The 71,464-nt window shown below is 44.1% G+C and overlaps 3 protein-coding genes across 5 annotated transcripts; 2 read left to right on the top strand and 1 right to left on the bottom strand.

The window, feature by feature from the left end:
* The first annotated feature begins 9,018 nt into the window (after window positions 1–9,018).
* tcaim (T cell activation inhibitor, mitochondrial) lies at window positions 9,019–16,610 on the top strand. The gene is made up of 10 exons (XM_062539624.1): window positions 9,019–9,697; window positions 10,037–10,169; window positions 10,264–10,414; window positions 10,731–10,998; window positions 11,700–11,822; window positions 12,259–12,356; window positions 12,568–12,659; window positions 12,872–13,104; window positions 13,305–13,436; window positions 14,896–16,610. Exons 1-10 carry the CDS (start codon window positions 9,663–9,665, stop codon window positions 15,119–15,121), a joined length of 1,491 nt encoding a protein of 496 aa, XP_062395608.1. The 5' UTR covers window positions 9,019–9,662; the 3' UTR covers window positions 15,122–16,610.
* Window positions 16,611–22,097: 5,487 nt separating this feature from the next.
* trim71 (tripartite motif containing 71, E3 ubiquitin protein ligase) lies at window positions 22,098–47,488 on the top strand. 2 transcript variants are annotated; one of them, XM_062539622.1, is made up of 5 exons: window positions 22,098–22,905; window positions 23,222–23,883; window positions 36,079–36,246; window positions 39,432–39,566; window positions 40,643–47,488. In XM_062539622.1, exons 1-5 carry the CDS (start codon window positions 22,809–22,811, stop codon window positions 42,092–42,094), a joined length of 2,514 nt encoding a protein of 837 aa, XP_062395606.1. In that variant the 5' UTR covers window positions 22,098–22,808; the 3' UTR covers window positions 42,095–47,488. The 2 variants fall into 2 exon arrangements, with proteins under 2 accessions (XP_062395606.1, XP_062395607.1); XM_062539623.1 differs by having other exon boundaries at window positions 22,098–23,883.
* Window positions 47,489–49,045: 1,557 nt separating this feature from the next.
* On the bottom strand, window positions 49,046–61,584 carry cnot10 (CCR4-NOT transcription complex, subunit 10). Of its 2 annotated transcripts, none has more exons than XM_062539620.1 (19): window positions 61,398–61,584; window positions 60,679–60,770; window positions 60,217–60,378; window positions 59,973–60,123; window positions 59,623–59,759; window positions 57,962–58,045; window positions 57,742–57,825; window positions 57,178–57,295; window positions 56,917–57,066; window positions 55,588–55,790; window positions 55,062–55,183; window positions 54,587–54,742; window positions 54,120–54,200; window positions 52,320–52,433; window positions 51,422–51,552; window positions 50,626–50,661; window positions 50,139–50,266; window positions 49,875–49,950; window positions 49,046–49,572 (listed from the first exon to the last, which is right to left on the bottom strand). In XM_062539620.1, exons 1-19 carry the CDS (start codon window positions 61,414–61,416, stop codon window positions 49,406–49,408), a joined length of 2,211 nt encoding a protein of 736 aa, XP_062395604.1. In that variant the 5' UTR covers window positions 61,417–61,584; the 3' UTR covers window positions 49,046–49,405. The 2 variants fall into 2 exon arrangements, with proteins under 2 accessions (XP_062395604.1, XP_062395605.1); XM_062539621.1 differs by having other exon boundaries at window positions 60,679–60,722.
* Between the last annotated feature and the right edge of the window lie 9,880 nt (window positions 61,585–71,464).

The raw sequence follows: 71,464 nt of genomic DNA, 5'->3' as shown, positions 1-71,464 counted from the left end.
TGTGCCCGCTGGTCAGAGGGATGTGTGTGAGCGTGAGTCCCTCCAGCCGCAGCTGTAGTGCTGCAGTGCCACGCCTGGTCTCTAGGAAAACCCACCGGCGCTGGGCGGCCTCGTCTGCCACACACACGTGCTCTCTCCGTGCCGACCGTTTATTTCAGCGCGCTGGACACGTCTCTGGCTGATACAGCATCTTATCTCGATTTCATGTGCGGTGTTCACCCCCCTCGGCCATGCCTGAGGATGTGTCCATGTGTGAGCGTCTCTGCAGAACCTGAGGCTGGAACACCACTCGGGCAGTGGATGCCTCGGCGGCCATTTTGTGATTTTGGGGTTCTGTGGAGATGGAAAAGCTGAATAGGGGAAATTGCGCAAGTCTGCCGTATGAAGTTTAGACATTCTCAGAGGAGGAGAAGAAAACACCTCCCGGAGGGAACAGTGACTGTCAGCCAGGTGTTTCAAGACAGTTGGTGACTCCAGTATGTGTGTGTGTGTGTGTGTGTGTGTGTGTGTGTGTTTTGAGTGCTTGTTTTTCCCAAGTCTAATGCATGGCGGGCGATCCAGAGCATTGGTGCGTCACAGCTCTGTTTCCGTCTTTAATGAGCGTGTGCTGCCTGCTGTCGTATAGCTGGGCTGCTCTTATAGAGAGCTAATTACAGTTCAGCCCATCTCTCTGTCTTACTGCACCAGCACACAGCACACTCTCTCCTCACTGGAGGAGAGGATGGGATTTAAGGCACCATACTAAGATGCATACTAACCCTACACACACTGTAAAACTTTACATTTTGTGAATGCAAGTCCACACACATAAGAGTCGAAAGCTGTGTGTTTGCTTCTAATGACTTAATGGTAAGATGTGAATTAACTGCAGTGCATATGGACGGGTAGTCCACATAACATGAGGTCAGGAGGAGATGCTGTGGGAATGTGCTTTGCTGGTAGTCAGGGGGAACGTGTCTCTCTGTAAATGGAGGCAGAGAAAGTGCAGGCCTTGCAGGAGTGGGAGTGAGCAGGCGTGATGGAGAGCAGAGTTGCTGTGGCCCGGCTGCTGTGCAGCTGATAAGAGCCTTACTGTGCCTCTCTTTTAAATGCCTCAACACCGCAGCACTGCCCAACCAGCGCCTGCCACACATGCGGCCCACTGTTAGCTTTCATCAAAGAGTCTTAATCATTTAGCCCAACAGCCAATCAAATTATATGCTCCCTTCTGAATCACAAGTTGATTGGCTGGGTTTAAGGCACTATATTTGTTTCCTATTTACATAGCTAGGACTGAGTTTGTTGAGCACAAACACTGAATGGACAGCTACAGTGAGTATGAGTAGCAATTTACTGAATTTCACAAAAAAGGTGTTGAATGGAAATTGTGGATTGAGTCTTTAAGTTTAAATGATCCAGAAGTATTTAAATATGTTCTTTAATTTATATTATCAAAACAGTAAAGTGATAATTTTTTAATTGTTTATGCCAACTATCAGATCACTATGATGATCTATGATCATTTTTCAGTTGTTCACAGTGCAAGACAGTGATGATCTCACACACACACACACACACACACACACTATATATATATATATATGTGTGCGTGTGTGTGTGTGTAATATATATATATTTTTTTGTTTTTTTAAAAAGAAAACTATATGACTCATACATATATATATATAGTATATATATATATATATATATATATATATATAACCAATTGAAGTCACTTTACATTTTCATCTGGCTGCTCCTAGCGCTTTAACCCTGGGCTAACATTGAAAGAGCCTCCTCTTCCGATCCTCCAGACAACGCTAGATCAGCCAGACGCTGTACATCAACCGCTCCTAGTGTCTTGGACGCCCTTAGTCTGCAGTCACGCGCTGCTGGTCACGCTGGATCCTGGTGCTGCCGGTGGCTTGCTCACTGAGGGGCGCATGATTGATCTGAGGGGATGGGTGTTATCGGGAGCCCATTGCTTCCTTCTCCATGGTAAGCAAAGAACCCCCTGGCCCCTGCGGGCATTCTGCTGGCTAAGCACAGCTGCCTGGACGGCCAGAAAAGGGATGGGCGCGTCCATCAGCACAAAATTTCTGCCCACGGCCCGAGTCTGGCTGGAGGGTGCAGTCACCTCCATGCCAGGGGAGCGGAGCTCGCGCTCCAAGGGTAATTTCACTGAAAGCTTTAATTACACAGCGCAGCCATTAATGTGCAGGCCAGCATTTAGCGAGCCACTCAGCCACAATAAACAGAGCCTGTCACCTGTCAGAGGGCCCATCCTTCTCCTCTCTCTGCCCTCAACTTCTCTGTCAGGATGGATGTGCTTGTGTGTGAACTGCAAATGAGCTGCTGAGAACTTTCAGACACTATTGACTGTGTTTCTGTCAGACGGTGCGATGTGGAGAAAGAGGCCAAACTCCACAGTGGCATTCATGACAGGCAGGGCCGCAGGGGTCATGTAGGTCTCACTTTATTCATGGAAGTGAGTAGTTCTGTTGAGGCAGTAGTGTAGTGACAAGAAAACAGAATGGGGTGGCAACATGAGAAGGTATTAACACTATTGTTATTTATTCCCATGGAAATACGTTGGCACGTGTCATGCTGTGAAACAGCACAAAATGGCTGAGGTGATTTGGGATGAAATGATAAGATCACAAAAGACTATGGCTAAGATGTAAGTCTCACAAATGTTCTGAGACAAAAAAGCTAAAACAATGAGAAGCAGATAGATCAGAGAAGTCTGTTTCAAATCAAACAAAAAAAATGCAGATGATTGTATGAACTTAAGATGATTGCTCTTGTAATGCCTTAGAGCAGATACCAATGATTTGTGGATTTTTTTAAACCTAGAACGTTGTCAATGGAAGCCATAGAAATGAAAGCCACTCCAGCCTCCAGTAACTTAACCTTTCGCAGGCCATCTGTTTTACTAGTGGGTGCCCTCCACCCAACACCAGGGGGCAGTACTGATGTGTGGCCTTCTATTGTAGTCCCTGACAGGAGGTTTAATAGGGGGCAGACATAGCCATAGTTCTGCTACGCGTGCCTTCACTGTTTTTCTTCTTCTCTCTCTCTCTCTCTGTCTCTTCTGGCATGGCAGACTGTGCTCCTGCCAATTAAGTGCAGTGACATTCTTCATCTGAAGGACACTGGCAGACGTCCAAGCACCTCACCCGCTGCCCAGCTGCTTTAATTGAAACCCTAAAAGAAGTTCTTGGCACAAAAGTCCTGATGTGGGCTTTGTTGCAATTAGATTGAGCAGAAAGGGCAACAGAGCTGATAAAAGAGGATTAAGAGAAATGTTTTGCCCGGACATTATGTGCTTGTGTGACTTTTTCATCAGGGGAGGGATTAGCAGAGGAGAGAGAGCTAGAGAGTGAAATGGGTGGAGCAAGACCAGCCATAAGTCATTCAGATTTAGCATGAGAAAAATTAGCTTTGCTCATTATAGTAATTAAAGGTGGAAGTTTATTCACAAGATTCAGGGTTGCCAGAGATCAAGGCTGCCAGAGTTCAAAGCCTATTGGCCTGATTTGACTTCTACAAATGCACACTTTACATTTGAGTTTACTTTCAGCAATCAAGTTCCGTCAGCTATCTCAGAGAACTGATAGTGAAAGGGGATATACGACAATTTAAAGTAAATTGGTAAACTAGTACATTTAAGCCAATTTTGCACTGCTGTTGTATCCAGAGACATTTTGATTGTGTACTTAGACTTGGTTGTGGATTTGCCTCTGTTGGAAGACCAATGGTTGAAGGAATTTAATATATTTTCCTCTATAACTGAAAATAAGTTATGTGGCTGGACACACACATTAACACGCACATAATGTATCCATTGACATTTCCATATGGGTGTAGGGTAAAAATATCCTCTAACAAGCTAATGTCTTGTGCTTGTTTCTTTAGCAGCTGGTGAAGTGTCCAGACCCAAGGCTGTGGAGGATGTGAGGGCTATGAGAAGAGGCACTGCCGTCTCCATGGTGGCGTGGGGCAGCTGGTGTTGTGAATCAGGCCGAGATGGTGTCAGGCACGGCTTCTTCACAACACCAGGGTCACACCTCACCCCATGCACTGACACCGCTGCTGCTCTTCCTCCACCAGCTGACAGTGATGGCTGGGAGCACACGCCACGCCACGCCAGCACAGCACAGCACAGCACTGCACACTCACATCCTCTGCAAATGAGTCTCCCTGCTAAATACATTCAGTTAACTCTCTCAGCTAGAGAGACGTTACCACTACACTGCCAAAGGGACATGTAACGAGACTGCTAACCATTTTTATTTTTTATTTTTTATCTACTGTGTGGTAACACCTGTCTGATCATTTAAATAAATGTGTGTCTTTTTATGTGTATGAACGACTGATTTTCAAATGTTATTGGAATGATGCATGAACCAACAGCAGGTTGATGCAGGCTATTCTGCTAAGGGAATAGGGATATCACAAGCCCTTGAGCCTGCTAAATTCCGTCTTTTTATTGTAATCTTTTGTTCTCTGTAGAGTATGGATGTGGGTGTTGTGCATGATTCTTCAGAAATTAGACTAAACGTTTCCAGCATATTCTTAATAGTAAATGCCAGATGAGCAATAAAATAATTCTCCATCTCAATTATTTGATCAAATTTGAGACTTCTCGTATAAGTAGCCCAAACAATGTAATAAAATGCTTTAAACATGATTTAAGAAATACTTATTTTTTTCATCAAAAGAAACATTCTAAAATATCTCATGATAAACAAGACACGTTGACACATGACACATGACACATGCTTGCTCTTGGGTTTCACAGCTGTGCATTTTGGTCAACGCTGTCAAACATGAATTCTATAAGCAAATTAGGCAATATGAAGAGACTACTCACCACATTTCACCACTGCAAAATACAGCACAAGACAGTCTGATTAGCTTTATATATTTGTAATGTTTAAAATGTTACTGCTAATTCTCTGTGTTATAATCGTGACATTTATGTCAGTGGAATTTCTGAGGAAATCATTTGAGTTGTTTAGATAACTTTATTCTTATGAGAATAGGTGAACTCCATTTGTTAAGTGAAAACAATGGCTAATTTGTCAACATTGTCACATGGAAGTAGACAGGGTTGATTAGCCTATATGTAGTGGAATTTGTTAGGGTCGCCTCTCATCATGTGAAGGCAGATGTGTTGCACAATTATCATCCAACAATTGAATTAAGGTCAAGCAATATACACTATAGCCAAAAGAAGCTGCAGTATTCATGCAAAAAACAGAACATGTGTATCGGCAAAAATAATTTGAGAGTATGACTAGATTAAGTATAGTGTACATATATATGTGATATATGTATAGGAAATTCCACAGCAGTTTGCACCATCCGAGAAGCAGCAATCATTGGTAAGTCTCACCAGAGCCGAGAAATGGCTGATCTACAAGAGCACCTAGTGACCAAACAGCAGGATAATAGATGCAGCAGTCACACATGACAGGAATATCAAGACAGTTGGTCCTGTTCACTACACTTCAACTGCATTTAATAACATCCAATAGGCCTAAGAAGAGAGGACCTTTTATTAGTAGTAAGTAGTAATAGTAGTAGTAAGCTATTGCTCTGGTCTTCTTCAAGTCTTTGATTACTTAAGTTTTGCCTTAAAGGTATTATGTGACAGTTTTTGCTTAACATAACCAAACATGACCTATAGATTACAACAGAATGTGAAGAAACAACCGTTTTGATGTAATGTGAAAATGCTCTGTGTTATCCAGATAGCCACTTAAGTTAGCATGCTATGGAGCCCGTAAGGGAACATGAGCAAAAAACATAAAGTTTAGTTTCATTTGCTGGCAGAAAACTTTCATGTGCACACGCAAAACTTTCACATTAAAGTTTCAGGTGCTCACACAAGACTTGTGTGAGTGTGTGTGTGTGTGTGTGTGTGTGTGTGTGTGTGTGTGTGTGAGTGCATGGAAGTCTATATTGATGGAACCTGGGGCATACCGGAGATGACTAGAGTTCTCTAATGACAGCTATAGAAATGACTACTGAGTTGTTGTACTATATTTTAATCTAGGTCTTCATTATAAGGACATTGCAAGAACTTTGTCACCTTTATATTGTTTCCATACGACATTCAAAACGAATTTTGAAGTCTTGCAATTTGTTTTGGTGCATGGATAGCCTACAACAATTTGGATTGGCCAACTATGTTAATTTATGAACAGTTACAAACACCTGGCCAACTCCATGGATATGGGTAGATGTGCGCAAAATGCAAAGAGAATGAATGTAGACCTATTAAACATAAGCAAAGAAGATGTACGTTTAATTCTAGGAGAACTAGACCCAAGGGGTATTGAACTCAGAGTAAGGAGACTGTCGCCAAAACTACTTTGCTAAAGGGTGTGTTGTACAAAGACTCTCATAACAAATTATTCATAAATTCAGACAGCCACCATCCTTTCTAATGAACCAGAGCTCATTGCTGACTGTGGCAGTTGGCTAGCCTGGATGTTCCCATCCTGCCTTGCGCGGTGATTTCATTCACGCTGCTAAGGCAGTCTGGAAACTAACACTCAAATTTTCGCCTGATGTTGGTGACCAATCACAGAACAGGGGAGAAAGCAAGACCATGATGTGTTGTGTTGTAATACGGTCTCACACCCAACTCGTCGAACGAAGATGCATGGTCAAGCCCCCTGGCGTCAGTATCGGAAGCTGAAGGTGCCCCCGCGCGTTCATATGCAACGCAAAGGGCTAACGTAGACATCCATGTAAATCCTTTGGCGTCAAATGTAGACGCAAGAAGGCAACGGAAAATTCTTGGGGAAAAGAATCTCATTTGAGAAGTGGTAGGAGCTAGCCAGGCTAGCAGTTGGCTGCATTCTGTAGGAGCATGTTCGCATTGGCACGAGATAGGTTTCGAAGTGCTCGTGTTGTTGGCACAGGAATCCACATTTTTCATGGCTGTTAAGGGAATAGTTCGGAATTTTGGACATAGGACCTCATTTCCAACTTAGTCGGGGTGATTTATGGCCTGGTCAGACTATACGATTTTTTTGTCGCTCACGATTGTCGTTTACGATCTACCATGTCACACTATACGGTTTTAGAACCATGAAAACCTCTCCCCGTCTTGGTCGGGAGAGTGGCCACACACACCGAAAGCATCGGTCGCGGCATACGACTCCCGTCAAATTTCTGACAAGCCAGACTTTTTGTCGGGCTGTTTTAGAACGTCGTGAACGACAAATCGCAAGTCGTGAAGCATGTCACATTACAAGCCCATTTGAAATCGGATACGACGCTGTAAACTTGTCGGTCACGACAAATTCGGGCCAAAATCGGGCTGAAATCGTGTAATCTGACCAGGCCATTAGGTCTGTGGAGACCATTTTCAGTGAATTTCTGCCCTTCCTTAAAGAAACACTTCACCGTTTTTTCATATTAAACTACGTTATTCCCCTAATTAAGACGAGTTGATACATACCCCTCACGTTTCAATGCGTGCACTCACTGGCTCTGGCGCGCGGCGCAACTTTGATAGCACTTAGCTAGCCCAATGCATTCATTAGGATCCAAAATTCTGAACTGTTCCTTTAAGTAGAGCCCTTAAATTCACTTTAAGCCAACTTTATGATGCTGTATAATCTAATGTTGACCTACAAGTCTTTATAGACTATAAAGCCCATTGGTCTCCCATGTTAAACCTACAAAGCATCAATAGCATATTTTTCATGTGATCAGGCTAAACTTTCAGTGCTCACACAAACCCTGTTCATGTGTGCATCTGAAAGTTTTGTGTGCGCATGTGAAAGTTTCATGTGAACACATGACAGTTTCGCATTGCCACAACTGATCTTTAGATTGTTTGCTCATGTCCCCTTAGGGGCTCCGTAGCATGCAAACCAGCTGGCTCTCTTGTAATACCACCTTTTACCACAGGAGAGCACTGTATGAAGTAAGAGTCAATTAGACCACTGAATTTTGCCTACAAAAAACAAACCAAAACTGTAATCTTTGCCCATTTAAGGAGATCCGGATGTTAATTGTCTTTTCTCAAGTGACTATGGTCATTAGTCTGTAACAGGAGTTGGTATTACTCGTCTACCAACCAGGCTCTTCTCAACTTCTCTCCTCTGTCCTCCATCCTTGGTCCTCTGGCTCGTTACCACTGATCTATAAAGAACACTGGATAGACTATCCCATTGTTGTCACCCCATCATTCTTTATAGATCAGAACGAGCCAGAGGACAGAGAACCGAGGAGAGACGTTGTGAAGAGCCTAAAGCGTCCTCCTACTCTACTAGGCCATTGGGTGCCTCTCATTTGGTCTTTTATACATCCTCCCTTCCTCCTCGGGCCTTGATCCAGTGGGAATTCCCTCGAGGATCAAGCATCGAGGAGCGAGGAAAGTGTTTGAGAGCTGTTGGAGGACATTTGGAGGACACAATGGTAACAGGCTATTGACAAAAATAGGTCATTTATTTGGGCCATTTTTATGTAAAAGGCATCACACCAAAGAACAATGAAAAAGGGTGACGTTGGAGCAATACTTAATCTATTGAGGAAAAGGAGATAAACTCACCTGGTAACCTTTCAAGATGTTTTCATACTTGCTGAATGAAGAAGGACTCCCCATCCCCAAGGATCTCCAAAGAATTGCCCGTTTAAAATACATATGGCCTATTGTGTCACATATCACTTCCATCAATTTTTAAGGCAAACTATTTTTGTTTAGGGCTGATTCAAAATATTATGCCTTGACCTTTACAAGAGACTTACGCAGGCATACAGGTAGAAGTAGGCAATGTGTTGTCAATGTAGGCTACTTAAATATGAAACAATTAATTTTAAACTGAACAGACTGTCATTTTGAAACGTTGGAAACTCACTTGATGTTTCTTAACTTGCCAGCAGATGGCGATAGACCTCCATTCGAACGCTGACCTTTTTTTTAAAATTATTATTACGACAGGCTACTTCCGGTCTCTCGGATAGTCTATCGATTGCTCTTGCCTGGCTTCATATCGATATATATCGTGGAAACGTAAGCAAGAAGCTGGCATTTTGAATGTTGGTTGCATTGAAAGTATTTAAAGCATCAAGCTAATATCCGACAGTATCTGTACATGTACATATATTGTAACCGTTTTTGAACCTGTCACAGAACAATCTGAGTGTTGGTGTCAGGTTAAAGCCTATTTAATGTTGTGTTTACCTCCAGCCCTCCTCCACCAACTCAGATTTGAAAGAACTGTGGTAGCTAGTCAAGTTACAGAATTGTTGGCTCGCAATGAATGTAATGTGGGGTGATAATCTTCTTGTTATTCAGGTCTAACCCCTAAGTAATTTAACCGTATGTTTTTCCTGTCATAACGGGATGCATTCCTCAACATAAAACGTCTCTGGTGGAGGTGTTAGAGGACAGTAGTGTCAGTGTTGTTTACGTTGCTAGCAAAGTGTAAGCTAGGTCTAGTGTTCTTGAAAATGCGTGCGTGACATGGGCATATAACGGTGACCTATTTACAGACTGGTTCTGACTTGAATATTCTGCGAGTTTGCGTGGTGTCTTTCGCTTGAAACCTCAGTGAAACAACTTCAGGGGGTCGCTACACTGGACCTGTATTAAGATAGCGGTTTATTTGCACCTGTGGATGGGACACTTGTGCTGATCAAAACTGGCGAATGTAATGTCGATGACCTCCATGCTACGTTGCGCTTTAAGGTAGGCGACCAGTTAAACAAACAAGCAAAAAGCAATATTTTCTCGAGTCAACGTTAGAACTAGTGGATAGTCTAGATTGTTTAAGCCATATAAATCTCATGTATTTGTTTGCTCCATGACAGCACAATAATACATAGTTAGTGTTGTTGTGAAGTTGTGATAAATTGGGTCCAAGATTAAAGGGTTATTTAACTGTCTTATCTTAGCACTTGCCTTTTTCTTTTTAGATTAGTTATTATGTTTTGATTTCTAGGCTAATGTTTTGCACTTACCTCTCCAGGAAATATAGTTTTGCATTTAAGATTTTCCATGTGATCTAAACTGTCACTTCTGTTAAAGGGTGGATAATAAATATGCTGCGGCACATATTATCCAGAAAAGAAGACTCTCAGGGGCAGAGGCTATTAATGCCCTGCGGCCCTTCTACTTTGCAGTGCACCCAGACTTCTTTGGGCAGCATCCCAAGGAGAGGGTGAGTTTGAATACTGGGGAAATGGGCGAGCCTAGTGTCACTCACAGTGCTGTGAAACATCATGATGCATTGTTGCTTTGTGTTTGCACTTCAGGAAGTAAATGAAAACTCATTGAAGAGACTAAATGGATACTTAGAAAACCTCTCAAAGCCAGGAGCACGGTCTGTCAAACCAACAAAACTAACTTTTTATGTTCGTGACACCAAGGCGAAGGCAGACATGGAGCAAGAGCTCCTTCCTTCAGGTACTGCACTTCTTATGTATCTGCTTGTAGACTGTTGTCCGACACCTTTATTGTTTGATTTAGAGGGATGCATATTCACAAAAGGTGCCAAAATAGGTTACCTGAGCTTTCACCTTTGTTTAAACACCTTGTCAACGTATAAGTAATGAATAGCACTCTCAGTGTATGGTAAATTACTAAGATAATATGGTTGCTATTAGATATTGTCTTTTAAGTATAACAGTTTGTTGGTGACATTCAAGTATATGTGTGTGTGTGTGTGTGTGTGTGTGTGTGTGTGTGTGTGTGTGTGTGTGTGCATGTGTGCACTTTCCAGGGTTTCGCTCTGTGAGCTTCACTCTGCAGACTAAGGATGTGTTGAGCACTGTGTTGGACGTGCTGCAGTCCTGCAGCCTGTCAGTGGAGCACATGCAGGGTCTCAAAGCCAGTGGCCAGCACAGTCCCAGCGGGGGCGCCAGGGTGCCCAACGGGGCCACACCCTTCTACAGGCCCATCAAATGGGACAAGAGCTACTACACCTTCACTGGCTTCAGAGATCCAGAGGAGGAACTGCAGCACGCCAAGAAAGTAGAGCCCAGTTTTAGGTAGGTAGCTGTCAGTCAAACACCTAAATGGCATATGGTTGGCATCAAGCATGCCTGACCTGGGTTGTCCCAAAGGGAAGGCTATCAGTTGTTTCTGTTGCTTACTTTTGTCCAAAGTTGCAGTATACAATTCTATTTATAAGATTTTGCAAATTGCTTCTCAAAGTTCCCTTAGTTTGTGTTCAGTGTTTTCTCTAAAAGAAAGTATTCCTACACAGTCCAGCGGGCACTAAGAAGTAAGATTAGTGGTATGTTGAGCTTAAAGTCTGATGTGGGTTCAAATTTTGCAAACGGGGGTGACTGTTCCTAGCAGAACCTTTTCTTGTAACTGTTAAATCTTTGTTGTGTAATAATATAGCAATTGTTTGTTTGAAACACTAAACAAAATAAATGGCAAGCTACAAGGAAATACATACAAACTTTTGCCTCCGTTTGCGGAATTTGAACACACCTTGGACTTTAGGCTCAGCATATCACTTTTTTCTTGCGTACACCTCTTGGCTCTATAAATGGGAAACAAATATGAGGGGGTTTGGTTGTAATAATTTGGACTGAACCATATATGCAATCTCAGTCTAACAACATAAATGCATAAACGAGAGGGGTATAATAATATCATGAACTGTGCCTTTAATTACATTCTGTTTCTCGTATCAGTAGATCTCCATGTCAATATACCTCTCTTTGTGTACCCACCCCAGTTTGTGGCTGAGGAAGAACGAGGCTGAAGCTAGTCGCAAGCAGAAGGCAAGTCAGCCACGCAGAGATGAGCTGCAGAGGCTCAAGACAGAGCTCTGTGAAAAGCTGGGCCTCACAGACATCAGGTGACAACCTCCCACCAGTGACTTATAAATGGCTGTGGCTCCTGTGCTCCAGTTACACATTACAAAGCAGCGTTTCTGCTCCCAACACTGCTCATAATGGTGCACTACACATAATGGCATGTAATTCTACTGTAATGGCATGGCATTATATGGCTGAAGTCAGCACAGCCACCTTCCTTCCCTCGTGGTCGATGTCTGTTTCCAACCTACGCAGTATGTGTACCTCACCTACTCTGTCTTGAGTACTTTATCTCTCCCTCCATTAGGTCCCTGCATTGGTGCCTAATTTGTATCTTTCTCTTAATCAAGTTACATGGTGACTAGGGCTGTGCACTAGGTTTACCATTCAGAACTAGGTGTCCTGCTGTGTGCATGTCCTTTGGGCCCAGTGGGAGAGTGAGTGTGTGTGCTCCTGTGCCCCTGTGCGGTGGTGTAGGTGGCAGCGGAGCTGGGGAATGGCCCACCGCTGCTGTCAGCTCCAGAGCCTGAGCCGCCTGGCCCTGCAGAGCCCCGAGGCCTTGCACCAACTCAGGGGTAAGGCTCAGTCAAGGGAGGGCAACTCTGTATATTATGCTCATTAAACAAATAAAATGCTGTCCAACGCTAATCTACAGACATCCAGAAATGAATTCAAATGAAGGTGTGACCTAGGCTGGAAAATGTTTGTGTGGATTTCAGATTCAGAAGCAGTGGTACCAACATGCAGAACTACAAATGAGTATTGTTGTCATTGTTTACTTCCCAGGGCACACAATACTGTACAGCGACCAGTCAGGGATGAATGCCTCAGGGTACGTCATGCTGGGAACCATGGATGTCCACCACCACTGGACCAAAGTAAGGCCTTTGGCACAATGAGGCTCTAGCTTATTCTGTACACACTGTAGAGGAACCGGACACAACGCTGTTTCATGATATTGTGTGTGTGCTCTCACAAAGCACCTGTGTACATGCTTTTATTCACTTTGTGTGCGTGTGTTTGCGTGTGTGTGTGTGTGTGTGTGTGTGTGTGTGTGTGTGTGTGTGTGCGTGTGTGTGTGTCTGTGCAGCTCTTTGAGCGGCTGCCGACTTACCGCAGCCTGTTCCAGCAGACGGAGTGGCTGAAGGAGCGCATCAGCCTGCTGCTGGGGGGCGTGCAGGTGATCCACGTGGAGCGGCTGGGCCCCGTGCTGCCCCTGGAGGAGCACTACAGCACCCTCAACCACTTCCACAAGAGGCTGCTGCCCCAGAGGATGGCGCTGCACCCCCGCAGCCTGCAGGGACTCACCATGACTCTGGAGAGGTGAGCGCTGTGTGCTCTACTACGTCAGTGTGGCTGCTAATACTGACCACGTCAGTTTTAAACCGTGTTTGAATTCACTCTGACCACCACAAAGAGGTTTTCTTTTGTAGCACAGATGTTGGTTCATGTATGAAAAATCTTGTATTGTTTACCTCTCGTCTCCTCTGTTTATATCTATATGTTTGCTCCCTTGTGTGTAGTGGACGCTCCAGCATTGGCCTGCATGAGATGGGTCACTTCATGATCCCAGCCATCTGTGACCCGGTCCAGCTGCGGAGCTTCTTCCAGACGCAGGCCAACGAGGCTCGGCAGCGCCACAAGCGGCGGGACCGGTGAGTGGACGCCAGACTGGACAGCAGCACACACGACTCTACTTACTGCACTATTGACACTGCACAGCTCCTTTAGCACTGGGGCCTCATACAGTAGGGGAGACGTTACAGTATGCGGACATGAGGATCAGACTAGTCCCACCCATAGCAATGTCACATGTTTTGAGAAAATATCCCAGATAAGTGGCTGGATCCATTTAGTTTTTGTTCTGATGGTTCCTCATTATTATCTTTACGCCTATTCAGCTGACACAATCTGCCATTACCTGCTAGCTCATATTTCAGGAAGTGCAGGAGATTGCACAAAGAATTACTTTTCTACTTCTTTTCTTGTAAACATCTGAACCTCCCCTCCCATTAGTTTTTCTTTTTCCACCCCAAAATGTTCCCACTATTTAAAACAAAAAATCCAAAGTAAAACTAAACGTTTATAGTTTTAAATCCAACTCAGAGTTATACATACAACTGTAAAACTTGGTATATAGTATCTACACACAAAAAGCTAAAGCTGCTTCGTGTGGAAATGTGCAATTTGGTGTGTGTCCTATTTCCTCAGTGAGCTTCAACCTGTTCCCATCTCAGGGCACTTCTTCCATTTTTCTTGGACCCCGATAATCACCTCTTGGGAATTAGATTTGATTTGTTACATTTGCTGTCTTTATTAACTATGATGAATTAGTATTCCATACTCTGCGCATTCATGTGTGTGCTTGTGTGTGTGCATGTACAGTATGTGTGCGTGTGTGTGTGTGTGTGTGTGTGTGTGTGTGTCTGTGTGTGTGTGTGTGTGTGTGTGTGTGTGTGTGTGTCTTGTGTGAATGTCTTAGTCTGAACTGGCAACATTTCAGCTTGACGGAACTCTGTTGAACATGTTTTACCGTTCCTTTGTAGAGTCTGTGCTTCCGTTTTCTTTTATCTGTTGGTTTCAATCTCTTAATATCAAAAACACAAATCTGTTATGCAGAGAGGTCCATGTCTGCAGTAAAATAATTGGCATGGAAGAGGAAACCTTGCAGGATATGTGCGATGAAAGGTTGTACAATAAAGCGAAATCTATCCTGTCTGATAGCTCCCACCCACTATACCAACAATTTGAGCTCCTTCCTTCTGGTTCCCTTTTCAGACTTCCACCAATCAAAACCAACAGATATAAATGATCTTTTATCCCCTCTGCTGTCTCCCTCCTCAACTCCAAGAGAAGGAGGTAGCTTATTGCACAGTGCACTTTAGTCTAATAGCACTTTTTGGCCAGCTTGGTCTAGGCACAGGCACAGCACAGTGTGTTTACTTTTATACATCTTATCAATTATGTCTTGCCTTTGACTGTCTTCTGTGATCTGCCCCTTGTTTATGTAAGTGGTTTGTGTTGTATATTGTGTTATGCTCCTCACTCCTGCAAATGAATGGCCCCATTGGGGGACAAATAAAGTTGAAAGTTGAAGTATTGTCCTCTGCTCAGGCTGGAGGCTGAAGAGGAGGACGTGGTGGATACCTGTGTGAAGGACCTGTCTCTGGCGGGCCTGTGCAAGGAGCCCAGCGTGTCGGCCAGCCAGATGATCCCGTGCTGCCGGCGTCTGCTGGAGGACCGCTCCCCTCTCATGCAGGGCCTGCAGCTGCGCATCTCCCACTTCTACTCAGTCATGCAGGACGGGGACCTTTGCATACCCTGGGACTGGAAGGGCTGAGCACTCTTTTCAAGGGACCCAATCAAGAACATTCACACACACACAGATACACACATGCACACATACACACTTACACACACACACTTCAATTGTAAGCACTTTATACTGTCTGAGACATGGCTGGTGATATGCACATCAGGTGGGTTCAGTTATACGGTTAAAATATCAACAGAGAAAGTTAGCGCTTGCATACAGATATTCACTTAGCATTTTTTTTTTTTTTGTCAAATTAAATTTGTTAAGTGAATTATATGTACAAGCACTCAACTTTTTCGTGATATGTTAGTGTCTATAGGTCAATCCCCAATGGGGATATACGTTTTTGTTTTGAAAGCCTTCAGTAAACCAGAGTGAAGGCCAGTGTATGCTGCAGTGATATAAGTTACTGACTTATATACATATTATGGGAACTGTAGAATGGTGCTGTAAAAGATTATTATGAGTGTACAATCTGTAAAAAATAATAATGTGCTGTGACAACCATAATTTGTGTAAAGCTGCTGCAAGTGAAATGAGGTCAATGTTGTCTCTTAAGCAGCAACTCCTAGATCTGTGGGTTGTGTCCTGCCGTGACCATGATCACAATTTATTTTTGTGATGTCCTCCAACGTTTCACCTTTTAGAAATGACCTTTAGTTGAATTTAACCTCTGTATTGAAGTCTCGAAAGTATTCAGAAGTCAGTCATGGCACTTGGTCAGTAGGGGGAGCTCTAATTCCAGGGCATGAAGATTTGATCACCTTCCAGGTCCTGCTCATCTGTTTTTCTCAAGTCATGTGCCTTTGAGATTGTTTGCTTGGTTTTCATCTGCATTTTTGGGATTGTTCGCTTGGTTTCCATCTGCATTTTTGAATGTGCCCATTGACTTACTGTGATGTCCTGAAGGGTGTCTTGTTCACAACTACCATACAGTAGACATAACAGCATAGTCCATGTGACACTTCTGCAGAAGCTACATGTTGGGTCAATTGTGATGGAAACAATGATAATGGGGAAAGGACAAACGAAGGTTCTTGAGAAGCCTTTCCCAGTTAATATGACACACTCTGATCTACACCTGGCCATGCTGCACATTTAAATTGCTCCTGCTCACAACAGCAGAGTGCTGCACAGTGCAGTCGCCAGTAACCGTGGTCACACTGTGACTCGTTGAATGAGCACTTAACTTGTGAACCGAGCCTTGGTCTTTGGCCATTTAGTTCACCCTGTTTAGTTCTTGGCCATTTAGTTCACCCTGTTTAGTTCTTGGAGTTCTTGGCCATTTAGTTCACCCTGTTTAGTTCTTGGCCATTTAGTTCCCCCTGGTCTGCAGATGACATGCAGGCTCCAGTGACGTTTTTGTTCAAACACTTCTGGTTCTAGAGGACTATTAAAGAATGTAATGTACTCTTCTATCAATCCTTCTCTCCATCATTTTGTTCTAAATTCCTGATGTCCTTTGTTCTGGGTTTGCCTTCTGAAATGTTGAAGCATTAAAGTATAATTTATGACTCACATAAAATTATGAAAAAGAACATGATTTTGATTTCCTGGAATTCATGCTTTCATGTAGACTGGAGCTGTGTGGGGAACTGGCCAGCTGAAATGAATTTTTCCCCCTTCGGCATAGCTCACTAAATCTTTCCGTCTAATTCATTGCAGACTTAAAAGATATGTTCTGTCCTGCACCACTTAATCCCAATCTCATCCACTGCCCTCTTCAAGTGCAGCCCTGGGCGTCTCTGTCCCGTGCAGGCAGGAGAAGGAGTGAGGGCTCTTCCCAGACCAGAGTGCCAGTGGGGAGAGTAGGGACAAGACTGTTCTTTTGCAGGACTGGGCTGAGACCCCAGCATTAAGGTAATTCAGGGCCTTTTAAAGAGGGATTAATGGTCTGGCTGTGAGGTTCCCTTTGAGCTGTGTTAATCTTTCCTGCCCCTCAGCGTGGGGGTGAGCACTAAGAGCGCGGGCTGGCAGCACTCTGCCCCCCTGCCCATCATTAGCGCGGCCCTCAGCGCAGCGCCACAGGGAGGGCCACTAAATCTGCACGTGCGCCGCCGGCCCGCTCTGATTTACACCTGAGTGTGCAGCCAGTAGCAGCGCACTTCACCTGCCCCCCCCCACTCCCCAACAGCAGCACGCTGCACACTGCAGCCACCGGGCACCGGGACTCGGCTGGGACTCGTTTCACTTCTGCACCAAGCCTGGGTCTTCATCCATTTATTTCACTAGTCTAGAGATGTGAAACGTCCAGCACCGCTAACCCCAAATCTGAATTTATCTGTGATCATGTCAGCAGGCCTCGCGAGGTAGCCTGATGGCAATTACACAGAGTGCCTTCCACTGAAGTAGGATGATGTTTTTTTCCCAGTGAAATATTGCTTTTAATGTATGCCTAATTGGAGCAGAGCGCTTAGGGGACAGTGGTGCACTGTACAGTGTGCAAAGCCTCGGGGGGAAAAGGCTGTGGTTAGCTGCAGAGCTTTGGCCCGCTCACATCGTGGCAGTCTGGTTTCTGACAGATTTACTCAAGGAAGCTGGAGATTGCAGCTGCTTGCCACAGAGAGAGTGAGAGAGGGCTGTGGCTGTCTGAACTGCACTGAGCGCCGTTCAGTGGCTGGGCAGCCCTGAGGGACACGCTCCCCTCTCAGTAACCCCTCCTGGCGTCCATCCAGCTCCCAGCCTCCGCACCACCACCACCACCACCTCCACCACCACCACCACCGCCACCACCACCACCTACCTTTTCCAAGCTCAGCAGCGATGACTACGGCTGTTAAATTTACAGTACACGTCTTAACATGTACTTAACTTACATTAATATAACGATGAACTGACTGAACTGCTGTTTGACTAATATAATGAACTTCTGATGAACTGACAAGACTGACATCATTGTATTTTATGTCTGGTTCTATTTTAGTTAGACTTGCATACTAACTACTACTTTGTTGTTGTGAAAACAACTCAAATGCTCTGTAGTCTATTTTGTCTGGATGATGGAAATAGAATGCTGGCTTGAGAGTTGAATGGCCCAGAAATGCCAGCACATTAAAGGCACAGGAAAAAACGGACGTTGACAGAGAAATAAAGTTCTTTATTTAACATGTCAGATGAAGTTCTAATACCCAGTGTGAACATTCTGTCCATTTGCAGACGGATCTACAGAATGGCAGAGTGCTACACACACTCAGTGTAAGCACTTCTTTCTTCAGGTCTGCTCCTGAATAGGTTGCGGTTGAAATGAGATCCACCCAGCTATGCAGGAAAACCGTGTTTGATGTCAACCTATAGAGTTGCTAAGGAAGAGGAGTCCATTTGCAAGTCGCCACTACAATTCCTACTGTGTAATTCTATAGCATGGTTACAGTAGGGTTCCCCCCCTACTCCAGAGACTTGTCCCTGCTCTGCAGGAGCATTCACAATGGCTCAGTTTCTCAGACAGGCAGGGAGCTCACTGTGTTCGTGCTCTTTTTATTGGTAGCCACTGGAGGCTCGCCGCCCCCTCACACACACACACACACACACACACACACACACACACACGCAAGAACAAAAGCAGGGATTATCCCCCGCCACACACACTGTCATTAGATTGCTCAAATACAGATGAATCATAGAGGGACGAGTAGGAATGTATCTACATGAGGATAGTTCTCATGTTCCACATGAATGGATGACACCAGAGTGAGCCGCACATCTGCTCTTTCACATACAGTATATTCACTGATAATAATTAGAGCCCATTTCAATATTTAATTATCAGAACTAAATACATTTATTAGGAACCACAAACTGTAGTAAAATGTCCACCCCATCTTAAATGGCAAGTTTGAATCACATTTAAATTGTCATGTTATCAGTTCAAAACTCTAAAAATAAACAAAAAGCATGAAAGGAATTCTTGCCATTAGATAATGGGACACCTTGAACAACTTTGTCAGCAAGTGGAGGAAATATGACATATGACGGCAAAAGATTGTCTCTCCAAAAAAGAACAGGCCAGGAGGGCTGCCCTGAGAACTGCATGGGGTGCTGCTTGCTCCATAGGAGTGAGAATAATCCCCCAGACTCTTTATATGCCTATGGGGGAAGGTGACAAGATAGAAGCCTTTTCTCAGGAAAAGAATATCCAAGCCCAAGTTTAACATACATCTAATCTCTCAAAACCATGTATGCAAAAGGTCAATGCTTTGCAGTGACTCAGCCAGAGCCTTGAAAAGCCAAATGAGAAGCTGCAGGGTGACCTGATGTGGGGTGGGAGCAGTAAATGCCCTTGGCCTGCACATCTACAAATATGTGCAAGCAAGGAAGAGGGGGACATCTTACTCTATCATGTAGTAAATTCTAGTTATATATTTTTTCATAGAAAGTCTGCATTTACATGAAAATTACATTTCCACATTAAAGGCGTTTTTTTTTATTTTGTTTAGTTTTTTTTGGTTGCTTGAAACATTCACAATGACAAGAAATATTATCATAAAGTGAAAAAACATCCATTTGTTGACATAATGTCAAGTGTTGCCCAGATATTCACTGAAATTAGCATGCAAACCAGCGTTGGGTCAATTTGCACCACTCTTAGTGCTGCAGAATCATACAGACAGCACTCAAGCATTGCACAGTACCCTTAGATTGCAGATGCAGATTTTTAGTTGCAGCTTCTGTTTAGCTTAGATGTTTTTTTTTCAATCCACTGGAGCTGACCCTGCTCTTTGTGAAATGATTGTTATAAATGCCAGTATGGCTTGTAATAACCCATTTTTGAACCACACAGCAATCCTCAGATCTTTTAATGAATTCACCCGTCTTTTCTTTGTACTCCATTGTATGGTATGCGCTGGGGTTTACAGTAAGAACCTCTCAAGGCAGGACACTAAAACATGCTAGTTAATCCCGATGCTTAGTCTTGAGGACATTCATTTGCTTTGCATAATACTGCCTCACAAATCCTGTGAACACAGGAGCACACTGTGCAGTGCAAGGCAGCATTAGCCACGCTAATCAGTTGCATAAGGAAATCAGTACATACATCAATTTGTTTGTACATCTTTATAAACCTCCAGAGGCAACTTGCCAGACCTAATAAAAAGAAACATTCACAAAACCATGTCCATGACTTCCTTCAGTGTTTATAGATCTTCAGGTCTCAGATTATCTTCAACTCAATTTGATTTGTTTTGCTCAAATGGGGTCAGTTCCTCTGTGTATACCCATGACAGGTTATACCCTCAAATCTGTATTTACATGTATACTCATAGATGTTACAATGAGTGTAACATCTATGAGTGCATCTGGGTATATGATCAGATGCGTATGATGTCCAACTAGTCACAAGAGGACCGTCTTCCTTCATTCAGGATTGTTCTACCATCATGCACCACTGAACCGTGATTATACCACCTTTACCAGAAGTCCTTTCATTATGTACTAACATAAAGTTACCCTGTGGCTTGATTACACGGAACTCCAAAACCTTGTAAATAAATGATCAAAAAGTTGATTAGCCGAAGTATCTGACTGTTTGACTGTAATACGAAAGGGACCAGGGTTTATTTATTTATTGCCTGAACTGCTATGAACCAATCAGTGGATATCTTGTATTTATTGTATTACAGTAGCCTACACAAAAACACGGTTCGTTGGGTACCTCGGTTTTGCGTGGGAACTGAAATTTGGAACGGTCCGGACGCAAAAAGCCTACTGTTGAAGACTGCATTCAATAGGCTACATTTGGTACACATCTGTATTGAACTGAACGTCCAGTACGTAAACGGTTTGTACCTTTACACCCAAAAGTTATTTACATTTATTATATATAATTTCATGAAAGTGAATATTTGCCAGTTGCAGTGTTTGGCAAAAAAAAAAAGCAAAGCTGTGTGAGAGTGAATGTGGGGTGGACCTTTGAGGAAGAGCAAGCAGATGGCTCCTGAACACCATGCTCTCTCAGGGACCATACTGAATCACTGCCCTGCCCCACCCCACACCACGCTGCAATACCCTCTGCCATTTTGTCCACGTAACCTACGGTCATTTCAAGCATGTGACCTGACCCTTCCTCTTTTTTTCTTCTGTAGCCTGTGCTGGACCCAACCCCCTCCCTCTGTTGTGTGTGTGTGTGTGTGTGTGTGTGTGTGTGTGTGTGTGTGTGTACACTTCTCAAAGAGATCAATGGAATGTCCTTGGAGTGGCCAGTGGCTGTGGGCAGGAGTGGCCGGGCCCTGCTGCTCCTAAAGCCTGGCTGGGATAATGGGGGTCAAAAGGTGTCTCCCCCAACTCCATCCCTGGTCCTGGCGTCGCACCGCTTTATTGGGCCGCTCACATCTGGAGCCCCAGCCCACAGTGGGGGCTCCATCCTGCCCCCTGAGCCTTGATAGGGCCCCATCCTGAGAGCCAGTAAAAGTCTGTGTGGAACTGCAGGTTATTTACAGAGCAACACTTTAGTGTATGCACCTTCGTCAGTCACCAACACTCACACGCCCAGTGGGTCGGACTGTTGTTAAAAAGAAGGCTCAGTATCAGTGAAGGGCTTGGTATGGGCTAAATGACTACCCTGCCATTTTAGGCTCTGGCAAAAACAATGACACATGGGCGAGTGAGACCATGGTAACCATGAGAAGTAAATTCAAGATTTTTTAAAAGTAGTTTATCACTCCTATTATGTCAGGCCAAGGCATTCTATGCCGCCTATTACTTTGAAGTCTTTGATTAAATAAATGAACCTGGTATTCAGATAATGATAAATATTCTTTATAATATAAATTATAAAAAATATACATTTATGTAATGACAAAAAATATCTTGACCACACATATTCAGTTATAGCAAAATAAATCGCATGAGGTCCGTGAAAAAGTACAACATTCCTAGCCCAGGCCTAGCAGTATGTTCATTGTAGAGTCCTATAACTATCGGTCGATGCCCAACCCCCTCCCCACTTAAGCCTTGCCCCACCGTGTGATCAAGCGGAAGTGTTCACAAGCCTTTCGGAATTGAAGGCATTTTCAGATCAGATTCGACAACTCGCCTATCTGCGACCAGTGTAGTGCGCACTGTTCAGCGATTTTAACGCAAACACAATGTGCGTGTGCGTTTAGGGCACAACCGACATGTTCCCGTCGGATAGCCCGGAGCTGCAAGGCGGATAGTCTGCACACGTCGTTGGATTTTTGAGGGAAGCCAGTGCTTTATCACTGTGTTTTCGAACGGAAACTCCTGGGTTAGTAATTGTAACCATTCGTATGTTTGACGCATTTGCAGCTACAATTCAACTGAGTGGAGAAACGGAATTAAGAGAAGGAACAGTAATACACTACTCGATTCAGTAGGCGACACATCCAAATCTGTAACTGGATCTCATGAGCGCTAACCAACAAGCTAACTAGCTACATGGGACGTACTTTGCTGAAATATTCCATTCCAACTGGGACGACTTCATCCGTTCCTTTTACGCGCATACGCTCAGAAATGCCCAGATGGTAGACTAGAAGGCAAGAGACTGGCACGTGGAGAGAAAACACACCTTTGTGTTGAAGGAAAAGCAAGAAATTGACAACGCATCGAACGTGTGGCCCCTTTCGTCATGCGGCGGTGGGGGAGGATCGGAGCAGGGACCTCGCAGCGGATTTCATGTTTCGCAACAATGTTAATGCTCCTCATCTCAGGATTATAGGCTAAGGCTCGAAAAATGAGGACCGCTTGTTTGTAAATGGTTAAACTGCACTGTGTAGATCGGAGCATCGAAATGAGCTATGAGGGATATTCCATGCTGTCATCGATTACAAGACTACCATGGCATTTAAGAGGTTTGCCTAATTCTTACATTTGTGAACACAGCTGTATTGACTTAATTTGAATGCGATTTAATTTGTACTTCCGAATTCATATCCATTTAGCTGTCTATTTCCCAAGAAGGCTACACGTTTTATTGAGCAGCTAGATAGATTTTTTTCGGTCCGAGAATTTGTGGACCAAGCTCAACGTCAGTGCGTGCAGTTGGTCCACATTAATCCCCAGAAAATCTGCATATCTTAAAGCAAACTCATTCTATGCCAATCTGCCACATATTTTACGTTTTTCAAAATTATCTTTTTGCCCACTTGTAAATGGCTTCATTCCCAGACACCGACCTGCAAACATGCCCCCTGTGCAAGGAGCTGTGCGGGTCTTCTGCTCCGATCTCCTCCAACTCCTCTACCTCATCGTCCTCATCTCAGACCTCAAGTTCATCTACCTCATCTTCCAGAAGGCTCCACGTACTCCCCTGTCTACATGCATTCTGTAGGCAGTGCTTAGAGGGCCAGCGGAACCCCGGCGACCCACTGAAACTTAGGTGCCCAACTTGTGACCAAAAGGTTTCCATGTCCGAATCCGGGGTAGACGCCTTGCCATCCTCAAATTTTCTCTTCAACAACTTACTTGATGTTGTAGTTGCGTCCGAGGAGCAAAACAAGACTAACTGCAGAATCAACCCACACAGTAGCCTTCTTCGACCACATCACCTCACCGAACCTCAATGCAGTTCCTGCGATGAGGGCAATCCCGCTACCTCACATTGCTTGGACTGCCAAGAGTACCTCTGCGACAACTGTGTCCGGGCGCACCAGCGGGTCCGTTTAACCAAAGACCATTTTATTGAAAGGTTACTGGAGAGCTTGCACATTGGAGGCCGGACCAACAACTCCAACACTCCGGTGAGCCTCTCCCAGTCGTTCCATTCGACCTACTCGTTTCTGCCCGTCTTTCAGGAGCGAATGGATTTCTGCCAACAGCACGATAACGCGGTGAGTTTTCATAATTGCCTCGGCGAAGGCAATGTTTGGTTTGTTACATTGTATATCTTGCTGCTAATGCCAGTATCTGGTAGGCCTATAGGCCTGTTGTAAACAGCACGTGACACTCTAAATTGCGCGCAAAGCTTTGCAAAATCATGCCTATTCAATGCTAGAAATGTGTAAATATAAGCTATATTACTACATTTAGTTAGCCTGTGAATGTGTTGCATTTGTGCAAGATTGCTTTGCCTTTTTACCCCAATTGATGTGAATGACAACCATTACAGTACTTATGTGTACACTTTACAGAGCTGTCATTTTGATGGCTTTTTGCAGGAGGTGTGGTATGGAGTCTTGGGAAAGCTTTCATTCTTTGAATGTTTTGCAGATTGCCCTGTTCGTGCAAGTCAAACTACTTTGTGAATTACTCATTGCTGTAATATAGAACTTTGAAGCCACTGCGAAAATATGTAGGTCTATGTGTTTCTGAGTAAGAGTCACACTGAGAGATATGGTCACATATCATGACATCAGGTTATTTTCAAAAGATGTATAAAATATCTAATTTTCACATCGATTGTACAGACAATCAAGCCACGGAGTGATTTGTTAAAATTACTGTGAATGTTTTTGAGCGCTGCAACCCCCTATCCTGAGGAGTGTGTCCGTTTTACCACACGTGCTCGACTTCCTCCCGCTCTGATTGGCCAAGCCCCCATCCTCATTAACTGAAGGGATGGGAGGATCTTGTAGAGACTCTCGGCACTGTTTGTCCATCATACGAGGTGGTGATGTTGATTGAAAATTATTTTCACGCAGCCATACCATAATACGGGCAAAAATGAAGTGAATTTATGTTCCTTGTTTGAGGCCCCACACCAATTGCCACATCCACTAGGGTGGAGGGTTGCCGTGTTGAAGAGTTTCCAAGGGGGAAGGATTCCAAGCAAGTTTGGAATTCCTTATAATGCGGTATATTAAATATTGCAACTGGATGTATTGGGATGGGAATATACTCACTTGTACAACTTGTCAATTGGCAACAGTGTATCCAGGGTTCCCTAATGGAGTCCATTTGTTTCACTGCCTTAGTTGTATGGTTTTGTAGCGCGATGTGCCAGTGTGTGTGGGGTTGTGCACTTCTCTCCTCTTCCTGTTCTACACTCACTATGTGGTGTTTACCTCCTGTTAGGCGTCCTTCTATTTGTGTGTTGGAATGTGTGTGTTCAACAGTAGGTCATATGATTCTTTGTGAGGAATGCAGTGCATGTCATCGTAGTGACGGTGACGCTGGAGAATCGCTTTCAATGTTGACAAGCCCTCCTTTCACGCCCCCTCCACAGCCCCCATCCATGTGGGGGCAGGCGCTGAGAGCTGCCACTAGAGCAACAACTGGCTGGGACAGAAATACACCAGCCTTTGGTCATTCATCAGTTATGATACAACAGTCGCTTTCAGACCCTCGGCTCACTTCCCCATTCTTTCCACTGCTCTTAATATTCTGTGATCCTTTGAGTTTCCATGCAGCCTAAAGTAAGCCTACACAGTGGGAGTCTTTGCGTGTCTTCCCAGTCCTACCCACAAACCTGCTCAGTGGTGTAGGGGCTCAGTGGTGTAGGGGCTCAGTGGTGTAGGGGCTCAGTGGTGTAGGGGTGCAGTGGTGTAGGGGCTCAGTGGTGGTGTGCCTTTTGAGAAGGTAAATAAGAAGCTTGTGAGAAAATGTGTGCTTTTATGCATAGAATAGGTTATGGATGACCATAAGTCAGCATGTTTTAAACAGCGTTTTGAGCTGCATTTTGAACAGCGTTTATTTGTTTGATATTGTCAGGGCATTGGTGGGTGTGTCCTCTGGACCTTGCTTGGGTGATGCAGAATAGCCCCCCCCCCCCCTTCTTCCTTTCCCTCTTACTGTCTCTCACTCTTTCACTCACACACAAGTATGGAGGGGGAGGGGGTGTAGAGAGAGGCCCCAGTATAGCCAACACAGGAAGCCTCCCGTTCCGACGGAATGCTATGACATCAGCTCTCAGCAGCCCTCTAGGAGGAGAACTGGAAGCAGAGGAATCTTTCAGTCGTGGAGGGTTGTGTCCATGCTCTACCAGGACTCTCAAAGGCTTCACTTTTGTAGTCTGCTTGTCGTCTTGTATGCTTTCAGAAGCTGTAAAAGTCTAGTGTGCACTGCACTTTGTAGCTGTTGCATAAGTGACCTCAGCTGATGGACCTGGCCATTGTCCCTGTGTTCTCACTTGCTGTGGTTTGGTTGCTACGAGCAAATGGTTGTAGAAGACCAGTAACTTGCCATGAGCTGTTGTGTTGTGGAAACACAGGAATGCCACTGGGCTTGCAGGTTTGTGGCCTTGTTCATGTAGCGAGTGGAAGAGCCATGGCCTCCACCCTCCCTGATTGGTTTAGGGCAGGGAGGATGGGGGTGGGTTGTAAAAAGGGAGAGAGGAAATCCTTAATGTGAGAGGTCAAACAATAGGGGTTATATTCCCTGCAAAAAGTCTTGGGTTGAAATGAGCCATTTCTCCAACCAGAAGTTAATGTAAACATGCAGGGCGAAGAGAGAGGTGAGGCAATGCTCGTCTGTTGTTTCAGTCTCTTCTTGTCCTCTTTTTTGGATAGTCTACTCTAGAGTTCCCAAAATGGTAGATGGGGGAGAATTGACATGTTTAAGTGCCTATTGGGAGTCAAGGGGATGCCCAGTGTTTCCATCGTGTGTGACTGCACTTCTCTTTTGAAGCTCATGGGACAGAAGTGGCTGACGGAGAGATATAAAGCTAATAATACCATAAAAATGATAAATAATAATAAATCATCATTACCATTTTGTAGAGCTAAAAAGGAACTACATAGGCGGCTAGCAGTCATACAGCCTTATTTTCCACATAGATCTAGTTTATAGATTATTACATGATAAATAAGAATAGAGAGAAGTAAAATAAATAAATAAATGAATTACAATATAAATCCAAATAAAAACATATTCCTTAAGGAATCCTTGAATTAAGGGGTGATCTATGCACATTTCTAATTAAAAGCTATTTATTTTTTTGAAGGATTTGATGGTGAAAAAGGGTGAAATTTAAAGGGGGGTTTGTTTCATAGTGATAGGAGCAGCAATTTATGAGGGCATAGATTAGTTTCAATTTGATTTTCATTCTTTTGATGAAATAGTGCGTAGATTAGTCTTGTAAAATAACATCTTTTTATTTTTTATTTAAATGTCTGCTAGATCTTCCATTTATTTTCCTGTAAAGATGCTTTTTATACTGGTCTGAATGCAGTAGCTTATATATATATATGCATATAATTTAATTGAAAATGACTGGACAGCAATAAATGTTACACTTGATGGAGCACTATAGTAACTCCTCCTCAGTTTCCGTATACAGTCATGGCTGAAATTGTCGGCACCCATGCTAAAGTTGGCTAAAAAGAGGAATATAAATAATAATAATAATAATAATGATAATAATAATAATATATTTTTGACCCCAGTATTTTGGGAAGAACATTTATTTATTTATTTATTTATGATGCATTATTCATTCACAAAGAAATTTGGTGTCCTTAAAGGTTGGATTTTTCCTCATTTGATTACTTAAGGCATTAAGATTAATTTCTAAAATATGATTTTATGTCTACTTTTTAGTCACCTTTAGCATGGGGTGCCAACACTTTCAGCCATGACTGTATATATTCCCTCTAGCTACCTCACCTTTCTTTCCAGCACCATTTATTAGGTGTGTGTGTGTGTGTGTGTGTGTGTGTGTGTGTGTGTGTGTGTGTGTGTGTGTGTGTGTGTGTGTGTGTGTGTGTGTGTGTGTGTGTGTGTGTGTGTGTGTGTGTGTGTGTGTGTGTGTGTGTGTGTGTGTGTGTGTGTGTGTGTGTGTGTGTGTGTGTGTGTGTGTTGTTTTTATTTGATGTTAAAATATAACAGCAAGTGATAATCATGAGATGAGGTAACAACAGCAGATATGTGTTTTTAAGGTCAGTCAATTATGGCTTTTTTCCAATGTTGTGGAGGAATTTGTTTGATCTTACCAAATTCGTACAAAAATAAAGCAACAGTAGGGTATCAACTTTGTAGATGGGGGTTTAAGTAAGTAATTTGACATTAGTTTCCCACTGTTGTAACAGCAGCATTTAAGCCACTACCATGTTGGTCTGAGCACTCTGTCACTGTGACTGCCCTTAGGCTGTAGGGGAAGGGCCGTGTGAATGGCTGCCATGTGCTGTTGCATGGGCTTGAGAAATACTATTAAAAGACTGACCTTGTTTGGCCCACTGATTGGCCTTAAACAGGGAATGGCTGTACATGCAAATACGAGGAAATTATCTTGTTTTAATGCCATGTCGAACTCGCTTTCGAAAGGATTCTGCATGTGTCGTCTTCTATGAATTAGTACTGCTTGAAGGCCTCTCAGAGAGATGTAACAGAAGACTCTGTAGGGCCGTAGGTATGAGGTGGAACCTGATTGATGTTGCATTATGCTATATTCAAATCCTGTGTTCCATACAGTTGCAGTAATCAGTTCAATTCTGTTGAAGCTACAGAGTGGTGTTGAGGGCTCAAATATTACTAATATTACTGCTTTTACTGAGTCTGTTATATATAATGGTGAAGAAATGAGAAAATGTACAGAACTTGCAGAGTTATAGGCAGGGCTACTGTCGGTGATTCCGCTGTCCTATTGCTGGAACTAAGAGATGTAGCATTAGACTACAAGGAGATTGTGCTTATTTCAAGTACTTCTCAAATTCTTATGTTATTGGGAAGTGCACAATATTTTAATCAATCCAGCATGAGGTCCGACTCTGAAGCATTGCCTTTTCCACTATATCATTTCAACATTTTTCATCAATATATCCATAGTATGACAACCCTCCAAAAAATCATATCTGTATGCCTCAGGCATACATTTCTTTTTTCCACATTGCAATAATGGATTGAAATAAATGTGACAGGGTGGTAAATGTCATCATAAAATAACTGGATAAATAGTTATCCAGTAATGGTCAAGTCTTCTATGATGTTATTTACTTGGCAATAGTTGTGTTGAAATTGTAATGAAAAACAGTTATTCCTGTCTAAATTGAGCGACGGGGTGGTAATATTAAGCTTGGCGAACTCACTCGTGCTAATGAAAAAAAACAACAAATAAACAATGTAAAAGAATGTCAGATTTTTTTTGCCTAGTTACTTGGGTGCTCTGTAGACTTGTGTCATGGGGACAAGAACCCTTGAATGATTAACTTTAGGCTTTAGAAACACATTTTGGCTCTAGTGTGTGCCTTATGCAGCTCATCAAATGTTGTGGACACAAATGACACCCGTTTCATAGAATGACCCATTGACTATTGATGCCCTCTTTCCACTTTCTTGGTGCAGAGTTTGTGGAAATTGTGAACCTCCTAAGAACAGCCTTGCTTTGCTTTTCCATGGGCTAGAGAGGCATTACAGAGTTACTTCATTCATTTACTGCATCCATCTCTGTTTTCTCAGCAACAGTATGACCAAGCACAACAATAACAGCATCAACAACAATGGTGTTATCAGTGTTACAAACATTGAACGGAACATTATTTTAATGTTTCTTAAACATTAAAGGTGTTTGAAATGTATTATCTATAGTGCAGTAAATACTGAACCGAAGCTTTGCTCTCAAAAATGGTATTGCAAATGAGATCACAATCACAGTATCTGTCAAAAAATGCAATTAGATATTTTCCCCAACTCGTTTAGGTCTGTTCTTGATGCTGACTTCCTCTCCAATTTCTGCTGTGAGGCAAGAAAAGAATGAGGTCTTACACCATATTGTGTTTAAAGAAGCAATTTGATCACTCAGATTAGACGTATAAGAATAAATTGATATGATGATGATATGAAATAAATGCCACTGTGTATAATATTGTTGATGAAGGGTATTAAGATATTACACTGCAGAATGTTTTTCTCCTACCTCTAATGGAGACGTACTGTAGTCCTGAGTCCTTACACTCCCTAGAATATGCAAGGCAACAAGTGGAGCTGTTTTCCAATGTACATTTTGTGGCCATCTTTCAGCCCTCTCCGTTTCCCCCGGTGCCTCTCTATGTTTTTAACCATTTTCATGTGCAGTCCTCTTAGAGCTTTGATATAGAATCTGGTGGGGCACACTTAAAACAAACCCAACACACAGCACTGAGACAAGAGCCATCTGGAGCAGTTGAGACAGGCCGAGGGTTTTTCCTCTGGAAAGGGTTTCCTTCTTTGCAGGGATTGCTTCATGGTGGAATGTGGAATGGTCAGCAGATTGAAGGCCTGACTAAAAACAGATTATTTGCCCATTTTCGTGCAATATTATTAGAAGCACAGACATTGCGATTCTTTCTCTGTCTCTCCCTCTCTTAGGGTTTTGACGTTGAATAATGAACTATAAAAGGGTTCTTGTCCACATGTGGCTGAAAAAAGATAGCCCTCTCTTATTTCAAGCTTTTCAAGTCAGATAGAATATGTTCAGCTTCCCCCCTCTCTCTTTTCTTTAAACAGTTTTATTAGGACCAGGGTAGATGGTGTATTTCCCCCATTTGAGATTATATAAGTGAATCAGTGCGGGCTTCACAGGGTGCATTAAAAAGCGTCCTGCCAAAAGTTCTGGGCCGCTTCATAAAGCAGGACACACTGCTAGTGGAACACATGTCTGAACATTTAATGTTGTTAAATGAAGTCGGGAAGGTGGAGCAGCCAGAGAGATCTTTCTGGCTCACAGATGTACTGTGGAAACTAACAGTTACTTAGCTGGCTAAAACACTCACTACAGCACTCTGCTTGGCCTCTGTGTCTGCAGTCCCAGACATAGTTTTACCATATGCTCATTGGCAAGCCAGGGTCTGAGCGTTTTACCTCTGCTGCTCGTCTGCAAACACACCACCAAAGCAGGGACTCGTATTGCAGATGAATGGGGTTATGTTGCCTTGGAACGGTGTAGAAGAAAAAGTACTGAATTTCTACGAACAACATGGTTTGCACCTAACAGCTACTGTCTGCTTCACCTTGTTATTCATTGGAGTTTTAAAGGCCATTATTTGTCAGTGCTGTGCTGAGGTCAGTGCTGGTCAAGGTTAGAGGGCTGTTATGATGAGGGCCTCCTGTCTGCTCCACGTTTCCTTCCTGTCACCGGCTGCGTATGGGTGAGAGCAGGGTGTGGCGTGAGGGTCAGAGCTGAAGAGGTTTAAACAAATGGAGACACCCCCCCCCCCCCCCCCCCCCGCCACCACCACCACCACCACCAAACACACACATGCTCACTCCCTGAGAACACACATGGACATGATTTCACATACGTTCTCTTGCACTGCTTCAAAGCTGCGCGTCTCTCCCCTGGCCTCTGCCTGTGGGTTTGGAGGCAAACTGTAGTTTTCCTGCGATTGCCATCATCACCTGCAAGGTTTGAAACCGAGAGCAAGCGCCCATGTGTTCAGGCCCTGCCCCTTTGTAGTCGTGCTGTGGCGGTGGTGGAGCGGTGGAACCTGTGATGTATTTGGCACACATTCTCTCACTAAAGTGCCCACATTCTCCCTCTAAAGTCCCTGGGCTAGGTATGTGTTTTGTCCATGTTGCAAGAGAGGGCCAGCCACCACTACATGTGTGCGCCTGCACTGTCTCATTCACACTGCATTAGCGCACACACACACACACACACACACGCACACGCACACGTGCTGAGAGCACCAGGGCCCCAGCTGATTTGGCCTGGCTTTTCCTCAGCAGCCAATGAGGTCAGCTGAGAGGCAGACACCTCCCACAGTGGCTGCTAGAGTACTCTAGAGCTGTGTGTTGTGAGTGGGTGGGGTGGGGGTTAATGTTTTCTACTCCAAAGAGGAAAGCTCATGGGCGTGTGTGACTTCTCAGAAACAGGATCAGTGTGCTAAGGGCATTCTTCGGTTGTGCTGATTTCCCCAGTCAACTCTTTATGGCAGATGCATCAGTTGACGTGGGAATTCTTGCACACATCTGACAGATTTTCAGTGTGGTTGATCTGGACATTTGTGAAAGCTCAGGGAATGTCTGGCACTCATTCACATACCTGGTGGAGTTGACCTGAAAGACAATAATGAAATGGCGCATCTCAAAAGCAGAAACAACCAGATGTCCTGTATTTCTAAAGTTTGTCTCGTTGCTAAGTTATATCAGCTAGCCTGAATGTGTAATATATTGTGTTTTTTAATTTTTTAAGGCAGCACATTACGTTGCTCTTCAGGTCTCCGCCATCTTGTGAGGAGAGTCTGTACAATTGGACTTAACTATTTAGCTATTTAGTTAGCTAGCAGAGGTAACCAATAAGACAACTAGCCAGTCAGGCAAGAGATCCCCAGATTGTTCATAGCTCTTTAATGGATCCCATAATGTTGCAGTAAGTCAGGTAGTCAATACACAATACCAATGACTTTAGTGCCCCTTTGCAACCCTTTATTTACTTGCTTTTATTTTGAAATCAATTCTTCATTTAACAGGTAATCAGTGCTGCTGAGACAGCACAGGACTGATGTGCTCTCACTTCTTCTATGGCATTTTCATTGATTTTCTACAAGGCCCTAGATTTGGAAAAATGCAAAAATGTAATGGTGATATTTAGGGTCTTGTAAGCTCATTTCTTGCATCTACATTGCCCCAAATCATTATTTGGTCTGCAAATACAATGCTTTAACTTTGAGCCAATATTTTAGGTCTGTGCAAGAAATGCACATGAAGATATGAAGGATAAAACAAGGTGTGATTGCATTTTTGGTAATGTATACGACTATAATGGTATGTGGGGTAGCTTCTTGTGTGAAAATCGACGTGGATTTAGCTCAGTTTATAGTCATTTAAGTCAGTTGAGTGCCAATGATGTACCATGTTTCATTCATACATAACTACACTTGGTTACATTGTATACCTGTGGGTTGTTATCCTTGGCCCTGTGGCAAACAATGGTGTTGAATCAATGTATTCATCTATGGTACAGCATTGGTACTTTGGACACTAAATGCCCATACACTGAGAATTCACATAGACCTTTTTCAGGCGCTAGTTACTCCACAATCCACATACCATTTTAATTCTATGAAAATGACTGAAAAACACAACCTCTCCTTGTTTAATCCTTAAAATCTTCAAGCCCAAACTCAAATATTGGCACAACGTTAATGAAATATAGGAGACAAAAATAACGATTTCATTAATGTGTACAAAAACAAGTTTATACTTTTCCTCAAATCTGTCTCAATGTTTATCAACTTTTAAAAACGATTTGCTTTTAACTACTGTAAGGTCCATATTCTCTAAGTCGCTTTGGACAAAAGCATCTGCTAGATGCGATATCCAGAACCAGAACCACACAGCTCTCCTATGTTGTCTTTTCCTAATACATTGCTAGGTTTCAGATTTGAAGGAGTGTCTCCCAGTGTTTTCTTGCTGGAGAGTAGATCTGTAGCTTACACAGGCCGAGGTGTATGTATGCCCCAACATTTGAGTGGAAGGAAATCTTATCCTTCCACACCTGTTCAGGAAGGACTAGTGTCCACGAGAGCCACAACTGCCCCCTCCCTGAAGAAGAGGCCGAGTGCTCCGCCAGGAAACAAGAAGCGTCTCATTAAAGATTTATGCGCACCATCAGAGAGATGCCTTTACTGTACGGAGCCAGTCAGCTAGAAAGTAAAAGGAGCCTGTATGGCCAAGTGTCCTGCTGTAGGTTTACCCAGTAGAGAGGGTCCCTCTTTATATGCATGGGGCGCCTAAGCCTTGAAGTGCACACTGTGTTTCATGCCATCGCTCCTGTTTTGCAGAGCATATCCCAAGACTGACATGTTTACAGCCTTGTTTGCTATCATTAGTGTTGTTTGTCAGGAAAGCTTTTCCACAACCTGTATCCTTGAATGCATTAGGAACCCTTGAGTTATGTCACTGCGGCTCATGTGCCAACTGTTCTCCCAGTTCCAGGAAAGCATACCTAGGCTATGGTGTTGATTGGCCATGAAATGCAACTGGGAGTTTACAGTTGGACACTGAAACCTTCACCCTTAGCTTTTGTGGAATAATAAATATAGACTGTGCTTGCTCATAGCTAATGTGAGACAAGTATTTTCAGTTTGGTGGCTTAATGATGGGTGTTAGGAAAGCAAAAAAAAGCAAAAGCAAATCAAATGAACCTTGTGATTGTAAGGTTTTGCATTCATTTGAATGCTCATTTCAGGTCACCAGTGCTATAATACCTACCAGTAAAAGGTAATTGAGAGGATCCCATATAAAGGGCTCAGAAGTGGAAGATGATTAATTATTTCTCAGCTGCTTTGGGAACATAATCTATTTTCTAAAAACAGTTATTTAAATTGACATTTTCAACTAAATAAATGTATTTTCAATAATACATGTAAAAAGATAATGTTACAGTTACTACTGTGAAGCAAAGGGGTGCGCAGCATTTATAGCTCAACTCAATGAAAGCGTCATTGCAAACTGCACCACATGCAGCAAAAGAATTGTTATATTTCTATTGCGTTTTCATAACCGTCAGGAGTCATAATTGATGATTAATTTGATTCATTGCACAGTCCCAGCTTTCAGTTCAAATTCCTTCAAATATGTTTATTAAAGTATTAATATAGAGCGGTCTACATCATGGTAAGATTTGAAATACTCATACACAGCTGATAAAAGGTGCTGTAGAAATCATGATGTGTGTATTAACAGCCAATGGTATTTATTTGATAAGTTTCGAGCGTTCCTAACTGCATAACTGCTTGATAAGAATGTGAGCACGATGGTGCTGCATGCTTTGCAGAAGACTTGCCTGTTGAACTCTGTGCACACTATCCCAGTTGTAGGATGTGGCCCACACAGCGAGCGCTGCCAGCTTTATGAGCAGGTAACCCGAGTGCAGTCGCCTTTCTAAGTTTACACACAGCTGCTCGCGCCACTTGGAGATGGCACAGATATGATTGGGCTCTGATGAAGCCCATGAGGTGGGCTGGCCTGGCCATACAGCATGGGGGGGTGAAATATGCTTTTATTGTCTCAAGAAAACAATTACTGCTCCAGAGGTGATCTGTTGTGTAGGTTAGTAACATTTAAGTGAAACCTGTTCTGGATTATTTTGTTATCATTTCTAAAAAGGAAAGGTCAGTGTTTTACTTGGAGGACAGGATTTCATCTGATTAATGTGTCAGACCAGGAAGCAGAAATCGGGCCTTGTGTGTGTGTCTACAATAGAGGGATAGATAAGGGCTCTCTAAGCAATGCCAGTCTTTCTTTGAGAGCTCTGATGGATGGACACATTGCTGTCATATTCAACATCCCAGTGTTGGGCATGAAATGCAAATGTACGAGATGGCAATCTGTGGGTGTCCCAATTAATCCTGGTCTGAATTGGGCTCCATTTAGGAGGGTGTTGAGTTTTTGAAATGTGGACAGAAATTGGTGGTGATGTAACAGCTGTGGAGTGCTGTGGGCAGAATGGCATTCATTGGCACAGAAGATGTGAACGCACCAGGAAAGAGTCTGCTGGGTAGATTCTGCTCAGCACTCTCCCAACACTTTTAGCTGTGCCTTGCCTGCTGTTACCATGGCTACCGACATATAGTGGCGTATATAGGGCTCCAGATAGGTGCCACAGACGCAGGCTGCAGCACAGCACACAAGCGCAGTGATGGATAAACACATGTCCGCAAGGAGCATTATTGTAAACATTTAGATTCTTGGCCACTGCCCAATGTAATTATTTATGAGCTCACGCACTGCTCCAGCTCATGTAGTGAGCGGGACGTGTGGATGGGCTGGGAGCCCCTGTGTCATGTGAGAGGCACGGTGACACTGCGTCCACTCGTCATGCCCAGAATACTGCTGAGGAGGGGATTAGGCTCATGTGCTGATGAGCAGCAGACATGTCTGCTGTCTGCACCTTAACACACCAGTCTCTGCAGCTCTATCTCCAGACCCTATATGCTAACTCCTGCTCCCTCTCTCTCTCCCTCTCTCTCTCTATCTCTCCCCCTCTCTCTCTATCTATCTCTCTATTTCTCTCTCTGTCTCTTTTTCTCTTTCTCTCTGTCTCTCTTTTTCTCTCTCTGTCTCTCTCTCTCTCTCTCTCTCTCTCTCTCTCTCTCTCTCTCTCTCTCTCTCTCTCTCTCTCTCTCTCTCTCTCTCTCTCTCTCTCTCCCTCTCTCTCTGTCTGTCTCTAGGTGCTGCGGTTCTTCTGTGACAGCTGCTCGGTGCCCATCTGCCGGGAGTGCAGTGCTGGGCGGCACGCCGGACACAGCTTCACCTACCTGCAGGACGCCGTGCAGGACTGCCGCGCCCTCACCATCCAGCTGCTCGCCGACGCCCAACAGGGACGCCAGGCTGTGCAGGTACGCAAGGCGCCTCATTGGTCAGTTGCTGTTCAGGAATAGCAAACATGCTCTCATTTGATCCTAGCCTCGTGCCGCTGGGAAAAGACAGATTTATGCTTTATCAGCTCGATCAGAGATAGAGCTGTTGTGCTTCACTACTGGTCAGTCATAATGGCAGAGCGTTGGTCAGTACCGAGGTGGATCTGTTGTGGGACAGCACTGAACATGAAGCTATTACGGAGATCTTTTTGTCCCATTGTTTAGGTCCCGTGGCCTCGCCCCAGTGAAATGAGTTGACTTTATCCACCTTATTCCTTAACCCGGAAATATGTATCGTTGCGATGGTTACGATACTGTTTTCAACTTCCGTTCATTCTGTTAACATGTGCGTTCTCCGTAGTTAACTAGATTATGCCTCAACTTAGATTTCTTTCGAAATGTTGACAATTCTGCCCTCAGCATGTATAAACTACATCATATTTAACCGATATAAAATAGAAAAGTTTACTTTTATATGCGTTATGATATGTTAAGCACCGTCAACCGTCACGTTAAAATAGATACAATGCAGCTTCGCCGGAAATAGAAAACCGTTTTCGGTGTCATGGCGACCCCCATTGTTGGCTGCGGAATATCGTGGATAGGCTTTTAGGCCGTTAGCTAGAGTGACTCGGGGAAGTCCCCTTGTCTGTTCCTGCATGGTGAACAAAAGACATGCCCATTTCCACATCTACTGTCCACGTATCTACACATCTAAACAACAGGCACACCTGTGCCCGCCTGATCTGACTGGAGAGATAGGAAGGTTCACCTGTACAGTCATCTGTGAATATCCTTCATTTTTCCTTTATACTTAAAAAGACATTCACTCCACACACACACACACACACACACACACACACACACACACACACACACACACACCACCCCCAACCTCTACTTTGTGGCGTTGTGGCTCGCATTCAGCTGGCTCACGAGTCATTAGCACAACACAGAGGAAATGTTTCCATCAGGCTTCTGCCTCCGCAGGGGTCTGCAGGGGAATGGTGGGGAGGGTGGAGGATGGGTGGGGAGGGTGGAGGATGGGTGGGGGCCGGCTGCTGTTTAATCCCTCTGCCCCAGCTGTGCTGGAGAGTGAAAGGGCAGGAGAGCCAGATGAAGGGGGTGGGGGGGTCCCCACAATTGAGGAGGAATTCCTGGGAGAGAGGGAGAGCCTGCCCCCTGATGCCTGAATGTCAATAAATTATGCAATCCCTCCTCCCCCGCCTTGCAAACGTCCCAAACAAAATTGCCCTTTTCAGTTGTCATTTTGATGCCATTCTCTCATGGGAGTCCTCATGGCACCATGTTGGGGAGCAGCCTCTCACAGGGTGGCCATAGATGACAATGCTCTTCTCCTCCATCAAGTCCACTGGTGCCCCTTCTTCACCTCTTCTGCTTGGGCAGCACCAGAATCACCCGTTTGTTTGTTTGTTTGTTTGTTTGTGTATGATTGTTTGTTTGTTTGTCTGTCCCATGTTGGTAGAGCATAGCCATGGTTTGTGATGAGCTTCCTCGTCTTCCGGCCTCCGCTTGAAGTTGGGTGAGGTCAGGGCAAAGGTCACTTGATGTCCGGTTGCAGTGATATGAGTTAATCTTATCATGGTGGGGCGGCGCTGTATGTTGAGAGTGTGGGAGTGCATGCAGGGCTGGCCATCTCGTAGTGGCCAGGACTCCCCAGCTAGCCAGGCAGGAGCTCTGCTGCAGGGAACCCAGGCGGCATTAGCCCACGAGAAGCTGAGAACACGCAGGCCTTATTCGGCTCAAGTAATCTTATTGCAGGGAATTAGTGCTTCAGCTCTCTGTTGGCTCAGCACTGACAGTTGATGGCTGCTGAAATGTTGATTGACAGGTTAGTACTCCTGGTGGTTGAGTTATTTACTTGACTTCTGTAATAGGAGCTATAGTATAGTACTGATGTGTGTTAAATTGATAGGATCAGTTTAATATGCTTGGTCATGGTTGGACCAAGCTATCAATTGAAGTTCAGCTCAAGTTGCAAATAAGGTGTCCGAGTTTCGTTGTGAGGTTTATTAGTATAGCCATATATTGTACATATATCAACTGACGGGCATAACTCTATATTTCTACGTCAGAGTGTAAAAACCAAGCACTTCATATTACACTAAGTCATAAAAACAAGCCCTTGACTTTGTTGTCGCCGCAGTAGTGGTATGATCACCGTGTAGTGTAATTGAGTAACCCGAATTTTTCCAAGTTGTGTCCTTAAAACCCCTAAAGGAGAATTCCAGAAGTTTAACGTAAGAATGGGAGTTTTTAAAGAGCATCTGTTGGGCACGTTGATCCTTCCTCGGCGGCTCTGTGGGATCCACAGGCTGTTTTACTGGGGTCAGGGGTCACGACCCCACAGCTTGGACTCTTTTACTTCTCACTGTGGCGTCACAATAGAGCTCCTCATGCCTGGATGGGCTCTTTCACCCACCCCCAATGATCAGGCAAGCCATCAGCTCTGATAATGAAGAGGAGAAAACGCCATTTAGGTGGCATCTATATTTAGATACTGAATGACAGCAAGACAGCTTTTCCAGTCAGTCTAGGCAATCATCTGCAGATCCTGTGTGTTCACATCTAAAATGGTCAGTGTACTACTGAAAACAATGTGTCTAAAGAAACCTTGAGCTTGTTGGCTGTAATGGCAAAGCTATTGTTATGGTTAGTACAAGTCCTAAGTTGATACTGTAGATAGTTAGTTAGTTGGTTGGTTAGTTAATTCATCCATCCCAAGTGAAATTTCAGGACAGTATAGACAGGATCCCCTAGCCTGGCTATCACCAGACTAAGCTTAATCTTTTAAGATTGAACATTAGTCTGGGGAGTCTGCGCTGTATTTCTACTGCACAAGAGGCGTGGTCAATGGGCATAGTTCAAATGACTCTGTATGCATTTGGATAGTCGTTCAACCAGTCAGACCAATGATCCGGGTGGGCCTGGTGGATAAGCCAGTTCGTGATTGGTTCCAGCAAACGTGGACAGGAAGCAGGAGAGAGAAATGTGCAGGTTTCCAGCCTGAGCTGCAGGGTGAAATCCGAGTATCCCCTGTTAATATAGCAGTGGCCATGGTAAACACAATATTTGAGTAGAGATGCATATCTCTCTTTTTTCCCCCCCTACATGTTGTAATATGAGTGGGTCTGTTGTTGCAGTTGAGCATTGAGAAGGCCCAGGCGATCGCCGAGCAGGTGGAGCTGAAGGCCAAGGTGGTGCAGACGGAGGTGAAGACCATCACCCTGCGCCACAAGAAGACCCTGGAGGAGCGCGAGTGTGAGCTCCTGTGGAAGGTGAGTGGCCAGTGGCCCTGGTCCTCCAGATGGAACACATTGCCCACATAACAGAAGAACACAAGCAAGCCTCTCCTTTTGCCAAGGCTCTCCGAGGGCAACGGCATAGTATTCTGTAGAGTCTCCCCCATGTCAAATCCTGCTGTTTCTCTACACCATTGCATTATTTCATAAACTGCTAATGAAATAGAATACATTGATGTGGAAATGAGTCGATTGATTTGCTGACTTGTGGACAAGCTTGTGCTTTGAGAGCCTCACCTAATTTCTATAGACCGCTAATCCGAGCAGGTATAGCAAACTACTTGTAGTATATAGCTAAAATGTTTTGTCCGTGTATTACGCTTACATTTATCCTTACACTGATTATTGAATAAACTGAATTTACTGAAAAACATGAATTTCATGAAGATTCATATAACCTCTTGACCCCAGACTGTGTGTATGACTGTGTATAGTTCTAAAGAGAGGGGTCAGCTCTGCCTGGTGCTTATACCTGTAGAGAAATCAGACCAACCAGATTTACAACCATATCAAACCTCAGCTGGTAGGCTTTTCAGCCCTTACAAAGTTTGCTCACAGCACAAAAGGCAACCTTGAGGGAAACAGCTTGTGTGATTTTTAGAGCATGTATCCTATTTCTCAGTGTAAAATGAATATAGGACCTATCCGTTAACACCAACCTCTATACTGACATTTATGCTGAAGGCTCTACATTATGTGGCAAGCAGATATGCACAATGGTAGCCTCTATGGGCTAGGAACCCACAAAAAGCCTTTGAAAACCACACGGCTTTCAAATCCACAGTGATCTCTGCCGTTCTTTTCATGCAAACTAAACCTGTAACCTCTGAGTAGTTCACTGGCATTTAAAGGTGCATTAAATAGTCTGCTGACCCTTTCTCAACCTTTTCTCTTAGTGTCCTGTCTGTATAGCATAAATGGAAAGGCAAAGACATTTTAATTATAGCTAATAGAGCCCAGGAGAGTTTCTAAGACTACTATTTCTGGAAGCGCCTGTTTCTTTGATTTCGGAAAGAAGGTGACGTTTGGGGTGCTGTGTGTATTTTGTCCAGGTGGAGAAGATCCGGCAGGTGAAGGCCAAGTCCCTGTACCTCCAGGTGGAGAAGCTCCATCAGAATCTGACCAAGCTGGACAGCACCATCGCCACGGTGCAGCAGGTGCTGGAGGAGGGCGGGAGCCTGGACGTGCTGCTGGCGCGCGAGCACATGCTGGCGCAGATGGAGGAGCTCAAGGCGCTGCGCTGCCTGCTGCAGCCGCAGGAGGACGACCGCATCGTCTTCACGCCGCCCGACCAGGCGCTCTTCATCGCCATCAAGTCCATGGGCCTGATCAGCAGCGGCGCCTACGCCTCCGCCTCCAAAGCCCACGGCGAGGGCCTGAAGCGCGGCCTGCAGGGCAAGGTGGCCTCCCTCACCGTGGTGGGCTACGACCACGACGGCGAGCCCCGGCTGTCCGGCGGAGACGGCGTCTCGGCCGTGCTCATGGGGCCGGACGGGGCCCTGTCCAGCGCCGACGTCTCGGACCACCAAGACGGCACCTACACGGTCAGCTACCTGCCCAAGAGCGAGGGCGAGCACCTGCTCTCCGTGCTCATCTGCAACCAGCACATCGAGGGCAGCCCCTTCAAGGTGCTGGTCAAGTCGGGCCGCAGCTACGGGGGCGTGGGGCTACCCATGGCCTCCTTCGGGGGCGAGGGCGACGGGGACGGGCAGCTGTGCCGCCCCTGGGGCATCTGCGTGGACAAGGAAGGGTTCGTGGTGGTGGCCGACCGGAGCAACAACCGCGTCCAGATCTTCAAGCCGTGCGGCGCCTTCCACCACAAGTTCGGCACCCTGGGCTCGCGGCCGGGCCAGTTCGACAGGCCGGCCGGCGTGGCCTGCGACAGCCAGCGCAGAATCATCGTCGCGGACAAGGACAATCACCGCATCCAGATCTTCACGTTCGAGGGCCAGTTCTTCCTCAAGTTCGGCGAGAAGGGCACCAAGAACGGGCAGTTCAACTACCCCTGGGACGTGGCCGTGAACCCAGAGGGCAAGATCCTGGTGTCCGACACGCGCAACCACCGCGTGCAGCTCTTCGGCCCCGACGGCACGTTCCTCAACAAGTACGGCTTCGAGGGGGCTCTGTGGAAGCATTTTGACTCGCCGCGCGGCGTGGCCTTCAACCAGGAGGGTCACCTGGTGGTCACTGACTTCAACAATCACCGACTGCTCGTCATTCGGCCCGACTGCCAGTCCGCACGCTTCCTGGGCTCAGAGGGAACGGGCAATGGGCAGTTCCTCCGTCCGCAGGGGGTGGCTGTGGACCAGGAGGACCGCATCATCGTGGCTGACTCCCGCAACCATCGCATTCAGGTGTTCGAGGCCAACGGCAATTTCTTATGCAAGTTCGGCACTCAGGGCAATGGCTTTGGGCAGATGGATCGCCCATCGGGTATAGCTGTTACCCCTGACGGAATGATTGTCGCCGTGGACTTTGGTAACAACCGAATCCTCATGTTCTAAGCAATGCTGTCTTTGCTCGTTGCAAAGGAAGTGTAGTGAAGAAGCATAGAAAAGAAGATTTTTGGTACACACCCATCAGGAGCAAACCTCACAAGAATGGAAAAAAAGAAATGTCAATAGTCGAGTGGAATCTCATCTTCTACCACAATTCAATTGATCAATGCCTTTTTAGTTTGTCAGAGCTTATTGATGCCGTTTGTTCAGCAGCAGCTGACAGATCAACACATCTAACAAGCAGCCCTTCCTCTCCCCATCAGGTTTGGCTGCTGAAATGTGATGCCATTTTTGCTCTTGATGTGTGTTTCAAATCTTTTTTCTGTCTGATTTTTTCTCAGGGAATTTCTTTCATTCTTGAAATATTTTACTCTCTGCATCATACCTACCTCATCTAGCTTATGTATGAATGTACTCACATTGTTTTTTGTGTGCAGAGACTTAGTCCATGAAGTTTTATAAAGAAACATCTACCTCAGTGCTTTTTTTTTAGCGAGAGAAAACTACAAAAATGAAGCAATGTTTGATTTGCATTTGCACAGCTCGCACAAATTTTCCCAGTTGTTAACTGTGCACATAAAGCAATTGAAATACCCTGAATGTTTCTGAAAACAATGTTCAAATTTACCAAGGTGGCATGCTTTAGCCAAAGCATGCAGCCATATTTAGAGATCTACTGTGTTTTTTCATGTTTTGTTTGTAGTTCTGTCAGTCATCTGCCTCATCCCTCTGCAAAACATTTTACCTCAAGACTACACAATACCTCTACGGGTCCAGTTGCCTCTCCCAAGTGTTTTCTATTTCAAAAGGATTTTATGATGCAAAATAAAGGGGGCTCAGTCACACCTGACTGGCTGTATATAGTTGAGAGCATTAATCTCAAATCTATCAACTTAAATGGCATATAAAAAAGTATAATGTTAATCACGATTTACTGCAAGAATGCTGCAAGAAACCAAAAAAAAATGCCCAATCTCCCTATTTAATGTTCTCTCAAAAAAAGAGACAATTGCTTTAGTGAAAATTTGTTTTCCAAATTATTATTGTCTTTTTTTTTTTTTTTTTTTGAGAAATCTTTGGTAGAGGGCATTCATATTTAGATAGATTGTAACTGATGCCGATTTCTGATGAATTTACCTATCCTCTCTGATTTATTTGTCCTACAGCATTAGTATCTAAAATGTATGATTATGACTGCACAACTTGAGGTGAAAGATGATAAGGTGATGTTTGTTGGAATGGGCACATTGGTGCTGGGGGAAAAAAATATATAGGATTTAATCCAAACTTTGTCAGATTTCTTAGTTGAGTTTTAGTTCGCCATTGTCTGGGCAAAATTGAGTTTTCAGACTAAAATTGAAAAGCCGAGTCCAGGCAGGATCTACTTGGTGATGGTGAGGCTTCAGCTCTTAGAGAACCAGTTCCATGTGTCTTGTTCCGTGGGCTAGCTCTTCAGTGATCTCTCTTGTGTGGGGTCAGCAGGTCATGTTGAGGCGTCAGTTGAATGCAATCAGCAGAATGCACCTCAGACTGCCTCAGCTCCTGAGGTAATAGTTTAGGGCGCCTTGAGTGGAATCACTTTCAAGACAAAGCCATCTTGTTCACTCCTTATGCCGTCTTGACTAAAATCAAGTTGTTCATCGCCACCTAAAATGTAATGGTATCAGTATTTCCAACAAAAGCACATACATTGTCTGAGGAGAGGATGCGTTTAATTCCCATTAATTTTGTGGGATACATGTCACATGGTTTGGGCCACAGGTTCTCAGTGAACACACAAGGGAAATAACTTGGATCCACTGAGCTACTTGTTCACCAAGTGCTTAGAGCGCAGCATGAAGCACAGTGCAGGTGTCACACTTCCTCAGAGAGCAGAGATGTCACCCCTCAGTAGAAAGTGAAAGGAACAAACATCTGAGGGTCTTAAAGTTGGCAGGCTGCATTGTGATAGACATCATAGACAAGGTGAGGACGTGAAGACTTTCTTCGTTTTGTATTCCATTAGCCATCGGACCTGGCTTTGTCAGAATTGAACAGCATTGGAATCTCCCATTGTAAATGACTAGCCTACTAGAAGCTAAGAGACATAGCTATGAAGTTAAGTTTCTGTAAAGATAAAGGACCTTGTTCATTCCTAGTCCTAGTTTGCTCAACTAATGATATTATGTTACTGCTTGGCAGATCATTGTTGAGTGAAATTACTTCTATGATCATCTCCAGTATTTAGTTCCATATTGTAGTTGAGTATGAGAAAGTTAAAGATGCAGTTAGTAAATCTGGCATATTGAAGGGACTCGAGACAACATTTTGAGAGTACACAACTCTCCTGCCCCTCCCCCACTACCACAAAGCACCCTCCCATGTTGGTGCACAAACTGGGATTGACACAGATCGTCAGATCTGCCAATGATCATATAGCCCTGCCCTTATTGGACCAGAAGAACAGGGAGCGGTGGATTTTTGCAAAACAAATGGCAGGCTCAGGTGGAGGTAGAAGCGTGTTTTCTTTTTAAAAAACGACAGATTTATGTTGTTCTGTCGGACCATACTGTTGGTTTCAGTGAATATGATCAAAAACATCTTGCCAACTGCAGCTTTAAGACAGTAAGGGGGCACACAGTTTTAAAACAAAACAAACTCCAACTTCTCTTTACATCACTACAATTCACATGAACTAAATCCATGCAACAGTGCTTCCTCCCTGACGTTTATCAGAACTCTCATTCAAATAGTATTTCTGCTAGAAGTGTCATGTTGTGCCTTTCTACAACACAAGCGTAATGATTAGCATTGAATTGAACATTTTGCCAAAATGGTGACCATGCTTTAGCCCGTGCCAAAACTCTGGTGAAACGAGTCGTGCTAGTGCGACGATACTCAGATAGCTGCTGTGCTGTTGATGATGACGTCGGACCTCACAGATCATCTGTTTGCCTCAGTGTTACTGAAGACCCTTTATCCTCAGTCCATTACCTCAGTCTTCCCGCAGTCTGTGTTGTTTTACCTCAGTGGAAGGGAGGTGTTGTCTGTAAGACGGCCTCTTCCGATGATTCTGTATGTCCCTTCAAGTGTGTGACACTGGAGTTCACCACACCCTAGTTACTGCATTTTAATGTTTCCTCAGGCTGAACTCCAGCAGATGTTTGCAAGGTCCCTTGGTGTACCGAGGAGAGCTTCTCGACGCCATTCATGGCCATGTGAAGAGATCTCTTCTCTTTTTAGCTCTGCGTCACAGACAACAGACTTGCTTTTGTAGAGCCATAGCTGGAGAAATCTAGTAGACCACTGAGAAAAGTACTAAAAACCAAAAGGAGCTTAAGGATGAGAAGTGTGAATGTGAAGTGTGTGGGATAAGAGCGCAGCTGTAGTTGGCCAGTGGCTGGTAGCGAGCGTGTGAGAGTTGGAGCTTTCCACCCAGTGTTACCTGTGCTCCGAGCTGAACACAGAGCTGCAGAGACGCCTCCCCAAAGATCCTAAGATCTATACTCTTTAAGAGGAAAAATAACAAAAAAAAACTATATTTATATTTTTGCATGCTTTAAAAGTCCTTGTAGAAAAGTGGATTTGAAATAAGAATTAAGAAACGAATATTTGATGACACTTTTATGATGTACCAAAAAGTTTGTATGGTAGATTGTGGTGGATGGCTTTGACCTATACGATTGTATTTCTCTCTCATGAATAGCTTTACAGAGCCCCAGAAAGGTACCTCATTGTGCAAGACACTAGTGAAAAGGTCTTTTGTCCATGATGCCTTATCACACATGCAGTAGTCTACCGCTTCAAAAATCATGCTTTGTTCCAAACTGGATTATACTTAAAACTGCCAAATAGTTTGCTGATTTCCATGGCTTGTATGGAAATGGAAATATTGGCCCTTGAAGTAGCTCTTTCCCCGAGCTCTGTTCTGATGTACGGTGTACCTTCGCGTCATGTCATGTGTCACCAAACAATCAGGAACGTAGTGTGCGGAAGTGTGTCTGTAACCGAGTTCAGTCAGTGCAAGAGCTTTGAAGAACCCAAATGTTAACATCAGTGCAGTGTGAGGTGGAAGCAGCTCTGTGCAGAGCCACTGAACATGTGCTCCCTCAGTTGCCCAGGGCCCTCCTGATGATCCCACATCCTGTAGCCATAGAACCTCTGCTGTTAAGACATGTAACTGTCATCTGAATACTCAACACAAATTGAGCAGGCCTCAGCCTTTATGAAAGTATCAGGTTCATTTAAACATTTATCAGTGTGGATGAGTATCAGTCCCCTGCGTATCACAACGTAGATATACTAATTGGGTCTCTGATGTTCTGTTCTTCCTTTATGGGTTTCTTTCCCCATTACAAACTATTTTAGCCTGTTTCTGACTAACACACACACTCACGCACACATCTTCTCAGAAGTGCATGGTCCAAGACCCATAATGATTGTATTGTCTTCTGATGTATACACATGTAAGAACAACTCAGGTAGCTTTCTAGAGATTAAAAATCCAAATCCAATGTTTGTTTCCCACCATTTGATAGTGAATCCGCTGTTAGTACTTTTAGTATCTGATTTGTGTGTGTGTATGTGTGTGGAAGTACATTTGTCTTGATCCATCTGTTTAAAAAAAAAAAGAAAAAAAGAAATTTGCTGTTTGTGAAATTTCAAAGGATCCCCTCATGTTTTATTTCCATTGAACTGTTCAGAAAAGAATAAGTGACACATAAGATTTGACCATTTTGTAGAAATTCACCTTTTTGTCAGCTTCTCAAAGCCACAGAGAAATGATGGTGGGATATTCTTTCCCCTCCTTTCCCCATTCCCTCAAAGGAACCCCTCAATTTCTCAGGAAACTAATTGGCACAATTTCTGTTATCAGCAGCCAATCAACCCGACCAAAGAAAGAAAAGTTCTCAAGTCTTGGTTTGCCTTCAAATAAGTCAGAAATGCCTTAAAATCCTTCAAACGCTTCATCTATATGAACCACCTTCTCAAGCAATGCAGTGAGCATGTCACTCCCTAAAATGGTTTCTCCTTTGGTCCTGCCATCAGAATTGTACTAAGAATCCCACTGCCATTTTCTGTTGTGTGTGATTGTGGTTTTGACTGCTGTTTCAGGCTCCGGGGTCAAAGGGCAGATGTGTGGAGAAGGACGGATGGCGTATGGTCCAGAGGTCCTCCAAGAGCCCCTCTCCCCTCGCCCTTCCCTCCTTCCTCCACTCCTCTCCCCTCACCCCTGCTTTCTCAACTGGTTGGTGTAACGTCAGTGTTTTCCAAAAAAAATCCCGACAGGAGACTAAAATACTATGTGGCCTGCAGTCTCGGTCTCTGGTCTTGGTGGACTTTAAACATTTCCTATGCAGTTTTTGATTTTATGTACTGTTGTTTACACTTAAATAAAGTTGTACCTCTTGGATCCTGAAATGTGTGTAGTTGGTATTTATTTGTGATGTGTGCTAAGGACTGAAAAAAAAGGGGTTTGTACAGATGTCAGAAGATTTTCACTGATTCCAACATTCCTGAACGAAGAATGACCTTAAGAAACCAGTGTGTGTCCGCATACCAAAGGTTAGGATCAGAGGTGGGGGTCAGGGGTCAGGGCAGGCCAGCACCACTGACCAGAGGAGCGAGCAAAGGGATGCAAGGGTGAGAGAGCTCCGCTCTGGGCTCTTCATGTTTAGGCCCATTCAGGCACACTAAAATGTGGAACCACTGAAATTGTAGTTTTCAATTCTGCGTTACTAATGTTTAGTGTCTGTACAAAATGATATGATACACAGGGCTATTGACAGGGGGAAATCAAAGTGTACATTCCACGAATATAATGGAGAGTTACAATGGAAAGCACTGCTATGGCCTCGAGCACTGCCAACCAATAATTTAGTTTTTTTCTTCACTTGAGAAATTGGCTTAAAAATAGTTGCTGTACGTGCTTCTATGAGAAAAAAAACCCCTCCAATTTTACGTTTAGATGCTAAGGACGTATGGCACGTTTTCCTGGCGGTAGTTGCTGGGAGATGACCAATTAGTTGGTAGAAGAGATGGGTGACAACCCACGTGAGCCTTGAAAGACTGACAATGGGAGGAGGGGGAGGAGCGGGGGGATTTAGCATGAGAAAAGAGAGATGCTGGCCTGGGAAAAGGTGTTAGGACCACCCTCAGGGGGAGAGAGGAGGGACCACACATGGGCGAGCTGGCCAGGGAAGGCTCAGGGCCGCCCGACCCCACGGCATTCCACACTGCGCCGAGGCTCTAAACAGGCTCCGGCGTTTGTTTGAGTTGGGAGACTTTGGCCAAACTGATCATCTGAATCACTGCAGGCTCTATGTAAACCTGACAATAAACACTACAAAATCTTCCTGTAAAAGCAAAGGGTAGTGTTTTCACAGGAGAAAATGTTCACACAACTGATTGTCAAAAAAATAACTTATTCATTTTGTTTACAAAACAAATACACTAACAAGACATTTACTTATACAGTTGTGTGTAGATTTGTTTTTATATATATATAAAAAAAAAACGGACTATATATTTGAATGTGCATGTCTGCAATGGGTTCACAAATTTCTTTCTCCAGACCAACCCATTTAAAGCAACACTAGGAAGAAACCTGAACCAGAAATAACCACCACCAATCCACTAAACTCCACCATGTTGATAAAGCATACCAATTAAGATTATTTTTCAGGACATATATATATATATATTATACACCATACACCATCCGTTACTAATTTGAAGATATTAAAACTAGTTGCCCATAATATGGCATATGGAATCATTGAGCTGACTCATGTTTGCACTGGTCTTGCCCATGGTGTTACAGATTTTCTGTGGCTATTAAATTAGCATTAGCTAGACTTAAGAATTGGCACTTTGCCCATCAATCAAATTGGGTCGCACTGTGTTAGGTTTCACATAATGAACAGAAAATAGCTAGAAGAACCGGCCAAGTAAAATGAACTGAGACTCTACGCGCACTAGGTGGGGTAAATGTTTTATTGTTATACGACCCATCTAAATTCCTGACAGAAGGGTTTAACGGTTAACATGGCCAGCGAAAGCTCTGCAGTCCAGTTCTGATGGAGGCTGCCAGTGGGGGGGTGGGGGGGGGGGGGGGGGGGGGGGACACACCCACTCTTTCCTTCCCACAACGGCAATCCGTATCCTTGATACCCAAACTAGATATACAAGGCCCCCCCACCAGCCATTCTGCTCAAGGGCAACAGACGCTGCTGCTTGTAGTTCTCTTTATGGAGTCGGATGTGGTCCTTCATGGGGGAGGGGAGAGGGGGCTTTGGGGTCAGTTGGAGAAGTTGTGCGTTCTGGGGCGGAGGAGCCTCACTTGCGCTGGACCTGCGTGAAACTGGAGGGCAGCTGGATGGGCTGTAAGGGGGCGGCGGGCTGATAAGGAGGCGGCTTCTTGCGTAGGTCTGGCGACGATGTGCTCTTCAGTGACGGTAGGAGCTGATTGCGCTTGATGATCTGGAGGGCCAGCTGTGTATTGCCTGCAACAGTTTGCCAGAAAATTGCCTCAATGTTTGATTGAAAAATGTATAGGCATACTGTGTGTGTGTGTATGTGTGTATGTGTATGTGTATGTGTATGTGTATGTGTATGTGTATGTGTATGTGTGTGTGTGTGTGTGTGTGTGTGTGTGTGTGTGTGTGTGTGTGTGTGTGTGTGTGTGTGTGTGTGTGTGTGTGTGTGTGTGTGTGTGTGTGCGCGCGCGCGTACGTGTACGTGTATGTACTGCTTCCTAAAGCCATATATGAGCATGTGTGCATACAGTAGTCATGTTCAGACCTACCGTTCTGTAGCTCCAAGTAGACCCCCAGGAGAATGGCTTCTGGAGGAATCTCCTTTGTATTCACCATGGAGGCAGCCTGGGAAAGCAGAGCAGAGCGTCAAGTCTCTACTCAAACGCTAACCACTGGGACGCACTTTACACTGCAGCCTATCCACTGCACCTGAGCATCAAGCTATGTTTGCAAGGCACAGAGCCATTGAGAAGGGAACGGCACATCTGTGAGGGGAGAATGTGCGAGGCGTGTGGAGTGAAGCAGGAGTGTACCTGGTGCAGGCACTTGCGGGCCTTCTCGTACTCGCTCCTCAGGCAGTAGGCGCTGCCCAGGTTGAAGAGCATCATGGCGCGCGCAGAGGTTACAGTGCTGGGGTAGCACAGAGGAGTCTGCTTCCCTGCTGCACACACACACACACACACAATCTTTTTATTGCAACAGACTTGAGGCCCATGTCTTTCCATAGGAGCAACAAAGGCGATGCAGCATGGCTCTGAGATAGGACTGAGAGCCATGGATTCTATTTGCTCATCACTACAGAGGAAACTGTGTGAGTTATGGTTAGGAAGCCATGTCACAACAATCAAATTCCAATAAATGTAATAAAGTATCTGTACAGTTCCCGCATACATACCATACAAAACAGCTCAAACAACATTGCTTTAAACTGCTATGAAACATGTTGATAATGTCCTCTAAATGCTAAATCTCATCTCTGAATATATTTGTAGGCTGCCATTGTGAAGATGGTGTACTCACAAGACTCAACTGGCTCCAGGTCTCCTTTATCAGTCCCTGTGGGAACACACACAAACATCATCATGCTTCTCATGTTACTCTGCACAACGTGTCAAATATTTATTATTTAGTGCTGGAAATGAAATTTGAGCCCTTCATATAGATTTTACACATCCCTCATAATAAGCCCTACTGCACTCTTGTTGTCTTGCTATACGTCAGCGAAGCCTTTTCTTGCCGCAGAAGAAATAGGCTAGTGTGTGAGCATTGCGGTTGGTCACGTGGTGGCCAAAGCCATACATGAGTAAGGTAAGAGTTGCAGCCTTTGAGGGATTACCATGTCCATGTGCCCTAATGCTTTACTTAACCATCTCAGAGACGTGCAACACTGACTCTTAAAGCCGCGCAGAGACCAATCGGTGCCTATGCCCCCACTCTTAATCTTCTCAACCCACTCCATAGCATGTCTGTACAGGAGAAAAGCGCTACATGGAACTGGTGATGAATGGGTTGATTTCCTATAGTAGACCCAGTAGATCACCTGTGCTCACCTTGTTCCTTTGTATCTATTACAGCATAGCTTGGCCCTGGGCTCCTCTTACTTAATGATTAAGTACATGGTGACAGTGTGTACTTCCTGCGCTTACTGTGTAATTGGGTTAAATTCAGCAAGTACACAGTGTGTGTGTGTGTGTGAGTGAGTGTGTGTGCGGTCAGGAGAGGTGAACAGTAAATGTGTGTGTAGCGGTGTCATGTTGGGTGAATGAGATGGCGATGTAAACACATGCGCAGGTGAGAGCGTGAGGAGTGGACGCACCCTGGTCCTGCTCGCTGGGGGACACTCCTAGGGAGACGTCCGTCACGTTCTCCGGGTTGAGGTGGGCGATGGCGTCCGAGATGCGGTCCAGCGAGATGAGCGCCTCCGCCGCATACAGGTGCCCTAAAAACCTGCGGCCACAACATACGACTGGTCAGTCACGCTGATGGCACGGAACATTCCAGAATGAAAATGGCATAGAGAATAAAAACAGTTTTGAAAGAGAACCTCCCTAAGTATTCACAGTATTCAATCATTGAACAGTTCCACAGCCGTAACCTGACAACATGGCGCTGACTGACACAAACACAACATCGCCATGACCCAATACTGTGAACATCAATGTCACTCCAAGCACCGGGCCGTTGTGTTAAGACTGCAGCAAAAGCTGTGTGCTTCCCTGTAGGCCCTTTTCTGTTGTCCCAGTGCTGAAGTCCCTGGGTCTAAGCGTGGTGTGCCAGCACATGTGTAGAGAGTAAAGGTGGGACAATGCGGCCTACGCAGCTGAACTCTGGCTCTTTGTTGAGATAGGGAGGAAGTGGATGTGGGAGGGGCCCTGGGCTGGATCTGTGGAGGACAAGCGCTGCTGGGGGCTGGGCAACTGACGCCACCCAATCAATCATGTGGTCATTTAAAGGTGCAGTCAGCTCAGGGTGCCGCCCACCTATCAATCACCATCGACAGCTAAAGAGCCGGAATGTTTGAAAGAAAAAGCAGCAGCCCGGGAATCATGGCCGGTGTCTGTGTCCAGACGAGGCTCCTCATAAAAGCTCCATGAAAGAGAGCCGTGTGACAGAGGAGCAGTGAAGAGACAGAGGAGAGCGAGAGAGAAGACGGAGAAGGAAACGAGATCCAAGCACAGAGTAGGAGCAGAGAGGAAAAAGAAGGGGGGACTTACTTTAGGGAGCCAGACAGCTTGGGCTGATACAGGAGCTTCTCCGAGTGGCTGAGAGCCATCAGGTTATCCCCCAACGCCAACGCCACATAAGCACTGCACGCTAGGATAGAACACCTACACACACACACACACACACACACACACACACACACACACACACACACACACACACACACACACACACACACACACACACACACACACAATATTAATCTTGTGAGATAGGTCTTCCAAAACTGAGCACAGCTTACATATTCAACATATGAGAGATGTCTGAGGCTGTAAAACGGAGCCTCGTCCAAAGCGAAGGAGCACAAACGGGCAGGATGTTAAGAGCCCAGCAAGGCCCCCGGCTTTTACGAGTCCTGCTGGGCTCGTAGGGTGTGTGAACGGGCGGCTAATAACATGTCGGCTTTTCTGTGACTCAGCAGCCTGGCCAGTGACAGCCTCCATTTCCCGACATCGCTCCCGTACGGCCGCCGGCACTCACGCCACAGGGGGGGCCCCCCACCCCGACACCCCTCCACCCCCGGCAGAGTGACGGAGCAGAGCTGCTCACATTCTCAGGTGTGCTTATGGCCAGAGAGGACTCATTAGAGAAGAGAGAGAGAGAGAGAGAGAGAGAGAGAGAGAGAGAGAGAGAGAGAGAGAGAGAGAGAGAGAGAGAGAGAGAGAGAGAGAGAGAGAGACTAGGAGACATTTGCGAATGCTAGCTGGCAGCTTTTGGAGTGTGGCTGGCTGGGCTGGTTGAAATAGGAGTGATGCAGGGAGAGATTTCTGGGAAGAGAAACTGGAGAAAGTGGCTGGCGCGCTCATAAACTTGTCAAGGTATGGAGCGCTGGAGGGTGTCACCACAAGGTCAGCCTGCTGTTGTTCACATATGAAAGAGGGGAGAGAGAGAGGGAGAGAGAGGAAGAGAGAGAGGGGGGGGAGAGACAGAAAGGGGAAAAGGGGGAGAGGCCTTTTTCTAATCAGCTGCAGACGAAAAACAGAAGGAGGTAGGTGACAGGAACAAGCCGGGCTACAGGGAGCTGAGCGGAGGCTGTGTGTGCACCCACCAGAGGAGGGTCAGAGCTTTTAGAGGAGGTGAATCCGTTTAATAGTTACATTAGGAAGTGTCTGAGCTCACGCTTGCTAGATGCTCACATGCAAAGTAGTGAAGACCAGCAAGCTGCACAGCACAACTTGAACAACACACACAATACTGCAGACTTGGGCTCCTGAATGTTCTTCCCAATTCCACTAGGCCAGTGGCCAACTTACACAGTGGAAAAATGGAGGTGAAAGAATATTAGAAAAATAAGTTGTACAACAGCTATAGGGGATCATTTGAGCTTGTAACCCAATTATGTGTTGCTATGATAAAATCATAGCCGATTTAATGAATATGCGTCGCCTTTCGGGGGAACGATTACGTCAACACACACATGTCTTGCCATAAATCAAGAGTCTCCATATTTAATGATGTCTACTCTGATTCAGGCTGTGGGAACGTAGCGTGAGAGTGAATGTGCCCAGGGTTCCACTGGCAGCACTAGCACCATGCACAGGCCAGGCATCTCCTCGGGACTATCACTGAGTGGCTGAGGCTGACACTGAGCATATGAGTAACTCGAAGGCTCCGTGTCTGTTTACCAGCCTAGCAGTGGAGAGGGCAGGTGAGACAGAGGGCTAAAAATGCACACTCGCACTCGTACACACTCACACACTCACGCCTGGTGTTGTAGAGTGTGAGCGTGGACAAGCGGGAGTGCGTCAACATGGTTAAATATGCAGCGGGCGGCACACTTGAGCTCCTACCTCAGGTTCTCCACCTCCTGTTTCCTCAGAGGCGAGGACGGGGCCGCAGGGATGAACTTCTCTCCGTCCGGGCCCTTCCCACTGCACAACAACACAGAGAATTCTCAAGATATCAAGTGAAATAGCATGCAAACCAGTCAAAAGAGTCAAATAAATGGAAATGTGTGTGTGTGTGTGTGTGTGTGTGTTCTTTCCTTGCACATTGTCAAATGAGAGCTATTGCTAGTAGTATATGGGTGTGTGTCTCGTTGGGTGACTCCTACAATCGGTCCTGTGTGGGTCTCAGTGGCTCTCTGCTCTTACAGCTGTGTGTGTGTGTGTGTGTGTGTGCCTTGCTGCATCAGTGCTCTTACGGCTGCTCTTAGTGTGTGTGTGTGTGTGTGTGTGTGCGTGTGTGTGTGTGTACCTTGCTGCATCGGTGCCCTTACGGCTGCTATTAGTGTGTGTGTGTGTGTGTGTGTGTGTACCTTGCTGCATCGGTGCCCTCGGCGCTGCTCTCTGTGCTGGGCTGCTGCTCTCTGGCCTCGGGCAGCTGGGTCTCTGGCAGCAGCAGGAGAGCGTTGCGTAGACAGATGGCTGCAAACTCCATACTGGCCACAGGGATGGCTGCTGACTGACCCTCACTGAATGCGCACGCACACACACACACACACACACACACACACACACATGCACCAATGCACATAAACACACAGAATTAGACAAAAGCACGTACACACACACACACACACAAATACACATCCACACACACGCACAAATAAACACACACACAGGATGGTTTAAAGCACCAATTCCAAATTGGTAATACAAGCTCACGTTTAAGATAAGCTGACGCCATCTGCTGGTCAATGATGGAACTAGCAGACACTGAGAGAACAGCCCACTACAATTTCAAAGCATCCACAGTCAGGTGGGTCAGATGGAAGGGCTCACTTTACCAACCTGTAAACTGTGTTCTGTGTGGACTGGGAGGCCAGCACAATCTTGCGGTGGTAGCCCTGGCCCACGATGGACTGGACAATCCCCTTCTTGCTGGGCAGGCCCTTGTTCTCCTGTTCAGAGCTCTGAGAACAGCACACAGGAGGGATAGCATTACAGTGCAGTCACAATGCAGCCTTTCTGGGTGCAGAGGTGGGCCATGGACTGGGCCAGAGTAGGACACTGGAATCTGAAATGGAACACTGCGCGCCACTGTGGCGGATTTAGAAAGGCCAGAGACAAAGTTGTGTTTCCGTTATTTCAACCTAACCTGTGGGCACATATGTATCTTTCATATAACACAGGCAATCATTTGCATGTAGCGCTCAGTCTTTCTAGACTAGACTTTGACAAGAAGACTCTCATTCACCACAGACACTACACAGCATTGATTTGCTGTGCACTTTTCTTCCATGCGCATTCTAATCTTTTTTTCACCGAACTGCTAACGTGCCGTTCTAGTCGGAGGATGCGTATGTCATGGCCGTACCCCTTTGTTGGCAGCGATGCAGCACTCTGCCAGGCGCAGCCAGAGGCGCGGGTTGGCATGGTACACTTGCACCGCCTCCATCAGGCACTCGAAGGCGGCCAGCGGCCGGCCCAGGTGCAGCAGCTGGATGCCACAGTTGTAGAGCAGCTCGTGGCGCTTGTTGGCTAGCAGGGCACACATGGGGATGCCTGTGAACTTCTTACCTGCAGAGAGGAGAGAGGAGAACACAGGGTGCAAGTCAGTTCCTGTTTACTATTCACCATCCCTTCTAGTCCTTTGTGCAGTCTGCATTACAGTGGTGGGGGAAAAAAACGATTCCGTTTGTGATCATTTGTGCATGCATATTGATACAGTAGCTCAAAGTATCGCAATATTTAATTATATAATTGAATTATCTACCTCACTTTTATTGAAGTCGTGTTTACTCAAGGTTTATTCTGATAACATTACAGGTGGTGATTGTTGGGGCATTTTGTGTGTATTCAATGGCAATTTCAAATAGAAAATGGCTTCACAATCACAACCCCGTTATACATAACACTCCATCTTCTTAAACATTAGAAGTGTGGGTGTATTTCGGCTTTCAACAAAAAACTAATAGTAAGGACCTTTACATGCCAGGTCATGACAAAGTTCTTCACTTCCCTCCCATTAAGGTTTTGCACTTCAGTGAAAATATAGAAGATAATGTTGTTCACAGAATGTGACATTTGAAGTGAGTTGAACGGTCTTTCTGTAATGCTTGCTGTATTGCAATATGTTAAGAATTGCAATGACATTGTATCGTAGCCTAAATATCACAATAGTATCGATCGAATAGTCCCGTTTAGCAATTCCTCTCATCGCAAATGGACAAAGCAGTTTGAAGCTCAATTCAGACACATACCTAAGAGGTACATTAAGCTTAGTGCACAGCTGACTGATAACTACTGCCTTGAAGGACCTTCCATAATTGCACCATAATGTGGTGCACATTGGTAGTGACAAAACATTTCAGACTAGGAGATAGATACATTTCCAGACCTTGAGCCAAGAAAACACAGCATAGCAAAGACGCACACAATGCAGTGATGCTTACTGAAGCACTGCTATATCACAGCAAAACCTTGACCATGTCCAAAACACAACATTGCCGTTGACACCATTTCATGAAGCAACGCTGCAACACACCTGTCAAAGCGAGACGTCACATAAGATGCTTGCAAACAGCCCAAACACAGCCATCTCAGTTACACAAAATCACACACACACATATCCTTTACAAAAGAAGTCATAACTCATAGCTCAGTAGGCTGTGTGTTCCCCTTTACAGATGTGCGGGCCACTCACTCTGTCCATTGCTGCCATCCCCCAGCTGGGCGCAGGTGTGGTCGTTCTCCTGCAGGGCCTTCTTGAAGTAGAAGATGCCCAGATTGTGCTTCCCCATAGCAAAGTGAATGCAGCCCAGGTTGTTCCAGAACATGCAACGCACACACTCTCCTGAGGGACAATGGAGACCGGTCACTCAAAAGACGCAAAAGACACTCAGCGTCAGCACACGTCAAAACACAGTCGGATTCAGCATTCGTGAGAGCAACACTGAATGAATACCTGTTTTCAGGGGACCAGGGTGCTCTGCAATATTCGAGGAATTAAGGAGCTTGATGGCTTTCCGGTAGTTTCCTCTTAGATATTCAAAGTTGCTTTTCAAGAACAAGGAGGGGGCAGACTGTAGGTCAAGAGAAAATGCAGCAGCTAGTTAGGCCGAGAACATGGCAAGGCTGACCTTTTACCATGTTAATTTCACTTCAATTACTTAAGTTAGTTTTGTTGAAAACATTTCTAAATATATTAAATTAGGGGTCACAATCATGAAACAAATGACTGGTATATTCTGCTCTCAAATGCTGTGGGCAGGTCCAATGACTGCAGTTATTGAGATAGGACTTGAGACAGGAAGCAAGTGGGATAGAGACGACCATGGGTTGGATTTGAACCTGTATCCCTGTGGCAGCATGGACCTGGATGTAGCATGGACGCTGGAATAGGTTAAACCTATACAACATATTTCCCAAACAGATCTCTGTGGCTTACATACAGGCTCTTTAAGTCAAGAGAGGAAACTCACAAAGGTTATGAAGCTCAGAGGAAGAGAAGTCATTTAAGAGTACTCACGTTGCCTGCTGTGTTCATGACAGACTTGATTTCCCTCTTACAGGCCTTGAGGGACTTCATTTGAATATAGGCTCGTACTTTATACTGCAGGAGGAAAGACAAGTGTCCATCAGAAAACTGTTCATTGAACATTCTGGGAGCTTTGTTAGAGCTGCAGATTTGAGCGTCAGATGTTTCAGTGACTGACAGAGGTTTGAGTACTGAGTAAAGTGGACCTCACCTGATGCATCTTTGATTTGGCTGCCTCAATCATAGCGGTGAACTCGGCTTTCTGAGTGGCGCTGTCTTTACCTGTGCTTGCATTCTGAAACAAAACGTAGAAGATGGAAGAGCTTCACACTTCAAACGATTTCAATCAAGCCCATTGCAATTCAAAACCATTAAGAGGACAAACTCCAATTGTTAACTGAACATTCAAATTCACTTCTTAATCATGGAATAAATGAGTGGAGAGAAGAACTCAATCAGAGTCTAAGTGCTGCACTGTGTTCTTGCTACATAAACTGGATCCACGTGGTTTGTGATTGAAAAACTAGCACAGCAGTGAGTAGGTGAGTGAGTGAGTGAGTGATCTGCCCTGTGCTGAGTTTGCTGTGGTCTGCCTCAGTGACCTGTCCTGTCGTAATCTCTCTGCTCCTATTCTGTATCTGGTCTGCTGCCTCTGTTACCGCATCCCTGTGAATGTAGAACTTGCATGTGGGACAACATGCCACCTGTAGGGTGTGTGAGCACAGAACAGGCACCCTGAGTCTGAGGGTGGCACACAAGAAATGCACAGAGCACAGATTACACACCTTACAACACTTTAGCACAAGTAGAGGGCATGGAACACATAGGCTAATGGTTAGTGAACACATACAATGTCATGGAAGATAGCACAGACAGCTCAGACAGCTGTTGGATAGCTATAGGCAAAGATGGTTTTCTGGATCTTGGAACATTTTCACAATTTTTACCACAGGATAAAGAATGATTGTGATTACAGAAACAAAGTCAAATGAACCCTTTTAATGCATGCACCAGCCCAGCTATTTGTTTTACCATCAACACATTGAATTTTAATTAAGTCTGTAGCTTTCTCTTGTTCTCTACCCCTGCAGCTAATGGAATGTTTTGGATGGGAGTGCAGGGAAAGATTATTCTTTTAGAGTGTGCAATATAGCACTCCTACTCCTGGCTAGCTGATCACAGTTGAACAAAAACACACATGGTGATTTATTATATGATTTGTTTTGCTTATAGCCATGGTGTAAACTATCAATACTCTGCTCACCTTTTCACCAGAAAAGTATCAACATTTGGCCAAATGCACTATCAAACATGTTCCTATAGTGTGGGGCATACTTTTGGGTGCCTTTTCCTTTCTACCAGGATAGCTTTGATGCAGAACAATACCTCAACCACAGCTGTGGCACACACAAATTGAATTGCTTGATTCATGCAAATAATTAATGTAAAAACAATCAGGAAAAGTCACTGATGTTGAATAATAGCCAACTAGCTTAGCTTACTAGCTTATTCTTCTGAACAAGGGGAGAGGGATGCCTTAACAACGTACATAGGGAATGGCTCGACATTCCATTTTTTTGTATCCCTACACACAATGCAAACCACACAGACCTTGCTTTGGCTTATTACAGCACTACCCACTCATTTTAGATAGTTCTCTTAGGACAACTATAATAACTCACCAGTACATTACCACAAGAATACATGATTACTCAAAGCACTTTTGCTAATAGGACTACACACATTTTTTTTCACAGTGTTGAATGTTGTGGTGTGGTTGTGGAGCGTTGTAGTGTTCAACTGAAACTCTTGACCTCGTCACATGCTATGTAGAAGATGAATCACAAGACTTGGTAACAGAAAATGTCCCACCTCTCCTTTGCCATTCTTGTTGTTGCCCTGGACTGTGAGCTTCTCCAGCACGGCGATCAAGTGAAGGGCTTTCTCCGGCTGGAAGGTGAGCAGGTACAAGTCCACCAGCAGGAAGCACACGGCCTGAGCAAACTTCTCTTCTAGGACAAAGGACATCATCAAGCCAACATGCCAAACTATCATACTGTATTGCATCACTACACTGGGAAATCTGTTATGCTGGAACACAGCAAGAAGGAACAACACAGATTACACATTTTGCTTTAAATATACACAAGGTACACAACATACACTTAAGACACCAGCAATCCCATTTTACAAGTAATCATGTGAATAAACTTGAATCATACCAAAGGGTTCCAGAAATTGGTAGAGTTTTTCTCCAATTGCAATAGCTTCAGAGTACTGCCTCATGTGGTAGTGGATGATAGCTTGATTGTAGTACAGTATGCTGTTCTCCACATCATCTAAACCATCAATATCTTCCACAGCTGTGTGAACCTTCCATAAGGAAATAGAAAACAACTATTACAAGACTTTTCATGATGTTTCCCTATCTATTTCTGAAGATACATGGAACACAATGCTTTATACCTGACTTTTCAGTGTCATCAACGTCTGCTTCAAGGTTCCGGTTGTGGTTTGACCACTTTTATAGAACTCTGCTATGGCCTTATTCATCGAGATCTTATAGTCTTCCTTGTTCAGATCCTGAAGACTTTCAAGGTGCATCAGGCACTCGTCATATTTCGCACCCTAGCAAACAAGCAAGCAGTCTTTTAACCAGAAACAGCCTGCAATTTCGTCACAAAAGTAATTTGGAATATACATATTGGAGACATGTGTGTTCAATTTCATTGAACGAGCATACTCTCCATTACAAAAGAGTCAGAGAATTTCTCAGGAGGCATTGGTACATTTACTGAGAAAACAACTGGCAGGGAGACTAATATATGATAAAACTAATATTTAACATTCTGGCCAAAGTAGTTCTGATTTTCAAGTTTACTCAAGTTACACTTAGCAGTCAACATCTGGGCCTTTGTATTTCAGTACCGTGAATGCTTCGTGAGCATTTGAAGCCATTTCTTTTTCTTGATCTGAAATACCAGGAGAGGAAACGTCATGTTTTGTGTCAGTGTTCTGCTCTGAAATGAAAATAAATAATAAATAAACAAATAAGAATAGATAAACTGTGAGACTAGGTGTAGGTGGGCGTGTCTATCAAACAAAAAGTTACCTTAACTAGCTCGGCAGCAAAATACCACTACACATCGCACATCAGTCTAGCCAGCCAACATAACGTTAACCCAAAACTAGGTACATGACGCAAGGTACAATCAATTCCCTCGGCACAATTCCCACATCAACATGTCACAAGATCACTTGCTGTCCTACCCGACCAGCTACATAGTGATCGGCACAGATATCTATTAAGCAGAATGTTTATAGCTGATGACTTTTTAAATTGCTAAATTGAGGGCACAGTCCTTCTCTAGCTATCAAGGTAACGTTAGCCGACAAGCTAATGCGTCAGCCATTGAGGTAACGTTAAACGTTAAGTTCTGCAGTCTGATAACTAAATACTGTGTGGTCAGAGTGGTGAAATATTCCGCTAAAACTGACATCACATTCCAAAATAAAGAAAACTGTTAAAGCAATGACTGTGGCCAGCTACACGCCTGCTAGCCAGCTAATCATGCAAGACTGCAATGTTTCCATCTAGCTGCTAGCTAAGTTAGCCAACCAGAAATGTAAGCCAGCTATATACTCACCTGCGTTGCTTTCTGCCATGCCTACTATTTGATTTGGTGTCACACACTTCAAAGTACAAAAAATAGTGATGAGAACCTAAATTAACAATTTAGCTTTACGAATTAATCATACACCACTACGATTTAGCCGGTTGGGTTGGCTAATGCCTTCCTCAGAGTTCCGCCATGAATATTACCCAGAATGACACTCACTGCAAACACTAACAGCTGGCGTTCGCATAGCAAAGAAATATGCTAACGCCTGCTGTCATGGAGAGGAACTGCAATACGAGCTAGTGTCTATGGCTAGACCTAAACATGCAAGTAACAGCCTAGAGGAGCAAGGTGATCAAATTCATGTTAACTCTTGATTTTTGTTTTGTTTTGTAAAGATGTGTTTGCTAGTACAGGTCTTCAGCTAACATAATCAGAATGGGTTTAAAAACACATCATTCCTTTACTCTTCAAAAGGCTAGCTAGCTCTAGGCCTACAAGGTTAAGGACAAACCTTTTTTTTTTTTTTTTTTTTAATGGCAGCTTCATAGATAGCCTATTAGGAACCATGCAGTAGCCACAAATGTATCCGTGTGAATATGGCTTTATTTTAGTCCTATCTATGGCGAGGTATATCCTTTTTCTAAACAGAATATGTGGATTAACATTCAAGTGAAATTTCTTCAAAAGCCCCTAGGTGTCAGTCAGATCCAGCAAGACCAATTTTCTGTGTTTCATGTCAGTTTTCATTCATCAAACAGTTGTTGTGAATGGACATTAGGCCTATACCTATGTTGGTGTGTTGTGTCAGGAGATAGCATACTACCCCTTCTCTCTCTCTCTCTCTCTCTCTCTCTCTCTCTCTCTCTCTCCAAATTAACATCTCCATATTCACTTCATACAGACAATTCAGGATGTGCAACACAGTCACGTAAACAACAAGAAAGAGTCATGGGTCATCTCCTTCTTGCCTCCAGCCATGGTGAGTAATCAGGGCTGTGTTGTGTAACAATTCCAGTATGTTCAAGGAGTATTTCTTTTGTTGTTGTTGTTGTTGTTTAGCCTAAAATAGGTCTTGAGATAAATGGACCCATATCTTTTCTACGGAGAGGCACTGAAACCAAGTCGGGGTAAATTTATTTTCAAGGTGCTATAGACCTATTGGCCAAATGGAGTATTTGACCATTTGATTTGACCTTTTTTTTTTTTCAACAATTGATAAACAACCCCCCCCCCCCCCTTTAATGTCAAGTGAAAGCAAATTTCTACAAAGTAATATTAATTAATTAAAAATGTATAATGCAAAATCGGCGATTGCACCCCCTTAAAGTGCAAGATTAAGTATACACAGTTGGTATTTTTTTATAGTAGGCTAAGCTTTTATCACATTTTAACAGTAATAGTAATAGCCTACCTGAAGTCAAACATCATTATTGCTGCTTTGATAATAGCTCTGAGGCCAGATATTATAAACTTATAGCCTAAGCAGAATGCTTATTAGTGCTCAGTTCAGTGAGGAGGCAGAGGAGAGAGCATGGAACCAACTTTCAACCAACAGCAATAATATTTTAATTGATTGAGATTTAATGTCAGTAATCGGTAATCGTTAACCCATTGCTATTGGAATTGCTACAGGAATTCTAGCTTTATGAACTAAATATAATCAATTTCTGTTGCATGTAGCTATACATAAAATGTGAGATATAGAAATAAAAAAGTTTAGTTTCAGGTTTCAGTTCTGTTGAGTATCACTTTTATCTTTCCAACATCAACACTTTACATTGCCTGATGATGTCTTCCAGAGACAGAGGCTTAAAACCACTACACATGAGGATCACAGCAAGGAAATACTCCCCTTAATGAGATTACTTTAAATGTTGTGCAGAATATAGAGCCGAAACACTGCGGGGGGGATTTGCCAGAGGCCAACTCAGAAGAGGGGTATGATGAAAGCATTGTGATGCATCTACGCATTTCAATTCAAGCTGACGTAAAAGGCGCAGACTTCCCTAACACTCAGAAAAATGACACAAGCTCTGGATTGCCTCTCCACTCATGAGTCCCTGGGGTTTAGTGGCTGCTGTGACATCACTGCTGCCATGCGTTCCACTATCTGTGGATTTCTCTATTCAGGCAAATCACGTGCCTTAGGTAAGCACTTGTCCTCCCCAGGTAAGTCTGAGGATTAATCAGCTGAGCTTTAGGACTGCATTCAAGAAGACAGAAGACTTGTTCGGAATAAGAATTATTTGAAAGAATCGATATTGCAAGGAAATGGTATGGGGCAAGGCAGCTAAAGATGAACACGATCTTATGACACAGATTTGTTTTTCAAATCTCATTAATGAACAGTAAATCACAAATATGTTTGAGAGGTTAAGGGATAGCTTATTTACTTAAATGAATTATTTTAAACAACTTGATGGACATACTTTTGCAGAAAATCCCAAGTCCCAAGGCACAAACTATTGCAAGGATATTTCCGTCTCCCTGAAATCAAAAGTTCAGTGTGCAATATACAAGGAGCGATCAGACAAGAATGACAATGAGGCAGGGCCGGCCCTAGCCCATTGGCTGCCCTAGGCGATACTGAGATTTTGCGCCCCCCTCCCCTATTGAATTCCCAAATTTTATTGGTGGTTCGGGGGTGTCTCCCCCGAGAAAATTTTGTAAATATTGTTATGTAAATGCATAAATTCTGCGCACTTTCAGTCAGAGATTAGGGCCAGCACTATGCCTAAAACACATGTATGTCTACAAAACATTCCTCACCTGTTAACCAGACAGGCATGAAAACAATTAAAACTCACAGCCATAGGTTATTTAGAATGATGACTGTAACCGTCAGCTAGGCCTCTGCTATTGAAGATTTGGAATAATTAATTTGGAATGTAATATGCTAAATAGCCTAATTCTAATGTTTTCTAATCTTATTTGATTTGCTGTCTTATAATTTGGTATAACTTTACTTAGTGTGATTACACTGTAGGCCCAACGTGACATGTTGTTTAATTAGGTGCATGTCACTTTAAGACTTTTTAGTTTTTGGTTTAGAACGTGATTGAATGATACACGGCATGAGATGTTTGGATTTCCACGTTTTTTCTGGCCGTGTTGGTCGTGTCAATTGTATGAGTAGCCTATGAACTGTGCTGTTTGTTACAATAAACATTCAAGAGCATTAAATGGAAGACAATTCTTTTTATAAGAACACGCGTCAGCCATAGGACTCCTATTAGATAAGTTTCGTTTATTGGAACCGGACCTACAATGACTTTCTCTTCAGCATTGTAGTAGGCTAACATATAGCTAACCGTTAAAACGAGGCAGTTATGACATTGCAAAAATGTTTACAATGTAACGTTGCAAAGATTATGCAGACTGTTACGATTGACTGACACACACTCACACACACATCAGCCTGTCGAAATCATACGCCGGACGCGTATGATGCGTCTTTCTACATGGGTTCAGTTATCGGGCTATAATGAGACCACACTTTGTTACAATTGAAGACGCTAGCTCCGCTTTGCAGGCTACTTTGTAATGACTTTCTGTTTCCAGCGTTTCTTATTTTGTTAATCGATGCTTTAGGGCGCCCCTCAACCAATGTGGCGCCCTAGGCGGTCGCCTAGTTGGCCTGTAGGAAGAACCGGCCCTGCAATGAGGGTTCTTAATTTTAGTCATTCTCTCAAAAAAATGCAGTTCATAAATGCCTTGAAATCACCAGACACGAGTCGGAAGTGTGAGCGGGAGTGAGAGGGGAAGGAGACTAAGAGAGAGCGTAATTGACAGAGAGACAGAGAGCAGACACACTGGAAGATGGCAGAATGGCTGATTGATTGCCGTTGGACATAGGACTATTCTGAGGATCTGTAACAATGACTGATATGTCTCTGCAGGCTCAGGGGAAATTGAAGCATTCCAGCAGTCTGACTCATAATTACAGCATGATCAGTTCTGCTAAAAAAATAAAGAGGGCATACCGTAGAAATGCATTTTGCGAATGGGAGGCTGCCTCAAGCCCTGGTTGATGTTAACGGAGAGTTTGGTTTATGTCTGGTGGTGGCAATGTCCCCTCTGGGTGCTTTAATAACATGTTACACTGAGACTAATGGGAGTCTAGGCTATTGGTCAAAGTCTGAATAGAGCAGGAGGTGCTGAAAGTGAATTAGAAGGAGAGGTGGCCATGCAGGCACAATCCTGGTAAGTGAAATCCAGGAACAAGACCAAGCTAATGGCTATGGCTACACCATAACCCTTGCTGTTTAGTCACAGGTTTGTGGAGTCAGAGCAGAAAGTTACTTGAGATGTGATGTTTAGGTGTCAGATCCCATTTATAGCTATGAACCCACTTCCAACAGGCTACAGTGATTACCTGCTTCAATGATTTTAATTAGATATGGATTTTTAATCAGTCTCTCTAGAAGTCCTTTTTAGTTTAATGTTCGGTTGATTGCTTTCAAGTCTGCACAGAGCTGGTTAGGAATTCAAACAAAATGGACAAATGAAAATGAAAAATATCTAATGTTTCTATAAAAAGGTAAACATTTCCTAATAGGTATTGGCAACAGTATACACACATGATTTGCGATCCACACACATCTATTGTAATGCTTGTATTTTGGTATGAATGCCAAAATACAGGTAAGGAGTGGAGGGTGTCCTTAACTCTTCCCTTTTCATCCTGTTTAAGTGCACTAACAGTCCAGTTACCATTCCTAATCCAGGCAATTGGGTTAAATTGCAGTCATTTGCCATAGATGAACCAATCGTCTCGGATCTGGAGCAAAAGATTTAATGGGCTTACACGCACACATACACTTACTGACTCATCCACACAAACACACACCCTCTCTCTCTCTCCCTCTCTCTCTCTCTCTCTCTCTCTCTCTCTCTCTCTCTCTCTCTCTCTCTCTCACACACACACACACACACACACACTTTCACTCTCTCACCCCCTCACACAACACAGATAGTTTTACTATAGGCTCAGAGCACTTGTGAGCGGTGCAGAAATAAATGAGGGTAGAGCGGTACACTAGCCTTTAGAATAAAGTGCTCCATTTCCATTTCAGTGGCTGCCTGGAAACACATGGTCAGGCTTGGTCCCTCAAAGCAGGAGAGCCACCGCAGCTTGCAGTTTTATAGAGACATTGAGACACGACCACAGAAGGCCACAGGACTACATTAGCTCATTTAGAGCTTCCAATGAGCTCTCTACACAGCATGTTAAGAGATTTCCACAATACCACATAAACACTGTTGTGCACATTGTAAACAATTTCATTTTGATTTTATTTTACATATGTATGTTTTGTTTCATGATCATCGGACCACATATCAGTTGTTATTTGTCACGATTGTGTTAAATCTGAGTTGGCTTGAATGCATGTGTTGCACGATTGCTGAACTGCTTGTTGATTGTCATGAACAACAAAATTCTCATTTGATCTACGTATGAATGAAAAACAGCAGACGTGGTTTTAGAAAATGGATGTTTTGCTTTGCAGGGTTATGTATGTTTGTGTATCAGGATGAAGAATAGATTAAATAGTCGTTGGTTCATGATACCCATACATGCATTTATGTATTGCATTAGTTGATATGCACGAAACATAGTTAGTAGCAAACTTAGCATTTATTATTTTACCGCCACTTTGGACATACCTACCCAACATACTTCAGGGAATATTTGAGTCAATATACATGACAGTACTTACAGCAGTTGGTGTGCCTGTATGCATGTGGAATGTAAACCAATTGACTCAATCCTGATTCTTAAGTGAAGTGTCAAACCCCATAGCAGGCCATTCAAAGGAATGAATGCTCTCATGTTTCCCTGTGTTGCTGAAGGATTGCTGAACAAACAACAGCAATGTCATTTTAAAACTGAATACATTTGAATCGCACATAAATGCATAATAAGTGCATACATTTGGCACAAAGCATACAAAAGATTATGTTTGTAAAATTTCAATTCTGAGGCTCAAGCCCTAGTCATTACATAGAGACTTCCTTTTTGTATAAAATGTTGCTATAATTTTGTATCTACATGGTAAATTTGATTAGTGCAGTTAATCGAACCAGATTTCTCTCAAGGGTAGCCTTCCAGTTAAGTAATTAGTGCCTTAAAGCTATGCTTTCAAAATTCTCAACACTGGCAACAAACCCTGTGGCATGAAACAATGCAGCAATATATTTACAGGTAATATATGTATGTTTGCTGAAGAAGCTATGTCGGCAGTAGCTACACACACAAACACACACACTCACATATCCCTCATTTAGGCAGTGATGGATTGGTGCAATCATTCTCCACATTGAATTCACAATTCATTTATTGTTAGGTTTGTCTGCATGGAGATGGCAGCCATCATAAGTTGCCCCATTGAATGGAGAAAGATGAGAGGAATGAACTGATTTAGAAAAGGGGAGGATCGAGGTGGCAGAGGGGGAGGGAAGACAGTATGCTGGCAGCTCACAGTGGAGTTCACTAGGCGAGGTCCTGAGGGATTCTGGGGCCAGGCCTCCTGTTCCCTGTTTTATGAAACAGTTTCCTCTGGAGACCTGCAAGTGGAGCCTCAGAAACTCATCAAAGCAGGCTCCTCTTCAACCACTTCCTCATCCCAACCAGTCCCCAGCCCTGCATTTAAAGCATTTATTGATTGGCTTTTGCATTTAACTTATCATACATTACCATCTCATCCTCATCAAAGTGCATAAAATGCCTCTTGTTTGTCTAAAACGAAAGAAGAACTGCAGTTTGTCATATACCAACTTTAAAAAGCCAGTCGAATCATTGATTGCGTTCTTACTACAAATGAAACAAAAATATATAGTTATAGAAACACCTGTTTCCACACAAAGACATGGTTTGCGTTGCAACAGAACTAGCTACAATAGCTGCAGAGAGAAACATTACTTCAATCTAAGATATCAATGAATTACATATTAATCAAGTACTGTAGATGCCATGTTCTGTATTAATGTTATTCTCAGTCTGTGCACACCTTTTTCTGCTTGTTCCCTGAGCCAGTGGGCCGTGTAGCCAGCTCATTTAAAGCAGCAGGCGAACACCACTTGATTCCACAGGAGAGGTCGGCCTGGCAGGAAGAGGTCTGGGAGTTAGTTTGCACTCTCATTCTGAATGCATTTGTCAATTCAAAGGTTGTTGCAAAGTCACTTCAGACATTGAGCCAGAATGGCTAAATAAGACAGAAGTTTGTAATTTCCCCTGCCGCCAATATCGAATATCGAAGACTTCACTACAGGTGAGTGACAATAATAATAATGATCACATTTTCCTTGTTGTAGATTGCATTGTAAGACATTTGCTTTGCAAAGAGAGAAGAGTAAGAAACAAAATATTCATCTAGAGAAACTTTTTCAGTATGCTTGTTTCCCCAACTAAATATTATCAACAAATATCAGAGGCACAGCAAAAGGTTTACAGCCTTGAGTTGTACACCAGCACTTTGTTGAAAAACCTGGTTGAGTGCGAGTGCATTTGGGTCTTGGAGCACTCTCCACAGCCCTGAGTGACCCAGACACAGCAAGTCTCCTGAGCCTCTCCTTTAATCAGATGCTGCATCAGCTACTCCCTGGTGGATGTTCCCCTGGGATCACACGGACACTTGTCACTTCAGGATATGAGCTCGCTGTGTCTTTGTCACTCCTCTCCCAAAATGCCCCCCTCGTGCCTCCATGAGTCTGGACTCAGAGACACAGCCCTTGATGACTGAGGTGGTCAAATGGATGCACAGGTCTCCTATGTCTCCCAATGAAAGCACACAGCATGTGTAAGGGGTAGATAGCTAACAAAAAACAGCTGACAATAAGAGGACTCCAGACTCACCCACTCAGATAAAAACACACCACCGTGTCTGTAAAACAGCCACAGAATGTGTGCTTGTTCAACACATGTTCCCTATAACTTACTGTATATCTAGAATTAAACCATAACACAAAGTTCCAAAGTATATGGAACATGCCTTCCTTGAAATCAACCACACTTTTGTGAAATTCTATGATTTGGCAACAATTAAAAATGAACCTGTTTATTTATTTATTTATTTTAATTATTATATATTGTAGTGATATCTGCTGCCATAACAGTTGGCAAACACTCAATCAATAGCACAATGATTAGTGTTGCGAGAGCATGTTTCTGCACTGACCCTGGCCACCCTATTGATTGGCTTGCTCTGGCCTGGCCACGGAGAGTGTTTTGGCATGCTGGAATGAGTCACTTACGGAGCTCATATCACTCAGAGCGTCTCAGCAAGACTCTGGCAAACCAGCGGGGAGAAGGTGGAGCGTTCAGTCTTCATCTTCACCAGTTATGTGTCAGCTCTCTGAGGAGGCCTGCAATTTTCTGAGGATGTGCATTCAATTCCAGTGGTACATGAACCAAGATGACTCTTCCTTTGCTTGTGGATTGATATCGATATGGCTTTGAGAGTGATGAAGACACTACACAAAAGTTTTCAACTTCAGCTTCAATCGCGTTTTCTCTAGAAATCAGCCCTCGATGTATGAGGGTTGCTGCTGCTGCTGCTGCTGCTATTTCCTTGTGAAAACCTTGTTGTTGTTGTAGTGCTGGTAAGAACTGATGCCATCTCACCCCAGTCTAATGTGCACTCTACAGAGCGCTGTGGTTGAACACTCATCTGGTGGGTAGCCTGAAGAGGGCTGTGGTTAGCACAATCATCTGGGGAGGAGGGGGCGTCTTTAGAGTTGGGGCTGTCTTCATTATCGCTGCCCTCCCAGGGAGCACAGCATCAGCTCTGTCGGATACACCCCATGCTCCGTCTGTATTTGACATTTGCTGTTTGTTAACAAAACGGAATAGCAGTCAAACAGTAAGGTGAATGAGGTCCTATCATGCTTAAACAGTTAGGATTCTAATCTGGTCCTCCCCAATATTAGCATGATTCAATTAGTAAACTGTGCAATTCCACAACCACACCCAATCTTAATAACTTGTAGTCATTAGGAGCTGTAATTCCATTTTAGGTTGTGTCTGCTGATTTGATAAGGCTGGTAATTATCTGCCTGCAGTAAGAGAATAATTGCTGCCTGAAATAAATGCATTTTCAAAGCCCTTGTATAGGATCCAACCTTTTGTAGAGACATAGGCCAACCAGAAAACAATATAAAGAAATGCCCCAAGTAATGCAGGTTTCTGGTCTCAAATTGTTCACAGTCACCTTTACCTAGAAAAGTAATCATACATGTAAATACCCAACAGTTTTCTAAAACTGAGCCATATGTATTGTATATAGCGCTAAACAAGATCTGATTCTATGAATGTGTGACCATAGCCTGGCAATTACAGTAAGACTTCCCAGAGTAGTGTGCTTTGTGTGCAGAGGAGCATGCACTGCAGGCAGAATGCCACTAGGGCCACAGAGGCATCTCCCCTCACACTCCACTTGGCAATGCAACACGGCTGGTTGATTGAAAATAAAGTAAATGTCTGACAAGTAACTGTACAGAGACATGCACCTACACACACCACCCATTATGTAGAAGCACGAGGGGAGTTAGAGTTTGTCTGTCAGTGGCAGGGCTTTTGTGGTGCCGTGCATTGTTTCATTTTGTGCAGATGGAGTGGTCATATCGCCGAACCACAAGTTCACAAAAACGCTGAAAGATCCCAAAATTGTTTCCCTGCAGTAAAACCAGAGTGTTTACCTGACAGAGAGTATTTGAAATCTGTCTGTGCTGTTGCTACACAGTATCACATATTTGAAGAATCTGTATGTTTTAGTATCAACATTAACAATAACAGTTGTCAGTCCCTATTATAAATGCAAAAGCGATGGAGCTCTGGAAACTGTGGGTGGCTAAATGTCAAACATTTGCTGGAGCTCACTGGAGCCTGTGGTGACACATACGTCCACAGGATGATGAGTTGCGCTATCTGCACCCTGTGTCACATGACTGTGGTGTAGCGGAGACAATGACTTTTATTTATTCTGATTTAGCCATGAATCATGGTGAGGTCAGCATTCACCTGGACGTCACCCAATAAGCATGTAACGTATCATCTCCAGGCTCAATGGCCATGCACAACCAAGCGGCGGCAC

The sequence above is a fragment of the Sardina pilchardus genome, chromosome 6, assembly GCF_963854185.1.
Source record: "Sardina pilchardus chromosome 6, fSarPil1.1, whole genome shotgun sequence".
Lineage (NCBI taxonomy): Eukaryota > Metazoa > Chordata > Actinopteri > Clupeiformes > Clupeidae > Sardina > Sardina pilchardus.
This window is presented reverse-complemented; position numbering and strand designations above follow the sequence as displayed.

Bases quoted from the DNA above. Each gene is read 5' to 3' on its own strand.
- tcaim (XM_062539624.1), top strand. From the start codon at position 9,663: ATGTCGATGACCTCCATGCTACGTTGCGCTTTAAG. The intron at 12,357-12,567 runs GTAAGGCTCAGT...TTTACTTCCCAG, and splicing joins GGCCTTGCACCAACTCAGGG to GGCACACAATACTGTACAGC. The intron at 13,105-13,304 runs GTGAGCGCTGTG...CCTTGTGTGTAG, and splicing joins CTCACCATGACTCTGGAGAG to TGGACGCTCCAGCATTGGCC.
- trim71 (XM_062539622.1), top strand. From the start codon at position 22,809: ATGGTTAAACTGCACTGTGTAGATCGGAGCATCGAAATGAGCTATGAG. The intron at 36,247-39,431 runs GTACGCAAGGCG...CTGTTGTTGCAG, and splicing joins AGGGACGCCAGGCTGTGCAG to TTGAGCATTGAGAAGGCCCA. The intron at 39,567-40,642 runs GTGAGTGGCCAG...TATTTTGTCCAG, and splicing joins AGTGTGAGCTCCTGTGGAAG to GTGGAGAAGATCCGGCAGGT.
- cnot10 (XM_062539620.1), bottom strand. The intron at 57,067-57,177 runs GTATTCATTCAG...ATTGTCCCTCAG, and splicing joins CCCTGGTCCCCTGAAAACAG to GAGAGTGTGTGCGTTGCATG. The intron at 51,553-52,319 runs GTAAGTCCCCCC...TTGTGGCCGCAG, and splicing joins AAGCTGTCTGGCTCCCTAAA to GTTTTTAGGGCACCTGTATG.